Source organism: Gigantopelta aegis, chromosome 10, assembly GCF_016097555.1.
Source record: "Gigantopelta aegis isolate Gae_Host chromosome 10, Gae_host_genome, whole genome shotgun sequence".
NCBI classification, from domain to species: Eukaryota; Metazoa; Mollusca; class Gastropoda; order Neomphalida; family Peltospiridae; genus Gigantopelta; species Gigantopelta aegis.
The window spans coordinates 47,059,671-47,129,090 of NC_054708.1; the positions used below are offsets into that span (position 1 = coordinate 47,059,671).

At 38.1% G+C, this 69,420-nt stretch overlaps 6 protein-coding genes and 1 long non-coding RNA gene across 7 annotated transcripts in view; 4 read left to right on the forward strand and 3 right to left on the reverse strand.

Annotated features, from left to right (window-relative positions):
• Positions 1–4,541: 4,541 nt before the first annotated feature.
• On the reverse strand, positions 4,542–8,588 carry LOC121383657 (probable phytanoyl-CoA dioxygenase). The gene is made up of 5 exons (XM_041513750.1): positions 8,566–8,588; positions 8,366–8,456; positions 7,438–7,567; positions 6,346–6,497; positions 4,542–4,827 (listed from the first exon to the last, which is right to left on the reverse strand). The coding sequence occupies exons 1-5, from the start codon at positions 8,586–8,588 to the stop codon at positions 4,723–4,725; spliced, it is 501 nt and encodes a 166-aa protein (XP_041369684.1). The 3' UTR covers positions 4,542–4,722.
• A 69-nt stretch (positions 8,589–8,657) lies between these two features.
• Positions 8,658–18,240, reverse strand: LOC121383658. The gene is made up of 5 exons (XM_041513751.1): positions 18,196–18,240; positions 15,626–15,704; positions 14,810–14,891; positions 13,616–13,726; positions 8,658–8,723 (listed from the first exon to the last, which is right to left on the reverse strand). The coding sequence occupies exons 1-5, from the start codon at positions 18,206–18,208 to the stop codon at positions 8,658–8,660; spliced, it is 351 nt and encodes a 116-aa protein (XP_041369685.1). The 5' UTR covers positions 18,209–18,240.
• Positions 18,241–26,735: 8,495 nt separating this feature from the next.
• Positions 26,736–29,541, forward strand: LOC121384575 (E3 SUMO-protein ligase ZBED1-like). The gene has a single exon (XM_041515032.1). It carries the CDS (start codon positions 27,091–27,093, stop codon positions 29,140–29,142), a length of 2,052 nt encoding a protein of 683 aa, XP_041370966.1. The 5' UTR covers positions 26,736–27,090; the 3' UTR covers positions 29,143–29,541.
• A 2,506-nt stretch (positions 29,542–32,047) lies between these two features.
• Positions 32,048–36,353, forward strand: LOC121384576 (cyclin-dependent kinase 9-like). Its single transcript, XM_041515033.1, has 4 exons — positions 32,048–32,203; positions 33,109–33,190; positions 34,680–34,770; positions 35,187–36,353. The coding sequence occupies exons 1-4, from the start codon at positions 32,115–32,117 to the stop codon at positions 36,026–36,028; spliced, it is 1,104 nt and encodes a 367-aa protein (XP_041370967.1). The 5' UTR covers positions 32,048–32,114; the 3' UTR covers positions 36,029–36,353.
• Positions 36,354–39,969: 3,616 nt separating this feature from the next.
• Positions 39,970–52,304, forward strand: LOC121384677. Its single transcript, XM_041515162.1, has 5 exons — positions 39,970–40,037; positions 42,056–42,099; positions 49,653–49,786; positions 51,216–51,383; positions 52,187–52,304. Exons 2-5 carry the CDS (start codon positions 42,059–42,061, stop codon positions 52,246–52,248), a joined length of 405 nt encoding a protein of 134 aa, XP_041371096.1. The 5' UTR covers positions 39,970–40,037; positions 42,056–42,058; the 3' UTR covers positions 52,249–52,304.
• Positions 52,305–52,597: 293 nt separating this feature from the next.
• Positions 52,598–68,387, forward strand: LOC121383959 (neutrophil cytosol factor 2-like). The gene is made up of 8 exons (XM_041514074.1): positions 52,598–52,868; positions 59,745–59,827; positions 60,382–60,490; positions 61,339–61,467; positions 63,905–64,009; positions 64,288–64,344; positions 64,791–65,042; positions 65,850–68,387. The coding sequence occupies exons 1-7, from the start codon at positions 52,695–52,697 to the stop codon at positions 65,034–65,036; spliced, it is 903 nt and encodes a 300-aa protein (XP_041370008.1). The 5' UTR covers positions 52,598–52,694; the 3' UTR covers positions 65,037–65,042; positions 65,850–68,387.
• LOC121383961 overlaps positions 67,852–69,420 on the reverse strand; it is a 2,137-nt gene continuing 568 nt past the window's right edge. Inside the window, exon 2 of the long non-coding RNA XR_005959317.1 lies at positions 67,852–68,098. This is a non-coding gene — a long non-coding RNA (uncharacterized LOC121383961). The remainder of the gene's footprint in view (positions 68,099–69,420) is intronic.

Consider the following 69,420-nt stretch of genomic DNA (forward strand, 5'->3'; position numbering starts at 1 on the left):
TATTAACTTAAAGTAAAGTAGGGATAGTGAATGTTTAATCATGGCTAAAAAAAAAAAAATCTATATGCCCTGGGATTAGATTGCTAGACGGACATTTGGACAGTTATCAACACTCTCAAGAAATGCGCGGTCTTACTCAACAGAGTGTTGATAACTGTCCAACTGTCCGTCTAGCTCTTCTATCGTTAGAGTACTCGGGCTAGTTCAGGGCATGCCTCAGTATCTTTCTTTCTTTCAACTTATTTTTGTGCTTACATCCAATTAAGGTTCTAGCACGCTGTCCTGAGCACACACCTCAACTATCTGGGCTGTCTATCCAGGACAGTGGGTTAGTTGTTAGGTGGTTAGTGGTTAGTGAGAGAAAAGAGGGTGTAGTGGCCTTAAGAACTCGCTCTTGGTTGGAGCCGATACCGGGCTCCGAACACTGTACCTACCAGCCTGCAGTCTTAACCATTGCGCCACCGAGGCCGGTATCTCAGTATTATTTTCCTCCAAGAGCAGCACACGGAAAGTAGGATCATAACGTTAAGAGACTTCACACATCTCTTCTAATTTAAACTTTACTTTTTGGAAGTAATTCACGTTGTTCTTCTTGGAGCTGGGTTTAACGACACCATTAGATCATATTGATTTGTTAATCAGCTATTTGGGTGTTTGGATCAGCTATTCGGATGTTAAATATTCGGTAATTTTGAATAACAGGAAACCCGCTACAATATCTTATATATGCACCATCTCACAGACAGAATATCACATATCACGGCCTTTAATACAACAGATATATAGACTGAGGTGCCACACGTTTTATTGTTGTACGTCCTGGGTGAGTTGATACGCTGCTTATATTAGTTTTATTAGTAAACGTTAACATTATCGGAAATAGGAATTGATTTGGTCTATTAGAACCAATTTGGTCTCAATAATGCACGATAGTCTTTCTAGGTTTAACTGGACAGTAGACTTCAAGTATCACTCAGGCACCGACACCGCTAGAGCACATTGATTTATTAATCATCGGCTACTGAATGGCAATTTTGACTTATAGTCTTAAGTAGAGAGGGGCGGAACGTAACCCAGTGGTAAAAGCGCTCGCTTGATGCGCGGTCAGTTTGGCATCGATCCCCGTCGGTGGGCCCATTTGGACTATTTCTCGTTTCAGCCAGTGCACCACGACTGGTATATCAAAGACCGTGGTATGTGCTATCCTGTCTGTGGGATGGTAAAAGAACCCTTGTTACTAATTTAAAAAATGTAGCGGGTTTCCACTCTTTGACTCTATGTCAAATTTACCAAGTGTTTGACATCCAATAGCTGATGATTAATAAATCAATCATTCCCAGTCTGGAGCTCGCCGCGGTAAGACGTGCTTGTTTCGCTTGTGCACACTGCACGTGTTTTCGTGTGCTCCACTTGGGAATCCTCCATTTTGTTTTGTTTTTGTCAACGAAATGAAGTTTTCTACTGGGATGTATGCGGCCATCGTGACTGATTGAATGCTGGGATGCTTCTCGTTTCGACAGTCTGCACCACCTGCAGATTGGATTCTTTTTAAGCAAGATTCCTTGCCTCCACGTCATTTTTCCGGCTGACATTTGTCGACATTTGTCCGTGACTCGTACGACGGCCATTCTGCAGAACGCCACGACTTTACTTTGTTTCATATTGATACCATCTCGTATCCTCCGGAGCCGGACCCGTCCGCACCACTATACCAACCATGGCGACTGGACTAATACGTTTTTGTTCAGACGGGTCTGGCTTCTCAAGATCTGTATTTCAGCAAAGCACTACACCTTCCACATCTAATGACTGTCAATCTAGGGGTTTTCTTGACGGGATGCAAACCATCTCGTCCCTACAAGTTGTACACCTCAGAATTTGTTTTTGCTTAAAGGTAGGGTCAACTCAAACAAGAGCCTTATGTGTTGGAAAGATACATACCCGGACCATCAAGACATACTGACACTTTAACAAATGAAAAACGCGTAATTTTAGAGTTAATAAAAAAACATGAATATTCCTGCTAACTGGGGGCAGCCATTTTGTTTCGTTTTTGTGACGTCTGGTGGTATAGCTTGGGGCGAAGTGACGTCAGCTTCGTCCATCTCCTCTATGCACAGTGTAAACAAACGCTCTAATTTACGACAAGGCGCTTCGCTTTCATCAACCTGACTTGTAAAACAACATAAATGACTTGATAGTATAATAAACTATTTAACTAAATATATTTCAATTTGCATCAATAGAACGAAATGGAGTTATAGTATTTTTCTTTTTTAAAAAATCCAAAGGAAAAATGCATGTTATTAGGCCTATTGGTAGGGTACGCTCGAGCAAAAACGACCACTCACGATACCCAAGTGATACTTTTTTTTTCTTTGGGATGACGTAATTCGTCAGTTTTGTGATTTTAGATGGGAAAGTCTACTTCATCAAGGGTTTTACAGAATTACTTACAGTAATAAAGCAGGAAGGCTGACAAGTCCATTACGATTTTAGTGATATCCGTGCGGTTACCACACAATACCCTGTGATCTTAATAAAAAGAGGCACGTCTTTTTAGTGTGTCTAGACACAGTGTCTGGAGACCGTCTAAATATACACCTGCCAATCAAGAACCACAGGTACAGGCCACGGAAAGAAAATATCAATTAACCAAGAAAACACATGGGTTACATTTCAGTACATGGCTTAATCTGTGTACAAAACATAATACAATTATTTCAATACTTTGAAATGGTGGTTTATTTTGTATTGAAAAATAATATATAACTGTTGCTGGCTTACTGGGATGGCTATTATTACAGAACATTGCGATGCATCCGCAAAAATCAGGTATGTTTTGTTTCTTCAGTTCGAAGACGTATTTACTGGGATGATACAAAATGGCTGCGCCCGTTATATATAATAGCAGTCACATTTAGACGTTTTATTAATTAACTATACGATTATACTTGTTGATATTAAGCAATAATGAGCATTATATATCGTTGAATATGCATACCAGGCCAAATGCCTTAATTGCCCCCTCCTGTAACGAGGCCACACAGATGAACATATAAATCGGACTTTAAACGTTTAGACCTTCGTTCAAAATTTTATATCGAAATCACTTTCATTTTTTAAATATTATTAAATAGTCCGATCCTCTCTTCTTTCTCCTATTTATTTTTGGCTTGCTAACTTTTATTTTTATTTTTTAAATTCTATTAACTTTTTCACTCATTGCTATTTTCAAAATTCCGCCCATTTTGAACTCTACCCCCCCCCCCCCCCCAAACACCCACCCCCTTCTATGTCGGACCCAGTGACTGACAAAGTCCGATATTGTACCCGGGAGAAACGTGCTTGAACCGTAATTGGATATAGGCGCGTTATCCAATCCAATAAATCAATGTGCTCTAGTGGTGTCGTTAAAAAACCCAAACTTTTTTTATTCTTAGATTTTTCTTATTATTACATTTTTTCATTAGTAGCAAGAGATCTTTTATATGCATTATCCTACGAAAAATAGTCAAATGGACCCCACCGATGGGGATCGATCCTAGACCGACCATGTTTATTTATACATGTGTATTAGCAATTACATTTATTTTTATTTATTCACTTTTTGGGTGGGTGTGGGGGTAGAGGAGGGGGTAGGCGGAAATTATAGCGGTCGCGAGTCGGTTGTGTGTAACGGACATGTCGGCACAATCACAGAGATACCTATGCAATTTTACTTACGTACCTATAAGTTCAGGCATTAGATAAACCAACGCGATTGCATTCATCGACCTAAAATAGTTAAATTATTCACTCGTAATACTGTGTATGTATAACTATTTATTGAATCCTCTGATGCATTAAAGCACAAAATACATTCAATGAAACAGTTATATTTCATGGATAAAAATATCAAAACTAATTAAAAATTAAACACCAGGTCTTAACGTCAATTGGGATCGCTGCCCCGAAACGCGGCGTCTCTCATGGTTACATATCCCGGATGTAGACATTACGTTTCCATTGCTGCCCAATATTTTTGTTTTCTTTTCAAAAATCATTATTCTGAATTAAATAAATTAATAAACCAATGGATGTATGGTGGTAAAAGATTACAAGTTATCTTTTATATTTTCATGTTAATTTTTAGCAATTGCTGTTCAATAACTCCTTAGTAAACATGTACATGTGTCTTTATATGTAATAATGACTTTTTATTATATAACATTTAGTGAAATATCTTAAATATCAGTGACATAAGTGTTATCAGTCACTCAGTGACTATAACACATTTTAGAGTAAAAATTTCACTATTGTTATTGTCACTGTAGAAAGTGTTATCTTCACTGTAAGAAAACTGGAACTATTTTGCTGCTAGGCATTTTAAAACTAAAGGTAAATTGCCAAAAGTTATATAATAAAAAAAAACAATCATGTTTTTTGTGAAATATGATTTATATCTCATCTCGTAAAGTTTGCAATCATATCACACTCGTCTCGCAAGCGCGACTCGTGAGATATGATTGCAAACTTTACTCGATGAGATATAAATAATATTTAAAAAAAAAAAAAACATGAAATATCCTCTATGTATTCCATATATAGGTTAAGTACTGCTTTATGTATTTCTGTCATGGCAACAGTTCAATGTCACTATTAGCATAAGGATGTAGAATGTATCCTATTGGCTTTTTGGTAATAAAGTTGTATGTTTCTTCAAAAATGCAAACACGCAGTTTAATAGCTGGTAACAATGACTGTTTTATTTTCCCGGGGATCGGCGAACTGTTTCCCTGACATGTCGGTCTCGTTCGTACATTCCATGATGGCGCTATCGGGCACCTGAAACAGATATATGCAGTGTTATCCAGACATATATTTAGTATTATGAAATTCAGAAACAAATTAACTGGTCTTGACCGAAAATCAAAAACAAAATGTTGTTTTGTTTTAGCTAAGATGTGCCCTCCTCTTTGTCTGGCTGGAGGGGTTCCTACATTAGGGGTCGCAGAATAGAGGATGGAGGAGGGGGTTATGGGGGCATGCTTCCACTTTTCCCTGTTATTGTGCACAGAAAGTTGGAAATATAGCATTTGGACAGTTAAAATTCAAACTTTTAACAAGTTCGGGTCTTCAGATTTCCATCTCGAGGCCATTGCAATACCCCCACTCCACCCCCCACACACACTTTCAAATACACTCCGCAGACTCTGTACATTACAATTCCCTGATTCTGGTTTTAAACTGCCTTCTACCAGTTATTTTCAAAATAAGTAGGGGATATTTAAACATAACAAAGATAACCAGGCCCGTAGGAACGTTGTCTGGGGTGAGGGTGCAGATAACATTGTCACACAATTTTTATATGCTAAAATATAGAGGTACATCCAAATCAGATTCAGATAGGCAACAAGGTTAAAACTTGTAAAATAGAAATTAAGGCATTAATAACGCGACACCCCCCTCCCCACAAAAACAAACAAAACCAAAAAGAAAAACCCTGAAAACCAAAAAGCAAGAACAAAATATCGAAACTTTTAAGAACCTAAACAATTCCTCATGATGCATCATGTAGCGCTGTTTGTGTTGACGGAGATATGTTAACGTTTTTTCTGCTGTATGAAGGTTTTATTGCATCCTTATTCATATTTGAATTCAAATATCCCCCAACTTATTCTGAACAGTATATGTAGGACATAATGGACATTTTCGTATATAAAAGGTGAATTTCATCTTGAATATATAATGGTGAAATTAGGGATCGTAGCTAGTGAGCTACAAGTCTAACCTATGGCGGCTGTGGGTACCAAAAAGATTCCAACAGGGACAGGGATCTCAATGGAGTTCAGAGATTGTACCTAATAGAGCCATGTTTAAACCCCCAGACGAATTCTCGTAATTACGTTTTCGGTCTTTTTATGAAATTGTACACTGGTGAAAATATTTAGTTGTTGCAATCCAAGTTCCTGTTGGTTAAAAAATGGGGATATCTACCACACTATCATGCCGCAGCTATTAACTCTACAGACCACAGATTAACGGATATAACAGTTGGAAAAACCCTTCCCATGGATAATTCTAGAATGGGGACCCAACAAGGAAGGCAAACTCGAAGGCCGAAACTTAGAAAATAATATATAGAATGATGACTCAAAAAGGAAAGCAAACTCCAAGGCCAAACCTTAGAAGATACTACATAGAAGGCCAAAACATACAATATACTATATAGAATGGTGATTTCACGAGGACAGCAAACCCGAAGGCCGAAACTTAGAAGACACTAAATAGAAGGCCGAAACTTGGATGTTACTATATACAAGATGCGACTGAACTATGGCCATGTTTGTTTGTAAATCTTACAACGTCAATCTTTCTGTAGCTGGCCCAGTGGTGTTCGTGGATAGAATTGTTCGACTTGAGGTTGTAGCAGCAGATGTAGACCCACCGTCGGTGAGGGCTCGTGTTCGCCTGGCTTGTATGCAGGAGGTTGCAGTGGAAGAAAACGGCATCGCCTGCAAACAAAAAATCTTAAAAGTATCAGACATTAGTTTGAACCCGTGAAAATGGTCACCAAGTTTGGTTAATCTACAAACCTGTAACACATCTGGTTAAAGATACAAAATAGTGAAACGAGAGTCTGTGATGTTGAAACGGAAAATACTCACTGACAATAGGCTACATATCGTCACCATAATCGTTTTCTTCTCATGCGTAAGTACGGTTTTAGAACAATGAAACAATATATGTCGCGGTATTACATACACCAGGATAACTAGAATAATAAAAAACAACAACAACAAAAAACAACAACAACAACGAAATGTAAGTAATGTTTGATTTCATCAACTAGGCCTTTCATTTTAAAGGGTCTTGGTCTGCTTAGAACATGATATAGTAATTTTGGTTAAAACGTGTTTTTCTCTGCTTTGAGATCCGTCTTGCTTCTTAAAGATCTGGTAGCTGCTCCTATCTTTCATATTCTATTACTGTCAGAGTGTCCACCTCAACATCCCAGACACTGTCTCTCCATCCGTAACAGAAGTTTGTCTCTTGTGGCTATTCGTGCCACACATCTGACATTTCACATCAGCTTTAGCTGACTGCTTAGCTTATGCACGGAATGGCAATTTCTTTGCGTTAATTATATATATTAAAACGTATTTTAAGGGGTAACATTCTGTTTTATCCGAGAGTCTCAAGAATGACTTTTCAAGCTAACAAAACTTGTTAAGTCAACAATTGGGAGACCATACACATAGCTAAATTAAAGAAAAATGATTAAGTCCCTTTATTCAATGGATATAAACTAGTGCTATATACACATGAAGATATATATATATATATCGATTTCAATTACCTAACTTTAATTTGTGAAACAATGCACTGTACTGGACTGGTTTTATTAAGCATTCTGGTGCGACTTGAGGAGAATGAGCTCACGAATCCACTGACCTGGGTCTAACTCCACGTACTTGTGTGGACAGACTTGGCGAATCAACTCCACACGATCGACGTCTGCTCCTGTCTGACCTCCAACAAACCCGTGATCTATGCGGCCGCATTTGTGAGACCCTTCCAAAATCTGAAGGAAATGTTTTATTTAAAGACGCACTCAACACATTTTAATTACGGTTATATGGCGTCGGACACAGATATAGAGAGAGGAAACCCGCTGTCGCCACTTCATGGGCTACTCTTTTCGATTAGCAGCAAGGGATCTTTTATATGCACCATCCCAAAGACAGGATAACACATACCACGGCCTTTGATATACCAGTCGTGGTGCACTGGCTGGAGCGAGAAATGGCCTAATGGGCCCACTGACGGGGATCGATCCCAAACCGACAGCGCATCAAGCGAACGCTTTACCACTGGGCTACGTCCCGCTCCATCCAAAATCTGAAATGCAAATACGTAACAATAAAACAACAACACTAAGGAGGATCCAGCGGACACCAAGGGTCTTTCCCCTCCCTAATGAGTCAAGTGATTTAAGAAAAACAAAACAATCTAGATCCCCACTAGATCCGCCTCTGATGTTTAGCAAAACCCAAGCACAACGAATACATCGGCTTTTGGGATGTCAAAATTAAATACACGAATGACGTGATGACTAAACCAATAGAGACATTCAAAAGTTAAATTAAAAGACAGCGTAAAGAGCTTTACAAAAATATAAATATATACTACATGTAAGTAAATTTAACTTTCGAGTACAATTCTGAATCTAATTTTGTTTTAATACTAGTTCCCGATGGAACATTTTGTATAGTGACTGATAAAGGTACATGTGTGTGTGTTTAGTGTTTGTGTTAAACGATGGGATCAATGGCAGTTGATACACAATCATGTGTGTTTGGTTATCACATAAAATGTTTACCTCCAGGCAGCCATTTTCTTTCGATGATTTATCTATAGACGTCATTACACTCATCAGATGTGGGTAGAGTAAGCTGTTCTTGTACCAGTATCTGGAGATTAACAAGCACACTTGTTATAGCATATCAGTATCATTACACTCATCAGATGTGGGTAGAGTAAGCTGTTCTTGTACCAGTATCTGGAGATTAACAAGCACACTTGTTATAGCATATCAGTATCATTACACTCATCAGATGTGGGTAGAGTAAGCTGTTCTTGTACCAGTATCTGGAGATTAACAAGCACACTTGTTATAGCATATCAGTATCATTACACTCATCAGATGTGGGTAGAGTAAGCTGTTCTTGTACCAGTATCTGGAGATTAACAAGCACACTTGTTATAGCATATCAGTATCATTACACTCATCAGACGTGGGTAGAGTAAGCTGTTCTTGTACCAGTATCTGGAGATTAACAAGCACACTTGTTATAGCATATCAGTATCATAACACTCATCAGACGTGGGTAGAGTAAGCTGTTCTTGTACCAGTATCTGGAGATTAACAAGCACACTTGTTATAGCATATCAGTATCATAACACTCATCAGACGTGGGTAGAGTAAGCTGTTCTTGTACCAGTATCTGGAGATTAACAAGCACACTTGTTATAGCATATCAGTATCATAACACTCATCAGACGTGGGTAGAGTAAGCTGTTCTTGTACCAGTATCTGGAGATTAACAAGCACACTTGTTATAGCATATCAGTGGCATTACACTCATCAGACGTGGGTAGAGTAAGCTGTTCTTGTACCAGTATCTGGAGATTAACAAGCACACTTGTTATAGCATATCAGTATCATAACACTCATCAGACGTGGGTAGAGTAAGCTGTTCTTGTACCAGTATCTGGAGATTAACAAGCACACTTGTTATAGCATATCAGTATCATAACACTCATCAGACGTGGGTAGAGTAAGCTGTTCTTGTACCAGTATCTGGAGATTAACAAGCACACTTGTTATAGCATATCAGTATCATAACACTCATCAGACGTGGGTAGAGTAAGCTGTTCTTATACCAGTATCTGGAGATTAACAAGCACACTTGTTATAAATATCTATGTCTTTACTTTTACCAAACTAAATAAATTTAATACAAGCAAAATTTTTTTTAAAAACCCAAAACAAACCAGCTAACTCAAAAGGCAATACAGGTAATGTACTTTGTTCTCTCTAAATCTAAAGACGGATGCGAAATATGGGGTTACGAAAACATCGATATCATTGAAACTATTCATATAAAATTCTTTCTTAAAACGTCCTACCAGTTCAAAAAGGCACACCACTATTCATGTTATATGGAGAACTAGGAAGAAGACACCTTAAATTAATTATTCAACAAAGAATTATAAGTTTTTGGGCCAGTAACGTATCTAGTAAGCAAACAAAATCATCGTTTTTACTGCGTGAATTAATGTTACACGACTCTTCTGTTAATGGATATAGTTATAAGCGGATAAAAATGGTCGAAGATGTTTGGATGTCACGGAACTTTTCATCCATAAAACGACCAGTATTTACAACAATGGAATAGTAACATAACTTTATAATCAAGAGGTAAAACGTACACTATATTTAAAGAAAACCTTAGATTAGAACAAATATCTTATTATATTACCACAAATATCCTGGGCTATATTACTCAAATTTAGAACATCTAACCAACCACTACTTACCAATCGAAATAGGACGCTCGAACAACATCCCAGCAGAAGATCGAACGTGTACATTATGGAACAATAATGACATTAGAGACGAATTCCACTATTTATTCACATGTATTATTTCACTAACTCCCGTGAACATTTGCTTAAGCCATATTATTATAATGAACTAAGTTCGCTGAAATTTAAACAACTAATGACGAATAGCAAAATAAGTGTTCTCAAGAAATTATGTAAATTAAAAGAAATTATTGATAAATGCAGTAAACCCTAAAAGAACACTGGCGCACGCGCGCGCGCGCACACACACACACACACACACACATACACAGACACACACACATACAGACACACACACAACACACACACACACACACACAGACACACACACACACACACATATATATATATATACAAATTATTTACAATGCCGTGTGTGTGTGTGTGTGTGTGTGTGTGTGTGTGTGTGTGTGTGTGTGTGTGTGTGTGTGTGCGTACTTACGTGTGTGCACGCGTCTGATTAGCACATTTGGTAGTAATTACAATAAGGTGACATTACATTACTTTATTTCATTTGCATTATATTATTGTCTTTATTATTTTATTGTATTTGTATTACACTATTGTCTCTATTACTTTATTGCATTTGTATTGATACTATTGTACTATTGTCTCCTATACACCCTATCTTGTCACTACAGTTTATATATCATGTTCCTCATATGCCGTTGTGTAACGGCCTGTGTGTAATAAAGTTCTGTTCTTGTACGAGTATCTGGAGATTAACGAGAACAGTTCTTATAGCATATTTGTGTTATTACGCTCATCAGATGTGGGTAGAATAAGCTATTCTTGTATCAGTATCTGGATATTAACAAATACAGTTGTTATAGCATATCAGTGACATTACATTTTAGATATAACACCGGCTTCGGTGGTGTCGTGGTTAAGCCATCGGACATAAGACTGGCAGGTACAAGGTTCACAGCCTTGTACCGGCTCTCACCCAGAGCGTGTTTTAACGACTCAATGGGTAGGTGTAAGACCACAACACCCTCTACTCTCTCACTAAACATTAACAACTAGCACACTGTCCTGGACAGACAGCCCAGATAGCTGAGGTGTGTCTGTCCAGGACAGCGTACTTGAACCTTAATTGGATATAAGCACGAAAATAAATAAAATTAAATTAGATATAATGTGGGGGTTTGGGGTTTTTTTTCTTATAATTTATAAATTATTGTTTCAACTCTTGATATTCTCAAATGATGATGAAAGCCCAGGGTCTTATGGTTTTTCACATGGACATTTCTATATATATTTTGGAAAGACGTTTTACTTCTTAAAAAGGCAGATCTTACCCATAATCCTGATGCCATACAAACTTCCCACCAGATTTTGCATCCTTCATCATAATCTTAGCGTGATAGTGATAGATTTCGCCCCCCAACAGCTAACAAAACATAAACGCACATTGGAATTTAGAGATGTGCCTGCTGATATATCAAACACAATAATAAATATTTTACACGCGATATTACCAAACTCGATTATTATATTATATCGAAACACAATTAATATTATGTCTCTACTAATCTATATCTGAAGCATTTTACTTCAAATCACATAAATCATAAAATTATTTGAATAAATGAACTGGAGTTGTTTTCCCGTTTCTCAGTAAAAAAACCCTGTTTTCCAAACGAGTTGCAGAAAGTTCGTGTGGCACTTACCACAACAATCCTATGTTTGACGTCAAATACCTTTACATCGATCATTTTCGAGTTCCTTGATTAAAACAAATCCAGATATTAATAACTAATACACACACTACAGAAAGAAACCCGACAGCACCCACATTCAGCTAAGCAAACTCCGGACAGCAGAATTCTAAGTTCGCTGACCTATATCGTGACGTAGCGTCACATGATCGCCCACTCAGCGATTCCATCTTTCAGGGGCCGTCTCATACGATAATACGACAAGTACCCGAAAATTGCAAGACAATTACATAGCTTGATCTCTAACTGTAATGAGTGCGTATAACTGTCTAAATGGCCGTCTAGCTCTCGCACAGTCTAATAATACTCGGGCTAATAATACAACAGCATCAAGATGACAGGGTTTGAAAAACAATTCATAAACTGTAAATAATGGAAGTCTTATGAGGAACCGAAATATTTGTTGACAATAGTTATAAATTTACACAACTTTCTAAGGGTGCCTATATTTTTACAATTAAAAAAGTGCTTAAATTGTTTACATTTGGTCTAGTAAAATAATATTTGTGAATATATTTAAATCTATCATCTGTAAAAATGTTACATATAAATAAGTAGTGAAATTCATCACCGAAATCTTAAGTAGCACAATCGATACGTATTCTGTTTTCATATAAAATATTGGTCCATCTTCCGCTTATGATAGGTAAAAAGTGGTTAGATATATGACATCTAAGAAATGTATTACACATAATTTTATCAAGTATGCTCAATAATGTTTCAAACACTAAGTTCTCTTTAAATAGCTAAACCTTTATTGGATTTTAAAATGCCACTTTGCAAATTCTGTAAAAACTGGTCTGAGAGTCTTCGTTTGACCAATGTCTTTAACCTTGTTACTGAGCTAAACATTTGCTTGTTCCAGATATTATTTAGGCCAAGCTTATAAAATATATATCCAACACTGGTAATCCATTTATGGTTTGTTCCACATTGTATATTCTCATTCTATAATAATTTGTAGATTTATGGATAGCTTGGAACATTTATCTGTCAGAAGACGACCCCCAAAACACACAATACGTTTGGATATTATAAACAATAGTGTATTTTCCCCACACTTTCCATACAACATATACACAGGTGTTCTTTTTTTGGCATTTGCTAAATATTGTAAAAAAACAAGATATGTACACTTTCTAATACATGTATATCAATATTTTCAAATCCCCAGATTTCACAACCATAGAGTAATATAGGAACAACAATTGCATCAAATAATTTTAAACGACATTCAATTGACAAACAATATTCATTCGATTTCTTTAAGATCTAGGGGCGGGAGTTAGCTCAGTCGGTTGAGCACTTGAACACTTGAGATACTTGCCTCATAGGATCGAATCACCTCAGTGGATCCAATCAAATGACTGGATTTTTTTTCTCGTTCCATCCAGTGCACCACACCTGGTCAAAGGCTGTGGTATGTGATTTCCTGTCTGTAGAAAAGTGCATATAAAAGGTCCTTTTCTGCGTTAGGAAAAATGTAGTGGTTTTTCTCTGATGACTACGTTTCAGAATTACCAAATGTTTGACATCCAATAGCCAATGATTAATTAACCAATGTGTTCTAGTGGTGTTGTTAAACAAAACAAACTTTAACTCTTTAAGATATAAAAGATGACTTTGCGAGCCTGGGGTCAGTGGGGATATGTGCCCGAAGCTCTTGGTATCTCTCTAATCATTGAAGATTCGATGTATTGTCTTTTATGGAGTACAAAAAGGTTCTGGTCAAGTTATCAGAGTAACAAATCGCGTATCACCTTACTGACTGTATCTACCATCCGATGACTTCTGGCATACATCCCAGTGACGTCATTTCCTGGATATAGCCAGGCAGTTAGTCTTGATTTTCTCCCTTCACCATCATCCGTCTGAAATGAAGACTTATCCATTTAGAGTTGGACAGACAGACAGAAATACAGACATACAGACAGACATATATATATATATATTTTTATTAAAGTCTCGCCCAATATTTACACAGTAAAATACAGGAGAAACATTCTTAATAAACAATATAAAACCCACTCCTTATGGAGTTATCAGAGTTGGACGTGAAAGAAACAATAACTTCTTTAATTTCCGTCTACTAACATAAGTGAATATAATAATTTCTTAACAGGCAATTTTGTAAATTGAAGTTATACTGTAAGCATATGTTTAATTTTTTCTGAAAGATTGGTCCCTTTCACAAGAGAGAGGGAAGACGACAGAGAATAAATTACAAACATATTACCTAATTACAGCAGTAGCTTTATAAAAGAAGTGAATACTTATCCTTCTGGAATACATCTATTAAATCAATAAATCACCAACGCGAGTCTTGGCGAGGATGACCTCAGTGGTTTACTGGTTAAGCTATCGGACGGAAAGCTGGCAGGTATTGAGTTCGCATCTCGGTACCGGCTTCTAATCAGAGCGAATTTATCGACCCAATGGGTAGATGTAAGACCACTACACCGACTTCTCTCTCAGTAACTACTAACAACCAGCCACTAACCAATTGTCTTAGACAGACAGTCCAAATCGCTGAGGTGTGTGCCCAAGAAGCGTGCTTGAACCTTAATTGGATACAGGCACGAAAATAAGTATAAAGGAAATCACGTTAAAATTATAACCTTCAGTTGAGGTAAATGCAGGCGCATGTACAGGAATTTATACAGAAGTGTTTGGACTGGTAAGCGAAGTTTCTATCGAGGGTGGGGTTTGGGGTGTGGTGCTGGTGTATGAGTGATGCGAGAAATACTCCCCCGAAATGTATATTAAAAAAGGAGGAAAATTCGCTTGCCCCCTACCTCACCCCCCTATCTGCGCCTGAAATGATGTACAGAAGGTCAGTAGACGGATTAAGCCAGTCTGTCAATTAGATTAGATGTCCTACATGTAAGTCAGTTGACAGATCGACTGTAAGGTATTAAGTATGACATATATTCGAGATATCTTAAGACGCTCACCGCCCATTGATGACTCTCAATGTCTTTATTTTCCTCCAACACTTTCTTTAACCTATTCAGCTCTTCGGGCGCCAGAATGCCTCTGAAATGACACACAATATTGTTTATTGCAATTAATTGTCCATCCATCCATCCATCCATTCATCCATCCATCGATTCATTCATTCATTCATTCATTCATTCATTCATTCATTCATTCATACATACATTCATTCATTCATTCATTCATTCATTCATTCATTCATTCATATCTAATCCGTTCATCTATTCTTCTAGCTATCCACCTATAAATAATTAAATTGTGGATTGTAGTCAAATATTGTCTTATGAATACGTCACTATCAGATTCACAACTACAATAGTAGGTAAGATAAGAAATATATAAAAACAAAATGGTTACGTACTCCTATCCACGTACTGTTCTGGGCACATGACCTAAAACGTCGGGCTGTCTGGCAGAAAAAAGCTTAACATGTATAATTGTATGTACCATTTATGATTGCTTTGGTGTATCAGAGATTGTCTCTTGGCGTCAGGCAATGAAAATACACATGTACATGTAATGAATCCAGGATAAAACCCCACTGGAAAAAAAACCCACTGTGTGAGGTGGAAGTAGGCTAGATTACACTTGTTTCAATAAAAAATAAATACTGTATATACGATTTTGTTATATATTGAGATATATGAGTGGGGTTATGTCCGAGTGGGTTTTTTTCTGTGTGGGGTTATGTCCGAGTGGGTTTTTTTCCAGTGGGGTTTTATCCAGTGGGTTTTTTTCCGGGTGGGGTTTTGTCCGTTTACCACATGTAATACCTAACAATGATGTATCCATTTTTGTCAAATGCCGCCTTCACTTCATCCGTTGCCTCAAATGGGGCACTGTACTTAAATTCTGCAATATACAAATATATTTGTTCAAGTACTAACTTAAAATATTTTATAAAGTCTTAATATTAGGATAATCACAAATTGTTTATTTTTTTAAATGTATGTTCCTTTTTGGCGAATTAAAGTAAATTAAGTAAATATATGTCAAACAAACTCATCGTTTTGATTAATAAAGTATAATTTAAATTACATATGGATTAGTATTTGTAAGTGTAATAACGAGATTGACTGCACGTGAAGTATTATGTGTGTAATCTCTTGCATCACTATTTCTTTTCTTCTTCTCCTTTTTTCTTTCATATTCTTTTGTATACAACATATTTCCTTCCACTATTTATTCTTCCCTGTTTAAATGTAGTTTATATATATATATATATACATACACAGACTATTTGGCTATAGCTTTTCTGGAAATAAAGACGAAGATTTTTTGTTAATTTGTAAATTTTCCCCTTTAAAAGGTCCCTAATTGTTAAATTTGTTTTTCCATGTGCCAAGGATGTTTCCCCGCAAAATTTGGTTGGAATTGATCAAGTAGCTTTGGAGTAAACGTCGAAAATATGAAAAGTTTACATGCGACGACGGATGAAAACGGATTACAACACGGGTCATTTGACACTTCGGCTCAGGTGTGACCTAAAACGTAGCGTACCTCTCTTTACTTTATCACTTAACCTTGACAGGTAACAGACCTGGCCGTACAGTTTTCTCATCTAGAGATAAACATTTGACGACATTGAACACATTGGCGAATCTACTTTATCAAATGCAATATTTAAAAAAACCGTGATACCACAACGCTGGCCATAAAATAATACTGTATTGCGTCCAACTTTCCTTTTGTTTTAACTTATTTTTGTGCATATATCCAATTAAGGTTCAAGCACGCTGTCCTGGGAACACACCTCAACTATTTGGGTTGGTTGTTAGTTAGTTGGTTAGTGAGAGCGAGAAGAGGGTGTAGTGGTCTTACACCTACCCTTTGAGTCGTTAAAATTCGCTCTGAGGTGGAGCGGGTACCGGGCTGTGAACCCTGTACCTACCAGCCTTATGTCCGATGGCTTAACCACGACACCACCGAGGCCGGTCGATCTAAACAACGGTCCCTAAAGCTATCACATGATGGCGACAATAATTGCTTGAACCATTATCCACAATTTTTAACAAGAATTAATTAAACAACACGACAATAACCCATATTTTAAAACAATCTGTGAATATATCTCTTGTAATATTTAATCTTAAATGTTTCAGATGGTGGGGAAAAGCAAACAAATGCTCGTTTAACAACACCCCAGCACATTTTAAACTATATTTATCAAGTAAGGAAAAAGACGTCTGTTTAAGAACACTTCAGCAGATTTCAAACTACGGTTATTTGTTGTTTAATATAATATGGTTATTTGGTTTACAGAACGACGGAAAACATCGCTGTCGCTATATTGCTTATTAGTCTTACCGAAAAACTGCAAGGATATTTTAGATACCCCTCAAGGTTTGGTAAGGTTCATGAATTCCCGTTATTGTTGAACACTTAAACACTGGATGATCTGGAATAATTCCAAATGGTCCACTGTTGAAGTGTTCGACAATAATCATCAAACAATACAAAGATATAAAATAGAAAAAATATAAGTTTGTTTTGTTTAACGACACCACTAGAGCACATTAATTAATTAATCATCAGCCACTGGATGTCAAACATTTGGTAATTATGACTCGTAGTCATCAGAGGAAACCCACTACATTTTTCTTTTATATGTACTTTCCCACAGATAGGAAAGCACATATCACAGCCTTTAACCATTTGTGGTGCACTGGTTGGAACGAGAAAGAAAAAAATAATCAGTTGAATGGATCCACCGAGGTGATTTGATCCTACGATGAAAGCACCTCAGGCCAGCGTTCAACTGATTGAGCTAAATCCCACCACTAATGAATGGAAAACGGCAACAAGAAACCGTGCATTTAGAGAGTGGAAGGATGCTACAGGGCAAAAGGATCGGCACACTCCCGAGGACTGTACTTTTGCCGATCACACGTGAAGACATTGATATAGATATGGAAGAGAGGATCATGTCGACACCTACGCCCACGACAGGCGTGCGCTACAACAGCTTGCTCTGAATGTGCACGTTAAGCCCTATGACCTGACTTGATCTGGAGTGGGTAAGCACTTTACTCAAATAATTTTTACCGGATTTTCTTAATATGGGAAAAGGAAGCGCCCGTTCCCAACCCATTTTTCTTTTTTGGTTCTTTGTCGCACGGGGATTTAATAATACTTAGTGACATGGGTTGTTTTTGTGTTTTTTGTGTGTGTTTTTTGCCAAAACCAGATAATATTCCGTTATTCAGTTTGTCATATTTTCATTACAAAAATACTTCGTCTTGGTAATTTTTTTTTTTTTTTTTTGCGGTTGCAGCTAGGGTAACAATACTGAACTATTTTCAGCTGACCCCTATGACACAATCTCATAGATATACAAACATACCTGACGAACTCATGGTCAAATATCACCGTCTGTACGGCTGTATAGCTGAAAGAACAACACAAAATATAAGAATTTAAGAATGTGTTACCTACGATAATTTTGAAATCGCTGAACATTTTGAGCCTGCCTACGGCAATTTCAAACCAGTAACGTTTAGAATAAATAAACACAAAATAAAAAACATATTACTAAAGATGAGTGTGTGTGTGTGTGGGGGGGGGGGGGGGGGGGTACCGTGTGGCGTATTTCACATATTACTCTGGTTGAATGGAAATGTAAGTGGGAATTTCATGACCTAGCTACACGTCATACGCATAAGACTTCGCATTCTGTAGGAGGTGATAATCTGATGGCATACTGAAGATATATATTTCTGTATATTATTGAAATTAAACGACCATTGTAACATGTCACCGACTAATAAAAGCTTTTAGTGACTAAAATTACATAATAATTAATAGGTTTTTCCCTCCCTCCACCCTCTCTCTCTCCCCCTCTCTCTCTCTCTCTCTCTCTCTCTCTCTCTCTCTCTCTCTCTCTCTCTCTCAGAATATCAGTGTCTGTATATCCAGTGTGTTTCTAGTCATCCTAATGTTTGTAAATAGCCCCAAACTGAAATTTGATCTCCCAGTAATTTTGTATGTACGAAAGCAAAATATATGCATGTTGTATTAGGAACATAAATGAAGTTTGGCCTTGTACAAACACTATGACGACCATAAATACATTTTATATACAGCCGCTGATATTTTAAGCAGAAAACAAAATGTATTTAATATAAAATTTAGTCAATAAAATGTCTTTGTTAGTCGGTATCATCTTAACAATAAAAGGAAATTCAGGACAGTCCCATTAATAGCAATTTCGGAGGATACGGTTTGGGGGTTATACTTATGCATTTAATTTGCATGAAATTGTTGATTTTGTTGCTTAATTATTTATGGTTGACATGTAAATATGTTAAATAGATTATATCACAGAATACTCTCATGAATTTGATTAAAGTTCGCTATGTATATACCTCCAATACATTAATAATGATGGAAGGCGGGATGTGGCTCAGTTGTAAACGAGCTCGCCTGATGCGCGGTCGTAGGATCGATCTCCGTCGGTGGGTCTATTGTGCTATTTCTCGTCCCAGCCAGTGCACCACGACTGGTATAGCTGTGGGATGGTGCATATAAAAGATCCATTGCTACTAATGGAAACATGTAGTGGGTTTCCTCTCTAAGACTCTGTGTCAGAATTACTAAATGTTTGACATCCAATAACCGATGATTAAAACATCAATGTGCTCTAATGGTGTTGTTAAACAAAACAAACTTTAAAAAGGAACATGTCAATGGCAAAATTTAGTACCCCCACCCTGAATATTTTCAGGTGTTGACACTGTATTGAAAAATGCATAGAAACGTTCTGCAGCTTTCTATGTCAGGTATACTTCTAAAATTGGTTTTGGAGTTTGGACTAAACGGGGGTCGATCTTTGATCGATTCTAGATCGATCGCGCACCAGCCAAGCGAATTACCATTGAGCTACGCAGTGGCGTAGCGAGGGGAGGCCACGCGGGCAATGTCCCCACCCCCTCAATCAAAATTTCTTTTTTTACTGTATTATATTTTATAACATCATACATACATATATACATACATACATACATACATACATACATACATACATAATGTGGGTCGTCCCCCAATAGTGGGTTGTACCCCCCCCCTCCCCCCAGTGGAGCTACGTCTATCCTCCCCCGTTACGCAAAAGCTCGCGTAGATACATCTAAAACTCTAGTCTCTAGTATGAATATGAGCTGTTTGTATGGATGCTACTTTAACATGTACATATTGGAAAGTAACGTAGGCCAAGTAACGTAGGCCAATATAACAGTCCAAGTGATAAAATGTAATTTAAAAAATGCATCACCCTTCATTAATATGCTACCCACCTTAACTCTCGCCTTTGTGTCGCGGCATACTCTGCCCTTGAACGGCGATAGACAGTGTATGTATGTGCTGGTATCGCCAGATATCGGCTGACCTACATTTGCTTGCCTGCATAATTATATTACATGTACTGTATGCAAGTTCTACTGCCACTGGCCTACTTAAAGCCCTCATGAAGCCATGAAACCGAAGTAACCTTAACTTACACACGACAGGGGCGGATCCAGGATTGTGTAATGGGGATTCCAACATTCCAAAAAGGACAAATTTTGCATTGGTGGATCCGAGGTGCGGTGGTGTGTGTGTGTGTGTATGTGTGTGTATTTATCACATGAGTCAAAGTCATTAACGAATTGAGAACTACTCCACAAAGCATGTTGGCATTAAATTACAGAAGTCCTTTAAATAATTGGCGAAGAAGCCTTGAGACCTGCAAAACAATCAGATCCACAGGGATGACTCTATAACTAGCTCCTCCACAACTGGTGTAACAAAGGCCGTGGTATGTACTATCCTGTCTGTGGGATGGTGCATATAAAAGATTCCTTGCTGCTAATCGAAAGATATCTGTGTGGTCCTTAACCATATGTCCGACGCTATATAACCGTAAATAAAATGTGTTAAGTGCGTCGTTAAATAAAATATTTCCTTCCTTCCTATAGCTAGCTCAGTTTGGTTGTCACTGCCGTGTAGTTAATCCTTTAACGAGCATGGTCGTTATGTAGCCCACTGGTATAGCGCTCGCTTGATGCACGGTCGGGTTGGGATCGATCCCCGTCGGTGGGCCCATTGGGTTATTTCTCGTTCCGGTCAGTGAATCACGACTGGTATTTCAAAGGCCGTGGTATGTGCTATTTTGTCTATGGAATGGTGCATATAAAAAATCCATTGCTACTAATGGAAAAATATAGCGGATTTCCTCTCTAAGACTATATGTCAAAATTACCAATTGTTTGACATCCAATAGCCGATTATTTCTCGCTCCAGCCAGTGCACCACGACTGGTATATCAAAGGCAGTGGTATGTGCTATCCTGTCTATGGGATGGTGCATATAAAAAATCCCTTGCTGCTAATCGAAAAGAGTATCCCATGAAGTGGCGACAGCGGGTTTCCTCCCTCAATATCTGTGTGGTCCTTAACCATATGTCCGACGCCATATAACCGTAAATAAAATGTGATGAGTGCGTCGTTAAATAAAACATTTCCTTCCTTCCAATAGTCGATGATTAATAAATCAATGTGCTCTAGTGGTGTCGTTAAACAAAACATACTTCCTTTAATAGCATCTAGCCAGTTGATTCACCGAGCCTATCAAAAAGCCATGTACAGGTGCATATTATGGAAGAATTCAAAGACAAATGAACTACTAGCGCTAGAAAGACCATAACCTTAAATTCGGGAAAAAATTATAGATATTCGGGCAAAATGTGCTAACCTGAGACCTTTTAAACATGTATTTATACCGTTCTAGCCTCAAAATTAGTGTAATCCATGTAACAATGCGTAGTGATTCATTTGCAACCCTATATGCATGTAATTGTTTGGTAGTAAAGCCAATATGAATAAATGTCGTTATCCTGATTCCGGCATTTTCGTTTAATTCGAACAAAAACCAGCCTGCACCCCTCCACAAAAATGAGATCCCATATGAGTATTTAATATTTCTGAAATTATTATTATCTTCTTCTTCTTCTTCTTCTTCTTATTATTATTATTATTATTATTATTATTATTATTATTATTATTATAATACGCCGTTCATACAGTGTGCAAAGCGGTTCTGAGCATCAAACGTTCCTGAAAGTTTGTTTTGTTGAACGACACCACTTCATACTTTCCTAAACGTCAAAAATTATCAATTTCAATTTATAAATGGAGTTGGTCATGGATGTATATGGTTAATAAAGTTTGTTTTGTTTAACGACACCACTAGAGCACATTGATTTATTAAGCATCGGCTATTGCATGTCAAACGTTTGGTAATTTTGACATATAGTCTTTGAGAGGAAACCCGCTACATTTTCCCATTAGTAGCATGCATTCCTTGCGCAGAACACATTTACTCAACAAAATCTAGCTGGAGACAATTAGCCCATTAAATGAATGTCCTCAGAATCAAGTCTTCAGCGGTAACAAATATACAATATTGAACTGTTATAAAAACACAGTGTGCTTCAGTGCTACGGAATTAGTATTGATACAAGAAAGTATTATGAAAAGGTGTGTGAAGGAGTATAAAGTGCGAAGAAGGTATTTTAGAAATAAATATATCTCAATATTTGATAGATTTAATAAGCTTTTATGATGTTTGAAATAAATTATACCACTGCTCCCATTCTGTCTTGAAATCTTCATAATTACCATTTTTATATAAGATACATTTTTCAGTTTCCAAATTTTCTTTAATTATAGTTTTTAAGGCAGAGAAGTTTAATTTTTGTTTTTGTATTTTCATGGAATAAATATAATATTTTATGTTAATAATTAACCAATTTACTGTATATGTATTTGTTTTTTTAAACAGACCCAAAATGGCAATATGTTTATCTATAATTATGCACTCCTCTATAGTATTGAATATTTAGTTTGTAATATCTTTCCAACATTCTTTAGCATAACAACAATCATAAAATAGATGTTCAATTGTCTCTGGCATACGATTACAAAGGTACATTTATTTGAATTAATATAATGTATTGTATATAGAAATGTGTTAGTAGCGAGAAATCTGTGTAGAATTTTATATTGAAACCAACGTAAAGTTGTATCTCTAACGCATTTAAATGGTATATTGTAAAATATATTCCATTCTGCTGGTGAATAACAAAAACCTTTATTTTTATATTTTAATTGAGACTTTGGAATGGCTTTTGTGTAGCATAACAATTTATATATTTCTCTACATCCCGTTTTGTCTTTAAGAAGTTGTTTTAACTTGTGGGGGGGGTAGACTGGTTTTTCGTTTGTAATTGACTCGTTTATTTCATCATTATGTTTTTCATATATCCCTATGAAACATTTCACTGCATTAATTAAAGAAGCATACTCTAGAAAGTTTGTTTTTATATTAAATTTTGCAATAAAATCGCATAAATTTAGAAATCCTCCATCAGTATTAACTAAATCACTAATGAAACAAACTCTCTTTTCTGCATATTTTTAAAAAAAAAAAGGCTTCTTATTTTTTAATATTTTACTGTTAAACCAAATGTTTATACCAGCTATATCGTTTTTATTTTCTATTGGTTGTTTGCATTGGATGTTTCGCCAGCTATCTAGAACATCTTCTCAAAAAGGATTAGTCATATTTTTAATTTTTAAATTAATAAAATGATCACCATATATAATTAGTTCTTTGATCGATATACCTGTAACTGACGAGAAGAGACATGCCAGTTTTGTGTTGTTTAAATTAATAAAATGATCACCATATATAATTAGTTCTTTGGTCGATATACCTGTAACTGACGAGAAGAGACATGGCAGTTTTGTATTGTTTAAATTAATAAAATGATCACCATATATAATTAGTTCTTTGATCGATATACCTGTAACTGACGAGAAGAGACATGCCAGTTTTGTGTTGTTTAAAAGTAACCTTCTTATCCACGTTGACTTTAATGATGTTATAAACGTAGATAATTTAATCATTTTTAACCCCCCATTTTTATGGTCCTGAATTATAACATCTCTTTTAACTTTGTCAGGTTTATTTTACCAAATGAATTTGAAAAATCGCTTATTTAACTTTTCAATTAACTGTTCTGACGGGGATGGTAGCGAAATTAACAAATTTGTAATTTTTGGTAATATTAGTGATTTTAACACTGTGAGTCTGCCTAATGGTGTAAGTTTACGGGCACTCCATGCTTTTAATACAATTTTCATTTCTTCTATTTTTGGCTCGAAATGATTGTATCTTGTAAATTTAAAGAGAAATTAATACCTAATAAAGTAAAATGAATTGAACCCCATGCTAACTTCCATCTAGAATGATGAAACACTTCTTTTGAATATTTTTTCCTGCCTATCCATATTATCTTTGACTTTGAATAATTTAGCTTCAGACCAGATATTTTTGCAAAGAAATCCAGTGTAGTAAGTGTATTGTACAGGGAATTTGTGGATCCATCCAAGATAAAGGTAGTGTCGTCGGCATAGATAGTTATATATTGACGAGCTGGTGTAGCATTAAATAATTGAGGGCTGGACACAGTGGAGTAGGGGTAGGGTAGAGAGGAGCAGGGATAATATATAAAAGTCGAAAAGTGTTCCTTTCAATTTTAAGGTTACTTCTTTGTCTAGTTGGAGAAGACCATATAGATATAACTGAACTCTGATTTTTAAAATGTATTTATTTAGTACTACCGGCCTCGGTGGTGTCGTGGTTAAACCATCGGGCATAAGGCTGGCAGTACAGAGTTCGCAGCCCGGTACCGGTTTAACGACTCATTGGGTAAGTGTAAGACCACTACACCCTCTTCTCTCTGACTAACCACTAACAGCTAACAACTAACTCACTTCATGGACAGACAGCCCAGACAGCTGATGTGTGTGCCCAGGAAAGCGTGCTTGAACCTTAATTGCATATAAGCACGAAAATAAGTTGAAATGAAATGAAATGCTGATCTCGGCTGATGTCCGAGTACTCAAGTACTCGCGGAGAACCTAGTACAAGAAAGGAAACGTTTTATTTAACGACGCACTCAACACATTTTATTTACGGTTATATGTCATCAGACATATGGTTAAGGACCACACAGATATTGAGAGAGAAAACCCGCTGTCGCCACTTTATGGGCTACTCTTTTCGATTAGCAGCAAGGAGACACTAGTATATATATATATATATATATATATATATATATATATATATATATATATATATAATATACATGCTAAAAAGAAATATATTAACACTGGCGGATCCTTTTTTTTAAATTACCTTTGCATTTTAAAAAATTCATCATCCACAACACTAAACTGCCCTGAAAACTTGTCTCAGCATCTTTGTCTCAAAATGTTTCGGTGACACCCCTCCCCCCCCCCCCCCCCCCCCCCCCCCCCCCCCCCCATAGCTCGCTCATTGGAAGCTCGGTTTATTTGCCTTCAGTACCTCAATGGAGGACCCATTGGGCTATTTCTCTTTCCAGCCAGTGCACCAAAGAAAGAAATATTTTATTTAACGACGCACTCAACACATTTTATGTACGGTTATATGGCGTCAAACATATGGTTAAGGACCATACAGATATTGAGAGAGGAAACCCGCTGACGCCACTTCATGGGCTACTCTTTTCGATTAGCAGCAAGGGTCCTTTTATATGCACCATCCCACAGACAGGGTAGTACATACCACGGCCTTTGATATACCAGTCGACCCCCCCCCCCCCCCACCGTATAAGCAAATTTTCTTCTTTTTGGCCCATATTGTTTTTTTTCGGAGAAGCATGATTTACCCCCCCCCCCCCCGCCCCTAAACATCGCTCGCCACAGTTTACATCCTATTAAAATTCCTGAAATATGTCTGTAACAACATAAACTAAACTAAATTGGAAAATATATACACAACACCCTCACTCACCCATCTCCCCAACCCTGTAGAGGACTCAATATCTGTCCAAATGCCCGTCTAGCCCTCTACAGTCAGAGTACTCGGGCTACCATCCCCCACCGCAAACATTTTTGAAAGAGAGGCGAGAGAGAGAGAGAGAGAGAGAGAGAGAGAGAGAGAGAGAGAGAGAGAGAGAGAGAGAGAGAGAGAGAGAGAGAGGGGAAGAAGGAAGGAAATGTTTTATTTAACGACGCACTCAACACATTTTATTTACGGTTATATGGCGTCGGACATATGGTTAAGGACCACACAGATATTGAGGGAGGAAACCCGCTGTCGCACCTTCATGGGCTACTCTTTTTGATTAGTAGCAAGGGGTCTTTTATATGCATCATCCCACAGACAAGATAGTACATACCACGGCCTTTGTTACACCTGTTGGAACGAGAAATAGCGCAATGGGCCCACCGACGGGGATCGATCCCAAACCGACCGCGTATCAAGCGAGCGCTATATCACTGGGCTACGTCTCGTCCCTAAAGAGAGAGAGAGAGAGAGAGAGAGAGAGAGAGAGAGAGAGAGAGAGAGAGAGAGAGAGAGAGAGAGAGAGAGAGAAGAGATAGGCAGACAGACACACAAACACAGAGAGAGAGAGAGAGAGAGAGAGAGAGAGAGAGAGAGAGAGAGAGAGAGAGAGAGAGAGAGAGAGAGAGAGAGAGAGAGGTAGGAGAAAGACGGAGACGGAAATAATCTTGAGAGAGAAAAAAGAAAGAAAAACTAAACCGGTCACTAATAAGATAATATTTAGATTCAGGTGACATTTCTTTGTAATACGTTTTAATTTAATTCAAGTATTATTTTTCACAGCATTTATATTTGGACTATTTAAGACTCCTCTGGTCCCCTTCCACCCAATCTATTTAATACAAATTGATATCGTACTATAAAGTGTACAACAGTTTACAAGTGCATCGTGACCGCTTTGGGAAAAAAACAGCCTAAACAAATCACTAATGGGATCAAGCCTTATAGGAAGTAAACACTAAGTCGTCTTATCGCTTCAATACATCACGCAGGCTATGAATCAGCCACATCGCTAGCACATGCTTGAAACTAGGTCGCTCCACTGCAGCTCGATGATCGTCTATTTATAAGCGCGCCAATCGATCATGTACGTGGCTGACAGTCGAACGAAGACCACGTTAAACAAAGTGTGCGTGAATCGATTACTTGGCGATGTTTTCCACTCAAATAGCGATGAAACTGTATTATTGTTATCAGTGAGCGGATTATAAAGCAGTGTGGTCGATTTTCAACACGATTGTGTGGAGGTCTCTGTTGGGTTTCGGACTGTTAAGCGGAAGACTCGAATATATAGCGCACTGCATCGTTAAACATGTCGAACGATTTGACTCCGGGTAGCCAGGCCGTTCCGATGTTTAAGGATTTCTGGGGAAAGGCTTCGAGCAACGTGTGGCGATTCTATCATTTCGAGGTGGACGAGCACGGGGATTACATCGACAGGCAGCGGGCGCTGTGCAAGCTGTGTGGCCATGTGACGAAGTACAGCGGCAACACGACGAACATGGCGTCCCACCTGGACAAGCGACATCCCTTTGAGTTCCAGCAGCAGCAGCAGCAGTTCAGCCAGTCGCCGATCGTGAACCACTCCCAGGACGCCCTGACTGCGTGGGTGAAGAAGTCGAAGCTGCCGTTCCAGAAGACGCAGCTGATTAACGTCGCCATCGCCTCGTACCTCGTGGAGAACCTCCTCCCACTGTCGTGCGTGGAGTCGTCGTCGTTCAGACTGCTGTGCACGCAGCTGTGCGTCGACTACGAGATACCCCCACCCGCCTACCTGAGGAACAAGGTGCTGACGCCGTCGTTCCACGAGACCAAGGAGACGGTTCTGCGGATGATCGGTGAGGCTGAAAGCTCCTCTCTGACGGCAGACACATGGCAGTCTAAGTCTTGTAACTGGTTCGCCACATTCACGGCGCGCTTCATCGACTCGCAGTGGGAGCCGCACCAGTTTGTGCTGACCACACGAGAGATAGCCGAACCTCGGGCCGAAGACGACGTCTATGCCGTCATGAACGACGTCGCCAGGGAGTGGGACATGAAGTCTCCGTCGGCCGTGGTCAGCAGTGTCATCCGCGAGAACAGAAGTGCCAGCTGGGAACCCGTGGCCATGTTCCTGCCGTGCATTTGTCATTCAGTTAACTACTCCATCAGGAACTGCTATTCGCAGAAATCTCTTTCGGCGTTACTCGGCAAGCTCCGGAAACTGGTGGCTCACTTCAAGTGCGACACGTCCTCTCGTCTGGCTTTGCTAGAGAAGCAGAAGTGTATGGGTCTGCCCCAGCAGGAGCTGGTCACGGATAACACCATTCAGTGGAAGTCGACCGCGGACATGATAGAACGAGTCTTGGAACAGGACTCGGCTATATGTGCCGTCATGATGCACACGATCGAAAGCAAGCGTGCCTTGATGTTGAGTCAGTTGGAACTGCAACAGGCGCGCGAGCTTCTCGGTGTTCTGAAGCCGTTCACAACCGCAACACAGCTGATGTCGATGGAAAAATCGCTGACGGCGTCGCTCGTCTGTCTCGTTTTGACCAAGCTGAAAACCGGCCTGCAGGCGTCTGCTTCGGATAGTGCATTTCAAAAATCAACGAAATCCTTCATTCTGGGCGAGCTCTCCAAGAGGTACGAACAGACTGCTGTGCTGGATTTCCTACACGTTGCCGCAGCTCTTGATCCCAGGTGCAAACACCTGTCCTTCTTAGACGAAATCGAAAGGGACCGCATATTTCTGAGGTTGAAACAGGAGGCCTTGACGCTAACAATCACGTCAAATGTGGCCGTGAAGCTCGAGCCTCACGACTATTCCGACACCAACAACTCGATCGAGTCACACCAGCTGTCGCTTCAAGTGGACTTCGCCTCCGAGCACATCGACGAAGGTTCTCTTGAACCCATCATAAAGATTTCTCGGACCTCCCCGATCTATAATAAAGATGAATCTTCTGGTCAGAAACTCTCCGACTGGCTTGGGGACCTCATCCCTCCGGAGGAGAAGCCATCCATCTCCACGAGTCAGCGCATAGACAACGAGATACAGACGTACCGGTCGGAGTCTGACCTGGAGATGGACAGCGACCCTCTGCTCTGGTGGAAGAACTACGGGTACGCGTACCCGACGCTGAGCAGACTCGCCAAGAAGTACCTCTGTGTCCCCGCCACCAGCGGACCCAGCGATCGGGTGTTCTCGGCAGTCGGCAGCTCTGTGGTGGACAGGAGAGCGTGTCTCGATAGCGACGAGATCGATACGATGGTGTTTCTGAACGCTAACTCGCAGTGTACGTCAAAGGTCACAAGACCATCTGACGCGAAGCTGAAACATTCGCATGGGTCGGCGTATTGTAACTCCGAGCCAATTATCTGACGCACTGAATATTGGTGACGCACTGAATACCAGTATGCCATTCGTTATACTTTTAACTGAAGTGTTCTCATTAACACGTTCGTGGTTAAGCATTTCATAGTGGAAGTTCGACTCCGAAGTGTGTTTTCATAAAACTGATCTGAAACTGTTATTATTACATTACAAGGTTTGAGAACTTCCAACGTGTTGTGTTAAATCTCTTGTTTAAAACATTGAAATGCGTGAATTTCACTTTCACAAACTACAAATTGGTTTCTAAAACGAAGTGTTCTTTGTTTAATTTGTTTTAGTTTTGGACCATTTAAATTCCTTTATTATATTTTATAAGTTGCAGTCTATAGAATTTTGATGCCCGGTAAAATCATAGTGTCATTTTACCAATAAAATTAAATATTTTCATACAGTTGTATTGTTTAATAAATGTTATTTTAAAATGTCAATTGGTATACTTATTCGTTGGTATTCAGCAATGTCTTTTAATTTAATAAATGATTATCGGATTCGAGAAAAGGGTACAATACCTCGCCCATCACACTTTTTGCTGAATATTCTGAAAATCTAAAATACAAACACTTTTGCATTAGGTCACTATTTTAGCTACAATAGTTTATATGTACAAAATGTAGGCTAAACTGCCTAAAATTTATATACTTTTATTCGTTGAAAGTGTACCACCCTTCAAAACCAAATCCTTATGGCGTGTACCATTTATTAAGTTTCCGAGGTCGCATCTATTACCATTGTTAACACCATGAATATTGTACTGAAAATCCAACCGTTAAAACTTGCAGATCTCTCTCTCTCTCTCTCTCTCTCTCTCTCTCTCTCTCTCTCTCTCTCTCTCTCTCTCTCTCTCTCTCTCTCTCATTTGAAACAGACTTGAGCCTGATCACTAGTGCATGTGTTAGAGTATTGAAATACATTGTGTGGATCGAGTGTATTCCAGTAACATTAATATACTATATGGAGGTTGTGATTCTCATCTTGTACTGGGATCAACAGCGTGTCGCGTGTTGTTGTTGTTTTTTTGCTATATGACTGCATCTTACATAGTATCAGTCCGAACAGGTGGTTAATTAACCGATTCACTCCGGCTGTCTCTTGTGCTATACACCCATGTCCCAAAAGGTCAATGCACAATATTACAAAACAACATGGGCAAAAAATACAGCCAGAAGGCTTACCATTAAACATATATATTGTTTTAATTCTTCACCATTTCCTAGAAGTGAATATGTGAACCATAACGAGTGTCACAATTAGGAACTATGGTGGACCGTCATCAATCAATTCTCACCCGGAAGTCGACTGTGTAGTGAAACCTAAACTAGGTGCATGATTTCCATCTTCAAAATGCCGGCAAAATTTCAATACAAAATTGCTATTGAAAATATTTTGTTTCAAAATTACTAATGCACCTGATTGTGTAAGAAGAAAATCTTATAATTACAAAAAATATATATATAATTTTACAGAATATTGATTTGAAATTAGATTACGATAATATATATTATAATTATTATTTATTGTGTACGAAAACAAGAAGAAGAAAGAAATGTTTTATTTAACGACGCATTCAACACATTTTATTTACGGTTTACCCGCTGTCGCCACTACATGGGCTACTCTTTCCGATTAGCAGCAAGGGATCTTTTATTTGCGCTTCCCACAGGCAAGATAGCACAAACCATAACCTTTGTTGAACCAGTTATGGATCACTGATCGGTGCAAGTGGTTTATACCTACCCACTGAGCCTTGCGGAGCACTCACTCAGGGTTTGGAGTCGGTATCTGGATTAAAAATGCCATGCCTCGACTGGGATCCGAACCCAGTACCTACCAGCCTGTAGACCGATGGCCTAACCACAACGCCACCGATGGCCTAACCACAACGCCACCGAGGCCGGTTTACTGTGTACGAAGTCAAAATAAGGGTGCGAACAGTGACTTCTATTCTAAACTTGCTAGCCGGAGACACTTCGTAGAACGGATCGTAGACATGGGTCCTAATTGCGAGTTTAACAGATGGCTACTTGAGTATTATGTAATATTGGCCCAAATCAAATAAATACACAATTTTATACAGGGGCGAATGCATGATTTTTCTAGGGAGGGTGCAATGCTCCCTCACAAAATTCCAATAAATGCATTGTATTCATGTGCAATACATGAATTTTGCGGGGTGGGGGTGAACACCCCCGACATCTTCCCTTGGTTTCGCGCATGGCATATGTTATAAGATGATTTCTGGTCTATTTGTAGTTATATACATTGTATTATTGTTATTAGAAATGTTGATAGACAAGACAGTGCTATTGCATTTTGCATTACACAATGTTGAAAAAAGTAAGCATAGGGTATATGTTTTGAAATATGTATTTTTTTTTTTAATAGGCCGGTGACCTATCTTTTTGATTTATTTTTAAGTAAGTAGACATGCTAGTAGCCTTTATACAAAATCTGTGGTGAAAAAAACTTATATACTTTTTATTTTTTTTAATTCTCGAAATATTATAGTCTATATTTAATCACTTTAAAAAAAAATGGCTGCTAAACATTGCTGTGGTAGTATATAAAAAAGTTTATTTTGTTTGACGATGCCGCTAGAGCAAATTGATTTATTAATCATCGGCTGTTGGATGTCAAACATTTTGTAATTTTGACTATAGTCTTAGAGAGGAAACCCGCTACATTTTCCTTTAGTTGTAAGGATCTTGTATATGCTCCATCCCACAGACAGGATAACACATACCAAGGCCTTTGATGTACCAGTCGTGGTGCACTGACCGAAAGACGGGGATCGATCCTAAACCGACCGCGCATCAAGCAAGCACTTTACCTCTGGGCTACGTCCCGCCCCCTCTGTGGTGGTATGATACGCGTACATGTGCACGGACAAGGCGTGCAGCGAAGAAAAGAAAAAGCGTAGCATTTAAAACTAGTGATGTAGCTCTCATTCTCTGTGTTGAAATATGGAGAAGACTGATGATCTGGTTTTTCCATTTTGCTGCGACGAAACCAAATATGAGAAACTGGCTAAAATCGGCCAGGGAACATTCGGGTAAGCGTGATTTTAAAACGTCAAACATGTATAATTATGTATAAACTCTCACAACTTTGCTATCGTGCAATGCAAAAAATCTTGAAAGAACGAGCCGATGTTGCACGAGTACTCTGTAAAGCTGTATTCTAATCGGATGTGAGCGATTATTTGAGAAATTATTGATTCTACTTGCCGTATCCGAACCGCACGCGGAGGGCGAGACGTAGCCCAGTGGTAAAGCGCTCGCTTGATGCGCAGTCGGTTTGGGATCAATCCCCGTCAGTGGGCCCATTGGGCTATTTCTCGCTCCAGCTAGTGCACCACGACTGGTGTAACAAAGGCCGTGGTATGTGCTATCCTTTCTATGGGATGGTGCATATAAAAGATTCCTTGCTGCTAATCGAAAAGAGTAGCCCATGAAGTGACGACAGCGGGTTTCCTCTCTCAATATCTGTGTGGTCCTTAACCATATGTTCGACGCCATATAATGTGAGTGCATAGCCATTTCCTTATTTCCTAACCGCACGCGTGTTCTTGGGGTGGGTGGGGATGGAATGGTGGGGGGGGGGGGGGGTAGCCTAGATTAGGTAAAGCAACAGGCACTGCTAGTTTTGTTTGGGTGGTGGGGATGGTAGTGGAGGGCGATTAGAAATATCCCAGTCCTGGATGATTCAAGTGGAATCCTCAACGCTCCCCCTCCCCTGTTTTGCGAAGTTTTAACAAATATTATTATATTTTCACAAAGTATTTGCTGTTAAATTAGCCACTATTTTAACTGCCCTGAAATATTTTATATGTAAGAGGGTCCGGTCCAAACCAACCCAGTAATTCTCCCTGTAACAACTTTCCTGGATCAATAATATACATATACATGTATGTATAATGTATGTGAATGTATATAAAATATATGAGGTATATTTCAGAGAGGTGTTCAAGGCCAGGGACAGAAAAACAAAGCGCATAGTCGCGATGAAGAAAGTACTGATGGAGAACGAGAAAGAAGGAGTAAGTCGGAAACAAAATACCAATAGGTTATCCAAGATCCAATTCTTCTACATCAGCTATATATTTAATTTACAGACACACAGTTCTGTTAACTATAAATTAACCTATTTATAGTTGTCAGTTATATAATGTAATTTTTTTTTTTTACAAAACTAATTATTATTGCAATTGCATTTTTCATTTTAATGCCCATTAAATCTTTTATTGCTTTGGTAACACTTGTGAAGACATAGACTACATGAATAATATCTTCAAACCATAATGTTTTGAACAAAGAAGGAACGAAGGAAGGAAATGTTTTATTTAACGACGCACTCAACACAGTTTATTTACGGTTATATGGCGTCAGACATATGGTTAAGGACCACACACAGATATTGAGAGAGGAAACCCGCTGTCGCCACTTCACGGGCTAATTTTTCGATTAGCAGCAAGGGATCTTTTATATGCACCATCCGACAGACAGGATAGTACATACCACCGCCTTTGTTACACCAGTTGTGGAGCACTGCAGGAACGAGAAATATCCCAATGGGTCCACCGACGGGAATCGATCCTAAATCGATCGCGTATCAGGCGACCACTGTACCACTGGGCTACGTCCCGTCCCTGTTTTGAACACGTCATTATCCCAACAGACTCCCAGTAGCCGGTGTAGTTTTCGTGCCGGGGTGTCGTTAAAGGGACATTCCTGAGTTTGCTGCAATTTTTAAAGATGTTATCGACTAACAGAGACTTTTTAACGACTGTAATTACATACCAAATATATTTTTCTGCATAAAATATTAGTGGCTGTATATTAAACGTGTTTCTGATCGTTCTAATATTTGTACTAGGTTAAATTTCATTTTATTTCCCAAAAACTATTTTTTTCGTACGTACGAAATTATTTGAAGACAAAATCCAGTTTGGGCTACTTACAAATATTGAGACGACCAGAAACACATTGAAAATATTGACACTGATATTCTAAACAAGAAAATATATTTAATATGTAAGTTTAATCGTAGAAATATTGTATTAGTTGAAAACATCTTACAATGCAGCAAACTCGGGAATGTCCCTTTAAACATTCATTAATTGGCTTGCCTTCAATATACATTTATATATACATTGGCTTGTTGATTTCTGATGACGGTCTATTCTCATTTACCATTGTTCTACAGGACCGTACTAGCGAGGAGGGCATTGACCCCACACACGCGCCAAAAGACCCTATATTAATGTGTCCTGACGGTTTTTATCACTATGCACAGTCCTGTTATATTACCATGACTCGATGATGTTTACACCCAATACGTTTCTATCCATTGTTGCTCATGTTGTTTGTTTTGTTTGGTGGTGTTGTGTTATTCTTTTACTTTTTTTTTTTTTTTTTTTTAAATTGTTTTTTAATTTTAACTTCACCATTGTCGTAAAGTTTGACTTCTGTTAAACGTATGCGTCATCAGTTCGCTAACTTGGTAAACAGGGTTTTTATTTCTTGTAGTTTCCGATAACTGCAATTCGGGAAATAAAGATACTGCAACTGTTGAAGAACGAAAATGTTGTGGAACTCATTGAGATCTGTCGAACGAAAGGTAAGAAAACAAATATTTGGTTAACGACAACTTTTAAACTTCATCAGTTTGGTGTCTAACATACTCCTTCCAAAACACAGTAGTCAAGGGATATTTTAAATGCATTGTCATATAGACAGGATAGCAAACATCACAGCTTTTAATATACCAGTTGTGGATCACAGATTGGAGGTTGGGACGGGGAAAAACAGAATCCATCGAGGCGATCAATTCTGCATAAACACCGAGATGCTTTAGATTAACACGGTGAAATGGCCTTCATCTCAAGAATTTCCGTTCGACCGGTTGACATTTGTTAAAAGGTAAAAAAGTTGGTTAATGTTCATATACATATATACGTTCTAGTTGGAAATCTAGTCGCTTACTCCTCGGAATCTGTCTTTTAACTTTTACTATTTATATCTTTTTAATTTCAGCTTCGTCATTCAACAGATGCAAGAGTACATTTTACCTAGTGTTCGAGTTCTGCGAACACGACCTAGCCGGACTGCTCAGCAACGCCGCTGTGAAGTTCACCTTGGGCGAGGTGAAGAAGGTCATCCAGCAGCTGCTGAACGGCCTGTACTTCATCCACGCCAACAAGATCCTGCACCGCGACATGAAAGCGGCCAACATCCTCATCACCAAGACTGGGATCCTCAAACTGGCCGACTTCGGCCTTGCGAGGGCGTTCAGCTCCACCACTCGCGGCCAGCCGAATCGCTTCACGAACCGCGTGGTCACGCTGTGGTACCGAGCCCCGGAGCTGTTGCTAGGGGAACGGAACTACACGCCGGCCATCGACGTGTGGGGTGCTGGGTGCATCATGGCCGAGATGTGGACTAGGAGTCCCATCATGCAGGGCAACACGGAGCAGCACCAGCTCCTGCTGATCACCCAGGTCTGCGGATCCATATCGCCCGACGCCTGGCACGGAGTCGAGAAGCTGGAACTGTACGGCAAGCTGGAGCTGCCGAAAGGACAGAGGCGGAAGGTGAAGGAGCGACTGAGGGCGTATGTCGTGGACCAGTCCGCGCTCGATCTCCTCGACAAGCTCATGACACTGGACCCAGCCAAGCGCATCGACTCCGACTCGGCGCTCAATCACGACTTCTTCTGGACTGACCCCATGCCGACGGACTTGACGTCGATGCTGTCGCGTCACACGACGTCCATGTTCGAGTATCTGGCTCCGCCCAGGAGGCGTGGTTACGCGCCGCAACAACTGCAGATGCAGCAGAAGGCGATGGCGACGCAGCATTTTGAACGAATATTTTGATAGTTAGAATATTTTGATATAGTTCGAATACTTTGATATGGTTCCCACCAGTCCTTGATGTCAATGCTGTGATTTCAGTTTGTTTTGGAGCATTTTTATTGAAGTGATTGTTAAGTTATGTTAATCTCCATTATTTACTTATTTTATAAAAACACCGATAAATGTCAATGCATATAGAAAGTTACATAATTTATTGCTAGATATAATGTTCGTTATGTTGAAGATGTATGTTGATCTTCCTTCTTTATTCAATTTAAATTTGCTCAAGAAGTCGGTTTGTTAACTATTTATTTGTTTTTGTTATTAAAGTAAATAAATATACTGACTTTTGTTTTGTTTCATAAATTTATAAAGTATCCTTACTTTTAAGGTAATTATAAAATTTCTCTGGACGTTTCATTCAACAAGACTATTTTTTGTTTATTGATTTAAAAACCCAAAACGGTGTAACGTCTTCGGTGGAATATTTGTCTGTTGCTCTGAACTTGGTCATGGAATATGTTTTCGTATAGCGTTTTGCATACTACAAAAAAAAAAGAAAAAAAAAGTTAATTTGTTTAACAACACTGCTATACCACATTGATTTCTTAATAATCGGCAATTGGATATTAAACACTTGGAAACACTTAAGAGGAAACCCCTTACATTTTCCCATTTTAGCAGCAAGGGATCTTTTATATGCAATGTCAAACATATACCAGTCATGCCTTGCATACTAACGCTTGTTCAATGAAGTCCACGATTCATTTGTCAGAAGATAATGATGGACGTACGTATAACAACCCATGGAGGTAGTACATATATTAATACATAAAGGATATCGCCCTACTATTATGTATAGGGGAATGTCCGAGTAACTCCATTCCTGAAAAAAATTAATGGCAGACGAGATCCGTTCTGGTCTCCATTATTTTTCAGGAATGGAGAGGTGGGTGGGGGGTGGGTGGGGGGGGGGGGGGGGGGGTGTTTTTTGGGTGTTTTTTTTTATCCCACTGCCCCCTTTCCTTTCTCTCCTTTGAATTCCATCTCATTTCTCCCCGATCTGGCAACTCCTATCTTTCAACTTCTTTCGCTGTCAACCTCCACATCCCAGTCCTTATTTCTCCAACCGCGACAGGCACTTGTTTCTTGTGGTTATCTGTGGCACACACCTGCCATTCCCCATCAGCTTTTAGTTAGAATGGAGAGTTAATCGGACATTCCCCTACCTACAAATACACCAATATTACAAACATATTATTTATTAAATATGTAAGTATAGATTTTAACGTTAGTCGTTCTGGAGTGGTAATAAATTAATAGGTGTTTTTTTTAATCCATTACTGAAAGGTAATGGACATATTTTCAATGGTTTAACAGTGCAGGTGTATTTTAATTTTCATTAAAGCTCGTTTTTTCTTTTCTTTTCCGCCACGTTTAAACTTAAGTCCTAAATCAACAAAACTTGGCTTGTAGTTCCACCTATGGATGTTCATTCCCTTCCCTAAGTTTTTAAAACATGTATTGATATGGAACATTTATGGATGCAAACTGTCAGCACGTCGAATACGTTTTAGGTGGACAAAACCTTTAATCACGAGGAAATCTTGTACTATTTACAAAGTTGATCGTGTTTTTGGAAATGACCCCGAGGCACTCCATTTGGTATCTCCAGTAGGATTAGCCTGTCTGGTTTCCATTATCTTATCTATTATTTAACTGAGTTGTGTCCTTTATACACTTATATTTACTTACATGTAATGGTGTTTGTTTTGTTTGGGGGTTTTGAGTGCGAGTGCGAATAATTTTTACATGCTCATATACCACTAGAGTTTCGAGCATGTCCTCCCCGGGGCCTGTCTCTGGATAGTCAGGGGCTTGTCCTGGGACAGAAAAAAATTAAGCGGACAATTTTGATATTTACATCCAAAAATTAAATAGTGGGCCTTTAAAATTTTGATGCGCATCTCTAATTAATATAATTAATAAAGAAAATTCTACTCATTAAATTTGGTCGCTAGATTAGATCGGGTGGTCAAAAAGAAATTAGATAAGATCGGTGGCCTGACTCGGGGATGGAGTGGGGCGGGCGGTAGAGTTGAAAATGGGCAGAATTTTGAAAATAGCAATTAGTCAAAAAGTCAATAAAAAGAATTGACTACTCGGTCGAATATTTATATAATTTGGAGCATTTTAGAAGGACAGTCCAAAAATAAATAAGAGAAAGAAGAGAGGATCGGACTATTTAATAATATTAAAAAAAAGAAAGTAATTTCGATATAAACTTTTGAACGAAGGTCTAAAAGTTTAAAGTCCGATCTATATGTCCACGTGAATGGCCTCGTTAAGGCCGTTAGGGTGCACAGCTTGTAGGGATGAGATGGGTTGGGTTGCATCCCGTCAAGAAAACCCCTAGATTGACAGTCAATAGACATTGAAGTTGTAGTACTGTGCTGAAATACAGATCTTGAGAAGCCAGATCCGTCTGAACGAGAGAGAGAATCAGACTAGGGTATAATCCAGTCGTTATGGGTTGGTATAGTGGTGCGGACGGGCCCGACTCCGGAGGATACGAGATAGTATCACAATAAAACAAAGTAAAGTCTAGAAAAGAGTAGTAGGGGCCGACCCCCTTCCTATTTTTTCTTAGAGTGGGACGGTCAATCTTCCAGTGCTGCTATGACAGGCTCGGACATGTAGAGACTAAACGCGAACAACCGTGGCGTTCTGCAGAATGGCCGTCATACGAGTCACGAAAAAACCCAAGTCAACATAGTCAGACGGAGAAATGACGTGGATGCAAGGAATCTCGCTAAAAAAAAGAATCCAACCTGGTGGTGCAGACTGTCGAAACGAGAAGCGTTCCAGCGTTCAATCAGTTCCAATGGGCGCATACATCCCAGTAGAAAACTTCACTTCGCTGACAAAAACAACTAAGTGAAGGATCCCCCAAGTCGAGCCGCGAAAGCACGTGCAGTGTGCACAAGCGAAACAAACACGTCTTACCGCGTCGATATCCAGATTGGGAATCTCAGGGGGGTTTTGAGGGGTTTTTTGGGGTTTTTTTTTGACTTAATAATGTCCATGTAATAAAGTTTATGAATAATATATTACGACGTTCCGCCACCAAAGACTGTATACCTGTATACTGTACGTACGTACCAACAACAACAACAACAACAACAACAACAACAACAAAACAAACAAAAACAAAAACTAAACAAATATATATATATATATATATATAACAAGGAAGGAAGAAAATGTTTTATTTAACAACACACTCAACACATTTTATTTACGGTTATATGGCGTCTGAATTTTTTGTCAGACAAGAGGTCTCAATTTCTGTTGTGTACAAAAATAAGTTGTTATGACCTTGTTGTAGTTTGACCGGCCTCGGTGGCGTCGTGGTTAGGCCATCGGCCTACAGGCTGGTAGGTACTGAGTTCGGATCCCAGTCGAGGCATTGGATATTTAATCCAGATACCGACTCCAAACCCTAAGTGAGTGCTCCGCAAGGCTCAATGGGTAGGTGTAAACCACTTGCACCGACCAGTGATCCATAACTGGTTCAACAAAGGCCATGGTTTGTGCCGTCCTGCCTGTGGGAAGCGCAAATAAAAGATCCCTTGCTGCCTGTCGTAAAAGAGTAGCCTATGTGGCGACAGCGGGTTTCCTCTAAAAAACAGTGTCAGAATGACCATATGTTTGACGTCCAATAGCCGATGACAAGATAAAAAATCAATGTGCTCTAGTGGCGTCGTTAAATAAAACAAACTTCACTTTTGTTGTAGTTTATGTCACTGCACATTCAGTTCAGGCAATACACTGGTTGATATGGTGTAAAATATACTGGACAAGTATAAAAATAAACTATCAAACCAGGAAAGTATAAAAAATATATATTTAAAAACCCCACCCATGATAATGATATCAATGGGAAAATGAACATCTGTAAAGACTGTCTGCTCGTCTAGATCAGTGTGAGTGGTCACACAACGTCTTTGTGGTTCTACCTGCAATCCTGGTGAGTTGTAACCATTCCATTATAAACATAATAATGTACTGATATAATAACTAATGTATATATACTGTTTATAATATATATATATATATATATATATATATATATACTCTTCAAAAGAAGAAACGCAAAACCACATTGTCGTAACATTTGGAGAATTGATTTAATTATTGAATGGTGAGTCCGATAATTACCAAATGTTGCAGGATTGTTCACAATTCACTCTAATCCATTGTGAGTAAGTGATAGGACACACCACCAAGGTCAAGGTCATCTGGAGTCAATACCGGGTGTGGCCTCCGCGTGTGTTGACAACTGCCTGGCACCGCCTGCCCATTGAAGCAACCAGAGTACGGATGACGTCCCGGGGGATGGTGGCCCACTCGGCCTGCAAGGCTGCTGCCAGCTCGGGCAGGGTCTGGGGCTGTGGTTGTCGCTGTCGGAGGCGTCGGTCCAACTCGTCCCATAGATGCTCAATTGGGTTCAAATCCGGTGATATCGATGGCCAAGGAAGGACATTAATGTTGTTGTTCTGTAGGAAAGCCGTTGTGAGACGTGCTGTGTGAGGCCTGGCGTTGTCATGTTGGAACACTGCGTTGGCGTTGGCCATAACTGGAACGATGTGTGGCCGGAGGATCTGGTCAATGTAGCCCTGTGCATTCAGGTTGCCCTGCACGTGGACCAGGTCAGTTCTGCCAGTGTGTGAGATGGCTGCCCACACCATGACACTACCCCCGCCGAATCTGTCCACTTCCTGCACGCAGTTTGCCGCATAACGTTCACCACGACGCCTATACACGCGACATCTTCCATTATGACGTCGGAGCAGAAATCGGGACTCGTCACTGAACCACACCTGTCTCCATCGCAGTTGAGGCCATTGTCGATGAATCTGGCACCACTGCAGTCGGAGTCGACGGTGTTGTGGTGTTAAGATGACACCTCGAACTGGACGTCTGGCACGAATTCCTACCTCACGTAGGCGGTTCCGTACGGTCTGGTCGGATATCCTGCGCAAAACCTGGTATTGCTGCGGCTGTGGAGGTGGCAGTAGTCAATCGTTCCCGAAGGTGGCGTACCCGGATGTAGCGGTCCTGCCCGGGGGTAGTGACCCGTGGTCGACCGGATCTAGGGAGGTCACGTGTTGATCCATGTTGCTGGTAACGGTCCCACAGTCTGGAGATGGTGCTTGGGGACACATGGAATGCCCTGGCAACGGCCGTTCTGGATTCGCCTGCGTCTAGTCGGCCGATGGCATTGTTTCTCTGCGGTTCACTGAGACGTGGTATGTCCTGGATTGTCAACTGTCGGCCAGATACAGAGGCCAGGCAAGCGAACACCCTGCACTTTTATACTGTCGGTGTTCATGTTGCACGTGCAGACAACGCACGTGCAGTGGTGACATGGTTTGCACGTGGCTGCGTTTTTGCGAATATTCACATTTTGGAACTTTATTGTACAGTAGCTGCGTTTTATCGAATGTAACCGTGGGAATGTGTTTGGGACATGCAATGACCTTATATTCACAAAGCATGAACCGGTAGGAAACATAAAATCGGAGTTATAACCCATTTGTACCCTTTTGAGTTTCTTTTTTTGAAGAGTATATATATATATATATATATATATATATATATATATATATATATATATTATGCGTGTGTGTGTGTGTTGTGTGTGTATGTGTGTGTGTGTGTGTGTGTGTGTGTGTTTGTGCGTGTGTGTGTTTACGATGAACATTTGTAAAAATTGTTTGAGTTTCGATTTTACAAACATCAATAGTATAGACTTACCAATAGATTGATCAATATTGATTCACGTTGTTGTCTTGTTAACAGTGCTATGTTAAAACTACCCGAAACAGTTTTTAAAACATAGTTTATATTTTATTGGTATTATTTGTAATATATTTATAACAAAAACAACAAGAAGAAGAAACAAAATCCCATTGAACTTACAAGCCAGAGTATCTTTAAATCACTTCTTTGTTTATTTATTACTAAATTTAACTTTTTTTCCAGACCATGCTGTATTTGCTGACAATAGCTTCCCTTGTTTCGTTTGGGTAAGTTATAAAAACAAAAACAAAAACAGAAAAAACAACAACAACAACAACAAAACACTCACACGTACTCTTTTGTAAGCGGGACATAGCCCAGTGGTAAAGCGTTCGCTTGATGCGCGGTCGGTCTAGGATCGATCCCCATCGATGGACCCATATGGTCCTCTAGGATGACTGGCTAAGCCTTAATAATTATTTAGGACAGTGAGCCTACAGTATACTGCGTCAGATGACCGGCAGCACCGTCTAAATAATATTGGTATAATACAGTATTAAAATATTTAAAGTCACATCAATCACATCAAGGTTATACACAGAGCAGAAATAAAATTATTTACCAATCCGGACGGACAGCGATCCCCTGGAGCCTTCCTTTTGTTTCTCCCTGATATCTCTAAAACCCTAGCTATTTATCATAAAACCGAATATCGCCTGGGGGTACATCGCGGCACCGAATCCCTACAAGTGCTATTTCCACAGCGACCAAGCGGTATATTTTCTTAGATGGTCAGACTTACTGTCACCAGTTCGCTAGAGATTCCATGGTCGCGCGGAGGTATTACGTAACTACTGGCCACATGGCCTCCGCACCTGTGCTGGGTGTGTATTGGAAAGTACAGCTCGACGACCGTCGCGCAGAGGTATTACGTAACAAGGTCCACCTCGGCTTAAGTGCATATTGAGACTGCACACGGCCCTCTAAAACAATTAATATCGCCACAGGCGAAAACAAAATTAAGAGCATGTTCCGTCACACACACACACCTTAAAAAGGATATTTCCTCTACTCTAGGAATAGGGAAATATACTACATTAAAACAAAAAGTGCGTTAACCGACGCATCCGGGCATTTTTAACACATAGTAATAAGGTGACTACCAGTAATCACACTGAGTCTCTGAGTCCCTGGTATACAAATAAAATGTATAAAACAAAACAGAAATCAAGAATGTCAACACATTATCATAACGTTCAACTTCGGGACAGGGCATCAGCGATTACATTGGATGTGCCCTTGATATGTTCAATGGTAATTGGGAATTCCTGCAGAAGAAGACTCCATCTCAAAACTCTCTGGTTGGTGGCTTTCATTCTGTCAATGAAGGTGAGCGGATTATGGTCCGTAAAGACCACCACTTGATGCACTGCCGATTTCACGTAGATCTGAAAATGCTTCAGAGCTTGTACCATGGCCAAAGCTTCCTTCTCTATAGTAGAATAGTTCATCTGGTGTTTGTCAAACGTTTTGGAGAAGAAACTTACAGGATGGTCCAGTCCATTTTCGTCTTCCTGGAACAGCACAGCTCCAGCTCCCACGTCACTGGCATCCACAGCCAGCTTGAAAGGCATTCGGTAGTCTGGTGCTGCCATCACGGGAGACGAGGAGCGCATCTGCTTGAGACGGTTGAATGACTTCTCGCATTGACCTGACCACTGGAACTTCGTTTCTTTCTTTTTCAGTGTCGCACGTTTTCCAGGTTTTCTCCGATAGGCATGCTGTCGAATCGGTGTAGCGTTGGGTTCCAAGCGCACATCATGGCTTAAGGTATTGGTAACCGTTGGAAGGTCCTGACAAATGGAAACATTGTCTTGTTTCAGCGTAGTCAACTTTTCTCGCTGGGGGTTCAAGTCTGCTAGAATCTGGCTGTTGGTTAATTGATCTCTGCAGTCTTGACGTCATCACAGGAAATTGAGTGTCTCTCAATTTGGACAGGCAACACTGGCACTATCGGCAGTCTGTCAAAATAACCTTTTAGCAAATTGATGTGACAATACCTACTTTTCCTAACCCTATCAGGAGTGTTTATCACATACCCTGTCTCATTAACCCGTTTGTGCACAACATTAGGGCCCGAAATACCTGTTCTGCACAGAACCCCGTTTAATGGGAAGGTACAGCAGCACCTTATCCCCTGGTTTAAATTCCCGACTCCTAGTCTTCCTATCAAACACTGATTTTATTTTGCTCTGAGCATGGCTCAGTTGCTTCCTAGCCTTCCTATCTCTAACTCTCTTATTCATTAATACTCCCTTGTTCATATCATAACCTGACATCTGATCCTCCATCTCACCCTCTGTTAACAATGTAGTGCGAGCTGCCAACAATTTTGGATCAGCCCCCTGCTCTAGGATTAACTCTTGTCTATTACAAGGTAAGTCCCCTCTATCAAACACAACTGATTCATTTACCCTCTGCGGGAGATCAACAGGTTCCACCACATTTAATTCCTCAGTTGACTTATCTACCATTTTACTGATAACCTCATCCACTCCAATTTCATGGCTCACACACGTATCAGACAAATCACAAATATCCTCTGGGTCTCGTGTTACCCTTCTGGCCATAGCCCTAGTCATTACACACGCAGGATATCTAATCTCATCAACCTCACTCTCTCCTACTAGTAAAGGGTTGTCTTTAATTAACAATTGGTCACATTTCGGCTGACAACACTGACTAGTCAAATCATTAGCCAACAAAACTCCTATGTTTTCAACAGGCAAGTCCTTTACAACACCCATAATGACTGGTCCCGTCACAAACTTCGAACACAAGAAAACGTTATGTAACCGGACAACCATATTTTCTCCAGTAACTGAGGTCCTGTATCTGAATTCTCAATACCAGCTAAACACTCTTGCGTTATCAGCGACTGACTACACCTGGTATCTCGATAGACTGATATTGCCTTAGGACTCAATTCTTGTTTCACATCACAAACCATACCAGTGGACACATACGGGTTTACTTTCTCTGCCATGGGACTAACCATTAACTCTCTCGCTAGCGGAGCTGACCTCACTAAACCGACTACTTGCGCATTATCGCGTTTCCTTTTAAAACAGTTCCCGACAAGATGGTTATCCTTTTTACAGTAACTGCAATGTGGACGAAACGTTCGTGCATTGGCTGATAATGCAGGCCTATCCTTACTTTGCCCACCAGGTGCATTCCTTGCCTGACTAGCTGACCAACTAGATGACTCTCCCCGATAGTTACTTTCCCGGGAAAACCTGGCTGAAATTTCTTCTTATCACCCTGTTGTAAAGAGCTACCCTGTACTGCCTGAGCTTTGTGTATTAACACGTAATCATCTGACACTATGCCTGCCTCCTCTATCTTTTTGACATTACGATCCTCTAAATGAATACGTAAGCTAACTGGTAATCCATTTTTAATGTCCTGTAAGATCAACAACTCCCGTAACTCGGTATATGACTCTACCTGATGACAAACCACCCATTTATCAAACATCCCTGCCTTCTTAGCCACAAACTCACTATAAGACTGACCCTGCGTTTTTCTCAACTCGCTATACCGTAAACGATAATCCTCAGGTCGTAATTCATACGCCCTCAACACTGCAGCCTTAACTAGGCCGTACTGACTTGCTCGCTCATCACTCATTGAATTATAAGCTACACTAGCCTTCCCCTTAAATGTAGACACGGCTAACAATGTCCACTTAGACTGCGGCCAATTTAGCTGCTTAGCGGCCCGTTCAAAAAGTTGGAAGAACATATCTACCTCCTGGTCATCAAATACAGGCACTGATCTATAAGCCTCCGACATGTTAAACCCATTTCCGGCTTCCCGTCTAACTTCTTCAGTATTCAACTTTAACTCATGTTCCACTTTTAATTTTGCTAACTGGAATTCTCTATCCCTATCTCTCTCTCTCTCTCTCTCTCTCTCTCTCTCTCTCTCTCTCTCTCTCTCTCTCTCTCTCTCTCTCTTCTCTCTCTCTCTTCTCTCTCTCTCTCTCTCTCTCTCTCTCTCTCTCTCTCTCTCTCTCTCTCTCTCTCTCTCTCTCTCTCTCTCTCTCTCTCTCTCTCTCTCTATCTTCTTTTTCTCTATCTCTATCTCTCTCTCTCTATCTCTCTCTTCTCTCTCTCTATCTAATGCACGTTCTTCTCTTTCGTACTCAAGCTTTTTAAAAGCTAATTGTTGTTTCACACTTAACTCATTTATCTCTATCTCTGGAACAATCTCACTGTCTTCCATAACAGGCCTATCACCAAAAACTTCCTGGATAATAATTGTCTTTATATCACCGGACTTACGTGCTCGCTTAATCTCCACTACACTGAGCGTAGGCCTATCCAGCAAATTCTTATCCATGTTTAGATATGACGCACTTATAATTAATTAATTTTCTAGTGAACAACGTTGCTACTTCTAGTTAATTTGTAAAATTAATTTATAAAGCCCCCATTTACAAACAATACTTTTTTAAATATGCATGTCCCGTTTCAGATCCGGGACGAGCGCCCTAATTTTCACTCCTGTCACGAGGATCCTATAATACCCGTAACTGAATGAAACACGATTGTCCAAATATCTCTCCTAACTGTATATCTATTAGATCTATCTGTAACAGGCAGTTATACCCGCTGGCTCGTCTAGTTATGATCAGAGATAAGATCTTATATAAAGTATATATTATTATAGCACGTTTAGTTCACTAGAAAACACAACAAAAACACAATACACTTTGGAATCTGTATTGACCTACGCAGACCAATGTACTGACCGCAGTAGTTAATTAACAACAACAAATAATAACAACCAGAACTGATCACTTAATTAGTTAATCTCTAGGTGTCTAGTTTACACAATATGCTAATCTCTTCACCGTGACACAACACCCACACGTGTGATAATTGAGAAACGCTTCCAGAACTTAATTAATAAAGGAATTACAACTCTATTCCTAACTGGTTAATTTTTAATTAACCCTTACTACTCGTTCAGTAACGTGTGATAATTGAGAAACGCTTCCAGGGGAACTTAATTAATAAAGGAATTACAACTCTATTCCTAACTGATTAATTTTTAATTAACCCTTACTACTCATTCAATAACCTTGTAACACAGAATTAATACTGGTACCTATCACAATAAAGACAATAACCTACAGTTTACCTAGGTCCTCTAGGATGACTGGCTAAGCCTTAATAATTATTTAGGACAGTGAGCCTACAGTATACTGCGTCAGATGACCGGCAGCACCGTCTAAATAATATTGGTATAATACAGTATTAAAATATTTAAAGTCACATCAATCACATCAAGGTTATACACAGAGCAGAAATAAAATTATTTACCAGTCCGGACGGACAGCGATCCCCTGGAGCCTTCCTTTTGTTTCTCCCTGATATCTCTAAAACCCTAGCTATTTATCATAAAACCGAATATCGCCTGGGGGTACATCGCGGCACCGAATCCCTACAAGTGATATTTCCACAGCGACCAAGCGGTATATTTTCTTAGATGGTCAGACTTACTGTCGCCAGTTCGCTAGATATTCCATGGTCGCGCGGAGGTATTACGTAACTACTGGCCACATGGCCTCCGCACCTGGGCTGGGTGTGTATTGGAAAGTACAGCTCGACGACCGTCGCGCAGAGGTATTACGTAACAAGGTCCACCTGGGCTTAAGTGCATATTGAGACTGCACACGGCCCTCTAAAACAATTAATATCGCCACAGGCGAAAACAAAATTAAGAGCATGTTCCGTCACATCCTGTATTTTTTTTCTATTGATGACCCACCTTACCTATGAGCCATTCTGAATGACCGGCTCCTGAAACACTTTTTGTTACCCCAACGGTCACTCAATCGGTGAAATAAAAATAATCCATCAATCCATCTGTCCATCGATCTATAAAGACGTGTGTACAAAACATTGTGCAGGGGGAGGGGGTTCTAGACTGTGGAGTGCAACGTTTTTAGGGGGGATCGGGTCATGCTCCCCCGGAAAATACACTAAGAAAAAGAAAATTCGCCTGAAGTAGGGGGAATGGTTTCGACACGCGCCTGTAAATATATATATATATATATATATATATATATATATATATATATCCATACGTCTGTCTGCCTGTCTATATTCATATCTATATGTAAGTATAGGCCTATGGCATAAGGTTTGTAAACTGAAGACCCCCTTCACACACACACACACACACACACACACACACACACACACACACACACACACATATATATATATATATATATATATATATATATATATATATATTATATATATACATACATATGTATATATATATATATGTCTACACACACACAAACACACACACAAACACACACACACACACACACACATATATATATATGTCTACACACACACACGCACGCACGCACATTGATAATGCGCATGCTTCCCTTCTTCCTTTATCGCTCTTTTGTTTCCATCTTGCATCTTTTCAGTTATTCATTTCAGCTTCGAACTTTTGTTTTTCTAATTCATATTTTCTCACTAGCAGATGCAATCTGCAAAGTAACCTCCAGAATCTCAAATAAATTTACTCCTGGGGTAATTTTGCTCGTATGAGCCAATCCGTTATGACGGCATAGCTCCGTTCCTATGACCAAAATTTACACTCATAAGTAAATACATATACATATGTGCATATTATTACCCATTACATGTGTGTTAAAATATATTTGCTAAGCGTGTACATGACTACTGTATAAAAGGAACAATGAAGGAAGTGTTTTATTTAACGATGCACTCAACACATTTTTTTATTTACGGTTATATGGCGTCGGACATATGGTTACGGGCCACACATAAATTGAGAGAGGAAACCCCCTGTTGCTACTTCATGGGCTCCTCTTTTTCGATTAGCAGCAAGGGATATTTTATATGCACCATCCCACAGACAGGATAACACATATCACGGCCTTTGATATATCAGTCGTAATGCACTGGCTGAAGCCAGAAATAGCCCAATGGGCCCACCGACGGTATAAAAGGAAGATACCCTGATACCAAAATGTATAGACTGATAACGTTCCATCATATTTATATTATCATGTCAGTCCAGCCTTTGTTATCGAATTTGATTGTGAAATTTCAATGTGGAAGAGACTAAATGGAATTAGTGGGTTGTTATGCAGACATTTGATGATGAACAATGGATCATTTTCTGTTGTCATGTGGATCTTCCAATTGTTCCTCAATGCTGTTGTGTTCTCATATACTTAAAAGGAGTCTTGCTATCTTGTCATACCATGTAGCACCTCATCCCCCCCCCCCCCCCCCCCCAATTGTAAATTAAGAAATAATTTTTCGGACTGAACTGTTGTACAGAAATCGTCTTATGAATGAAAGTGACAAGCATTCCATATTATACAATCACTTCGTCAATATTTGGAAACATTTTGCTGACGTAACCAAGTTTGCTGGGCATTCACATGACAAGAATGAGTGCGAAATACTCGGGCAGTAATTTTACTTATATACAAAAGTTAATATGCATATAGTCCCCAGTAGGTGCAATTATTTAAAATTACACGTCATATTGACTTATGTGTGCAATTGCGTTCACGTGACCAAATGTACTAAGATATATCAATTTGCATATATTTAAGCAAACACTCATGGCATTACATGCAAATGTGTGAATGTTAACGGTGCTACTCACGTATAAATATACTTACGTGAGTAAACTGGTGCATGCGTTTGGGGTATAAGTTGTTAAAGATCAGTTCTGATCACTTATTTGTGTTTCTTTCACCAAGGGTGTGCGTTCCCAACAATCAGATCGGGGACAGCGTGGAAGCGCGCAACCTCTTCCACAAGGCGGACCTCAACAAGGATCAACACATCCACATGGACGAGTTCATCAAGATATTCATGGACTTCGATGAGAATGGTCTGTGTTCAAATCATGTATTAATAACTCCACTATGTTCATGGACTTCGATCAGAATGGTCTGTGTTCAAATCATGTATTAATAACTCCACTATGTTCATGGACTTCGATCAGAATGGTCTGCGTTTAACTTATAAACTATATTCATGGACTTCGATCAAAATGGGAGTCCGTACGCCTATATATGTATTCATAACTCCGCGTATCTTTAATCCACAACTTAAAACAAAACAAACAAAACCGCCAGTCGTTTCTGTGTTTAATGCATGTATTCAAAACTCCGCTTATCCTTAATCCACAACTTAAGTTAAAAAGTCACTTAAAACAAAACAAACAAAACCCCCAATCGTTTCTGTGTTTAATGCATGTATTCAAAACTCCGCTTATCTTTAATCTACGACTTAAGTTAAAATGTCAGTTAAAATAAAATATAAAATAATTTTTAAAAAATCGTTTTTAAATGGTATCAAAATAGTCTGTGTTTAATTCATGTATTCATAACTACACATATCCTTAATCCACAACTTTAGTTAAAAAGTCACTTAAAAACAAATATATATATATATATATATATATATATATATATATTATATACATAAACTAGTGTATAAAACCCAGTATTTTCTAAATGGTATCTATAATTTACACAGTCTTATCCTAAATCATATTTGATTTAGTGTGCAAGGTACATTTTAGGAAAACTATATAATGTATGATCATTTATATTATGTGTCTATCTAATTATCCTATTTTAAGGTGTGTGTGTATATCTATATCTATATATATATATATATAGAGAGAGATAGATAGAGGGAGGGGGAGAGCGATGGAGAGGGAGGGATATATATAGAGGAGAGAGAGGCGAGCAGAGGGAGAGCGATAGAGAGAGAGAGAGAGAGAGAGAGAGAGAGAGAGAGAGAGAGAGAGAGAGAGGAGGAGAGGAGAGGGAGGAGAGGGAGAGAGAGAGAGAGAGAGAGAGAGAGAGAGAGAGAGAGAGAGAGAGAGAGACAGAGACAGAGAGAGACAGAGAGACAGAGACAGAGAGAGAGAGAAGAGAGAGAGAGAGATAGAGAGGAGAGAGAGAGAGAGAGAGAGAGAGAGCGAGAGAGAGAGAGAGAGAGAGAGAGAGAGAGAGAGAGAGAGAGAGAGAGAGAGAGAGAGAGAGAGAGAGAGGGGGGGGGGATATCACGATATTTGCATTTGGTATATTACAATTTGTGATGCACTAATTGGATAATAAAAATCCTCACACGAGATTGTTTTGTTTTGTCTATATATCTGTATGTCTGTCTGCCTGCCTGTCCTGCCTGCCTGCCTACCTGTCCGTCCGCCCGCCCGTCTGTCTTTATGGCTCTGTGTATTTCTGCCTGTAAGTTTGTCTGTCTGTCTAATCATTATGATCAGATATAACTGACGTGGCTTATTTCAGGCGATGGTGTTGTGACCACCCCGGAGTTTGTCGGAGAGTGGACGTTTCGTGAGCTGGGACCCGCCAATGAGGCCGTAGTTCTCTTTTACAACATTGACGTCAACAAAGACGGCAAATTAACCAGAGATAATGATTTGACCTTTATCTTCAACTACTTCGATATGGACTGTAAGAACCAACCACGCATGAACGTGCAAATATACACACATACATACATACACGCACACACATGCACACATACACGTACACACATGCACACACACGCACACACACAAACACAAACACGCATGTATACTACTACTGCTACTACAACTATAATAACAGCTACAACAACAACTACAACAACAACTATAATAACATCTACAACAACTAGATAGCTAAATAATTAAATAGTTTAATAATTATATAAGTAAATAAAATAAAATAACGTTACTGTCAGTATACTATATATATGAATATATCCATACTACTGAGTTAATTTTGATTATCATTAATTTTTACTACTACTACTACTACTAGTACTAATAGTACTAATTTTACTATTATTATTACTACTACTACTACTACTACTACTACTAACAACGAAAACGACAACAACAACTAACATCAACAAATGAATAGCTAAATAATTAAATAGTTTAATAATAATAGAAGTAAATAAAATAAAATGACATGTTTCTGTTAGTATATATATGAATACATCCATGCTACTGAGTTAATTTTGAGTATCATTAATTTTTGGTTTGTTTTGTTTTTTGTCAAGTGCACACTTGTATAACGTTTTGTTTCTTATTCACGTTATTTTTTATTTCTGTTTTATTAATACTGTTATTTTTTAAAATGTATTATTATTAGTTGTAGTAGTAGTGGTGGTGGTAGTGGTAGTGGTAGCGATAGCAGTAGCAGTAGTGGTATTATGGTTACTTTATATTATTATTTTTTAAATAAAAAAATTTCTATGCATTTTTCAGTTAATCACGAGTTAACAGAAGCGGAGTTTGTAGTTCAGTGGATAAAACTATCCCTTGCATAAGACAATGTAGTTAACAAAACAAACGAAAATTAAAAATAATAAATCATACTGATCAATTCTGCATTGTTATTGTTTTCTAATGACCATGTAAGAGGTGTCCCGTCTTCCCCCCTCCCCTCCCCCCCCCCCCCTCCCCCCTCCCCCCAAGTTGAACAGTCATTGTTATTTATTTATGCTTTATCGACAACCTACTGATTTGACTTTTGCAAGCATTTCACGATATTTATTAAAGTCACAAATTCACCATCACACGGCGTGTCTAACGGGCCTGAAGACCACCTAGAATTAACGGGGTCAGTGCCCGTCACAATGTCTGATCGTGCGACTTTATGATTCACTTCCGGGGAGTACCCCACCGCTTTTATGTCAAAAGAAGTTTATACTTTTATAAATTTAAAGTTAAACGCTTTTAGAAACATTACTTCATTATGGTTTGATATTTTATAATGTCTTTGAAGAAGGCAGTTACCTTATGGAATGAAGCTGTTATCCTTTCTCAACGAGGGAAATATGAAGAATCGATTGACACATTTCAAAACATTGTTTCACAATCGGCAAAAATCCAGTACAACATTGGCTGTGTGAATCTGTTTCTCACACGATATGTCAACGCTATCAAAGTAAATATTTCCAAACTTTACACTGAGTATGAATATATATATATATATATATATATATATATATACTATCGACGTCCCAAACTGCGTTCACCTAATGACATATAAACACGAATACGTTATTTACGGAAATACTATTCTACATTTTTCAGCTACAATACGTGAAACAAAATAAATTGCAATCAATTAACGTAAAATATCAACAATGTGGACGTAAAACAAATCCATTCTAATAAATAAAAGTGAAACACCCTCCGTTAAACAGGAAAGGGTTCGACGTTTCTAACTGCTTTCAGGCGCATGCGTTTGCAAAAAGTATCATACTGCGCATGTGCGGTTCGTCATTTTCCATTTTTAAAGCAACTACACGAAAAAATATATGTTTCTTAATTATACACAGTTGCCGAACACTTAATTTATTAATTTTTTTAAAGGAAAAATTATTTATCAAGCGTTCTGGTCCAGTCCGCATTTTATCAACACACATCGCTCACACTTGATATCAATACTGATAGGCATTACGTTCATACCTGCGAATAGTTTGTAAAATATCATTTTTTTAATGAAATGATTCTAAATTAACACAATTTATATACTCAAAATTATTTACAACTGTTATGAATGGATTATGAATACTATTCACTACTATAGATGCACAAAAATGAAGCATACCTTTTGCAGATCGAATATAATAATTGAAAACAAATTCTAACAGCAAGGGTCTTAAAAATCGTAAAAATAAAATTCTTTGGCCTTGTTGATCTGGCACGTGTGAGGTCATGTGACATGCACCAAATGTTAATTCATTTTTCTCCATTTTAAGTCCATTTCTACGAGTCATGTGGACCCGATATCGGTAATTTTAAGGAATAAACAAAAACGACTTTGTAAAATTAATGGTTTTAGGGGTTTGTAAAGTTTTGTATTTAGATACTTACTTTTCTCAAATTTATTGTTTATAAAAACGTTCCAGAACTGTGAAGAAAAACCTCATAAATGAACGACATGCCGATGACAACAAATCGGATGTTGATTGTGCGAACCGTGCACGAGAAAACAAAGTGAACGGAATTTGAAGCATAACGCAGTTAGGGACGTTGACGATATAGAAAGAGAGAGAGAGACAGAGACAAACACACAGACATGTCCGGTATATCGGCGCGTCCGGTGATTCGGCTCACTTGGTATTTTGCTCAAGTATGGCTTAGGAAGTTGTCATGTTGTCTGTGTTTTTAACAAATTAAAGTTCAATTCCTTTTTCATATTTATTTTTACAGTTACAATTAAAAATTATTAGAATTATCAATAATTATATCATAATTTCAAAATAAATTATTCACCTGTTTTCGTGTATATAAATGTGAAGTAGGTCAGCGTTATTGATATTATGAATGTTAAAACCAGTCTAAAAACACCTTTCCCATATTATTTGTTAAAATTATAGTAAACGGTATAAAAAAAAATTTCCGGTTGATTTTTATTTAAACTGAAAAGAAAAACACAGACAAATGCAAACAAAACAAAAGTTTTACACCTTAACTGACAGTCATTCCAATTCACAATTGTCACATTGTCACAAAAAATATAAGCGAAATAAAAATCCATGTTGTTGTCACATTGTTACAAAATATAAAAGTGAAGTAAAAATCCACATGTGTGCACAATCTACCCAAGAAAATATGTAGGCATCTTGGCTATGCATGATAATGAACATGTATGCATCTGCAGTACTGTGCCACTCAAGAAAACAATGCCAAAACTGATCATGAGATGGGTCATGTGTGATCATTCATTTTCATAGTAATATTTTTAACAAGACAAACAAAAATGTACTAAAATAATCCTGGGACAATAGTGTTGCCTTTATTGGCTACAAAGTGAGGTCATGGGCGGTCTATAAATAGCAGGGTCAGCAATACGAATCTAGGAAAAAAGTCATAGGTAAAAAGTCACAACTTTTAATAGAAAACAACATATATTAGGAAATGAAAGATTTTGTCACTGAGAGTTTTTGTCAATGTTATTTATTTTCAATGTTGGTGGTTTAAATGGATGTTCCAACCGATTGCACGGATAAATTCTGCCACAGTCTTGCGGTCCTCAAGACGATCGACACACAGGTTGCGAAGGCGCTCTTGGAGCTGCACATAGTGTCGTCGAGGTGGGTTGTAGAGAGTGTCGGCAGCAGCAAGATGTCTTAGGCCTTTCCTGGTAGTGAACGCGACGAGGCGGTTATTTACATTTGGGCCATTATTGTAGATTAGAAACTCCGCTGGGTTCGGGCCAACTGTCTGCATGAACTTGACGGGAAGATCACCCAGATCTTCTAGCAGACTTGGCACAGGTGGTGTTGGTTGTGAAGAGTTCGCTTGCAGGTACTAGTAGAAGGTAGACGTGCACGTACGTCATCATCACATTGGCTCACACCATGGGCAAATATTTGGTCTGGCTTGTCCCAGGTCGTAGCAGCTTGATCTTTCATCGAGTTGCATATTTTGGCAAGACGGACCTGGGTCTCATCTGCAGCATGGTTGTGGGGTTGACCTGCCTCTGGGTGCACATCTACTGTGGCGAATCACTGGACATACAAATCTTTTTGGATACATTTATGCACAGTTTTTAAATGTTTATTTACTACAGACATAAAAACAATTTGTAGTGTATCTCAGATTATGCACTGCTTCAGTGGTAAGACACACATTTTATCAAGTATTTCACAGTGTTCACGTAGAAAATGGTCTTTGAATGCTTAGGTGTGCTGATACACCAGCCAGCACTATACATATATATATAACATTTAGTGAAATATCTAAAAATATCAGTGAAATAAAAGAGTTATCAGTCACTCAGTGACAATAACATATTTTAGAGTGAAAATTTCACTCTAAAATGTGTTATCGTCACTGTAGAAAGTGTTATCTTCACTGTAAGAAAGCCGGAACTATTTTGCTGATGGCATTTTAAAAATAAAGGTAAATTGCCAAAAAGTATATAATAAATAGAACATTTCATGTTTTTTGTCAAATATGATTTATATCTCATCTCGTGAAGTTTGCGATCATATCACACTCGTCGCGCAATATGATTGCAATCATATTTGACAAAAAACATGAAATATCCTCTGTATATATATATACATGTATATATATTTTTATTTTTTTGTGAGATGTCGCATGAGTTCACAGTTGGCTTCCACGAGTTGCAGAGCCATGAGTTGCTCCACATGTCCAGCGGAATTTGAAAGACGTTTATTTGTCTTGAATAACATGCCTCAGAAAGCAGGGACATTTTGTTCAGTATTCGCCCTGTATTGTGTCACGATTCACTTCGCGAGTTTGAGAGATCGCTACACAAGTGACTAGAGATATATCACTAATCAAGATTTTGAAGCAAAATGTTTCCTGGAAATCAATTATTTTTTATTCAATCACAATGGTGAACACTTTCTAAAAATAGATTTTCTTTTCATTTTGCTGCAAGATATGACATGCACAAACAACAATCTTACATAAATCCATTCCATCATTTTGGGATGTCAGCACCGATGTTTAGCCATTTGATATTTATGATACTTTATGGAACAACTTTGTATGTTGTAGGTAGAGCATATTATTAAAAAACCCAGACTTTCAGATTTATAAATTCAAGTCTAGTTGAATGACATACATGTAAATGCACATTGTGATAATTGATTAGATATTTAAACAGATCGATAATTGTTTTCTGCAATCAGATGGATAAATTAATTGATTTTAATAATTTAGTGCAAAACAATCAGTTTGCCACTTCCCTAAGCAGGGTGAGCAAAATATTTCGCCAAATTATCTGAAAAAAAGAAAAAACCCAGAAGCAAAACCCAGAGTTATTTTCCAACAAAACACCAATTATTACATTAATTTTTTTCGCCAAATGAAAATAAAATTTGTCAATTATCCCTAAAATTCACAAGTGGCAGCACTAACCCTACCTAAGTAGAAGGGAGTGCAACTGATCAGTCAACTTTCCTGGCAAAAACTATAGAGAACAATGGACTTCTTTCTTTGCTTTGATTCCAATCAAGCTGGAACCAAATTGCACTAAATGCAATGAATACCAATATATTGGCAAGAATTCAATACACCAACAAATTAAGGGCCATTCCGTGTTAAAGTTTGAGCCAGGACGTGACATTCTCATGTTTTCATCTCCTTTCTCATAAAATCTGTTCTTACTGCAAGTGATGTTTTACCTTTTCTAAATACAATACTAATAGTACTATAAGTATGTCATGTTTTTTTTGTCTGCCCTGTAATATTTTACCTATAATTAAAAAAAGTAAAATGTGCCAGGGCCCCGTTCCACAAAGTGATCTTAGCCCTAAGATCACCTTATGTGCATAGCTAAGATCGCTTCACGGAACGGGGCCCAGAACGTGACGAAAATAGACAACACTTTTTTTTTTAACTATGAATTCAATTACAAAACTCTGCTCTCCTGGAAGACAAAGAACTCTTTGAATAGTATTATCTGCTAGCTTATTCAGTCTATTTCAAAATACCACATAGCCATTCACCCAGAAATTACTTTTTATGATGTTAATTTTAGTTTTTAAAAATTAAGTATGAGCCAGAATATGACATTTTTATCAAGTATGCTAAAACAGTTGAACATTAATTTTTATGTACAAAAACTACACAATATTTTAGTAGGTTAACGAATACAGCATACTTGTTCAAATTTAATCGTCTAATAACCGAAAAAAGTACCTAATTTATGTAAAAACCAAACATTTATTTCCGTTAATGAACATACATACATGTAATGGAATTAACAGTTAATTTTTTTAACATTTGACTCTATTTACTCAGTAAGTGACAGGCCACGATTATCCATTGAACATGTAGTAATCTTCACTACACTCTTGATTTATCTTTAATTTTTGCAAACTTTGTTTTTCTCTTTACTCGATAACCAACTGGCCATGACAGAATATATACCGTTGCTAATTATCTATTGTAAGAATCTCCACCACACTCTTGATTTGATTTTCCTCAACCCAAGCTTTATCTTCGGTTACTGGAAAAGCAAACACTGTGTGCTTATCATCTTTTGCACCGAGGAATGTTACTTCAATGTCAGATCCATCTTTGGAGACTATCTGACCAAGGAAAACATTTTTAGATTTCTTGGTAGCATATTCTACTAAGACAAAGCTTCCAAGTGCTTGACCAGATAGACATTTCTTCGGCAGTTTGGTTTCACAAGTTGAAACTGGCAGCTCTGTGTCATCCTTCACATTGATGAAGTGAACCTGTACTGGCAGATCATCAGCAAATAGTGGATTTTTGCCACATGCCCCAGAAACAGAACTCACTGGTTTTACATAGTGGAGTGACTGAGTTCCTGGGATTACTTTGCAGTTATCCCACCTGTCCTGTAGATGAGCTGACATAGTTTGAATGTCAACCTGGCTGACAAACAAAACACAAATCCTTTTGTTCAGTTTTGCAGCAACATTGTGAAATTGAATAGCGTTATTGACAACCACATTTCCCTTGAGAACATCACGTCATGCATTACGTTTTACTTCACCACCAATGTCATCAATTGGGCCTATCCTGTGAGATGTAGCAAAGAAGCTCCAATCTGCAGTGCACTCAGAGTCTGCCTTGTGATGTCATAGACTGGCAAAGTTAAACTTGAACTGTGATCCAGCCCCATCAGTCCAGTAGTAAACATGTTCTATTTTTAGGGTTAAGTTTATCTTAGTTATCAGACCTAAATGTACATTTTTAATATTTTATATAAATACATGTATGTACTATGTCATTGTTTTATGTATCATTCACATAATTAAGTTTTTAGTCTTCCATGTTAATTTTCAGTAAAGGCACCCATCAAGAACTAAACTAAAGTAAATTTATATAGTCCATGCTTCCTTTCATTCCATAATTCTTTAATGATATGTGGCCTAATGTACTACATTGTATAAGGCAGTCCTAGGGTAGAGATACCAGCCTTGGTGGCATCGTGGTTAGGCCATTGGTCTACAGGCTGGTAGGTACTGGGTTCGGATCCCAGTCGAGGCATGGGATTTTTAATCCAAATACCGACTCCAAACCCTGAGTGAGTGCTCCGCAAGGCTCAATAGGTAGGTGTAAACCACTTGCACTGACCAGTGATCCATAACTGGTTCAACAAAGGCCATGGTTTGTGCTATCCTGCCTGTGGGAAGCGCAAATAAAAGATCCCTTGCTGCTAATCGGAAAGAGTAGCCCATGTAGTGGCGACAGCAGGTTTCCTCTCAAAATCTGTGTGATCCTTAACCATTTGTTAGATGCCATATAACCGTAAATAAAATGTGTTGAGTGTGTCCTTAAATAAAACATTTCTTTCTTTCTTTCCTAGGGTAGATTAGTGTGACATACAGCCATGGCCTATGGGTCAAATACATGTTACTATCATACGGAAAATACTATTTTTTTATTATAAATCTAATGAAAATTAAGCCTAATCTCAGTTGGGATGGGTGTAATACAGAAGTCTCTTATTCTAGTATTCATTTCAAATTGTTTACAGGTTCAGATCTCATATATTATGGAACGGTAAATCTCATTTCACATTAAGTTATCCAAAATAAATCATTTGTAGATGATGAAAATGTACATTTATATTTTATCACAAAAATCAATAACTGTAATTCTAATGTTAGTATGGGTTGAAAATGCAACTATGTCATTAGAATATTTGGCGGATTGATTGCAGTTAGAGATTCATAGATTAACTGTGCTTTCTTTCTTTCCTTTTGTTTTGTTTAAAGGTGTTCTCAACTGGGATTATAAAATGAAAGAAACCAAACCAGCACAAACTAAAGATGTACATGTGTGTATTTACTTTCAGAGTTTTGATGCAGCCCTTGGACATGATCGTTTTTTGGCAGTGGGTTACTTTCAGCGAGCAGTTGCCAAGTTTCACCTTCACCAGTAAGACTTTAAACATTACATTATTAAAGTTTCATTGAATTTAAAACATTCATCCACCAGAAATACATTTATGCCATACAATTTCATATTAATGTACATGAAATATTTTAGAAACATATGTGAATAGTAACATTTAATCAGCAATATATGTTTTCACATGTATAACACATGTGAAAACATATATTGCTGATTAAATGTACAACATAAATCTACTGTTCTGACATTTATGGATATTTGAAAATACAGAGAAAAGCAATTTTGTTCTTTTGAAGTCACCTAATTTAATCACTAGATTGCCTTATTTAAATACATATACATGTGTCACTAGACTACAACCTTCATGATTATGAAAAGAAATAAGTCGTAATTGATAAAATCCTGGATACATGTAAAATATATTTCACTTTGTTGAAATATAAGTCCAATAATACATGTACATGTTCATGCCTGCAATTATGGTGTGTATGTGTGTGTGTATATATATATATATATATATATATATATATATATATCTGTAGTAGCTCTATAAGAAGTTTATGTTTTGTCATTGTTAGGTATGCTGAGGCAGATCAAGATTTGAACCTGGCCAGACAGAACCTACGTGGTGAACTATTTATTGATTATCATCAGCTCGGACTTCCATTTACTCTCTATCTTTATCAGGTAACAGAGAAATTAGTCAGAAATATATTGGCAGATCCAGAGGGGTTTATGGGGTCCTGTTACCCCATCCTGTTCATTTGAAGTGCCCTGTTTAATGATTTTTTTTTTTTTAATTAATCGTCCACAATATACCACACAAAACTGCCCTAAAACGTATCTCTGATCATCTTTATTTTAAAATATTTTCATGGAAACATGCCCCTGAGCCTCTCAAAAGGTCTCCCTCCCTTTGGCAGGTCAACTCATTTGCCACTGACAAATTCAAAAGGGCCTTCTTATATGCCCATTATTATGGTATAGCATTGTTTGTCTGTCCGTACGTCCGTCTGTTAACTTTTTCTTGTCCGGACAGATGCATACTGGACCATCAAACCTCACATGTAGGAACAACTTGGGATGGTGGTGTGTCGTGTACTATTACTAGGTCACAGTGACTTACTTTTCACGGTCTACTGCACATAACAGTAAATCCTTGTCCAGACCATATCTTGCATACAGATGCATACAGGACCATCGAACCTCACATGTAGGAACAACTTGGGATGGTGGTTGGTCCAAAACAAACTGTTCATCCATCCCATTGCAAAAATTTCACATAATTAGAATTCAATCATACCTGTAACATATTAATTAATATAGATATGGTGTTCCATCAAAACTTTTGATGGGCGTATCATGTACCTCACCTGTACTCCTGTTAGAATTTGGTGAACCCTTTTACAAAATCCTAGATCTGCCCCTGGAATATTTATATTAAAAGACCTTTCAGAACATGTGTGATTTAATTTTTAACTCAATATTTCCTCCACTGATATGTTTTGAATTACTGTTGTGTTGGTTTGTTTTAGATAGTGCAAAACCTGGCTGTCATTCAGCTAAAGCAAGGTAACGAATCTGCGGCACATCGCCTGTTTCAGGAGTCGGTCAACCTGCAGTCACAGAAGAGTTCCCAACCCATTCCACAGTATTCAAGCAGAGTGAGTGTCTGAATATACTTAACATATCCATGTTTTAATTCCTGTTTAATGGTGGAGATGTGTTTAGCATTAGGCTTTCAGGACTTTAGGTAAGGCGATAAAGTGTACATGTATGCCCAAAATTATGCCCAAAATAGGCAAGCCCAAATTATAGCTAAGGCAATAAAGTACATGTATATCCAAAATTATGCCCAAATTAAGTACAAACTTGCTAACCTCAAAACATTTCACCTCAAAATCAATGGAATATTAAGTTGTAATTAGGTTAAATAAAATAACTTGAAATGTCAGTGCTCTACAAAGCGAGTAAAATACTCGCCATGGTGACTAAAAAAATTGCCTGGCATCTAAAAAATAAAATGACATTCGCCAGTTGGTGACTGTCCAATAATTTTACTTGAATCTGTCAACAAAATTGGACATCGGAAAACATAGTGGACCAGCAGCAATTTATCTTCTATAAAACTTGTTTTGTATCAGTAATTGTTTTGAAAAATAAAAGTTTGAGACAAGTTATATCAGACTATGAATACCAATTTTTCATTATTCAAGAGTAAACACGTTAAGGGAGGTAATACTTTGTTATGATGTTATTTCCCTTAACTTGAATTTCAAGTGTTTGAAAATAATTCAGCCCCAGTTCAGTTTTGGACCAAGTCGGTCCTGTCCCATTTAGAGCCTGGTTTTTCTTGTCTGTTTGAAACTCGAACGTTAATTATTTTAAATGTTTGACTTATATATGTGTTATGCTACACTCTAATAATCTCATGCTTAATATGATAACAGGTTCCTCCACGATAACGACTTCTCCAGTCGTGAATGTCGTTTTAATCGCGTTGGAAGTCATATTCACCATTGGAGGATGAAAACATGTTTCTATTTTCATTACTCGACTTTAGACGGCTTTAAAGACACAACTATTTACAAAACAGTATTTATGGATTTACAAAAGTAAGGTAGCCAATTGGGAACTACTAGTAACACATTGGAGGCATGGTAGATGTTATCACAATGCTTTTATTTAACTTTTAATGAGTACTGCAATTTAAATGCATATCTTAGCAGTGCCATTAAAATATTAATTCGCTTAATTTCGTTTAATAAAATTATTGGGTATGGAATTTGCTAATGATAGTTAATAGTCGTTCACTGTTTTAGTGGAACAGAACACAAACAGTTGTAATTACTATTTAACAACTGGGAATTACCCCCTTCACAAGTTATTTGAATGCGGTCCTAATAACAATTGTGACATTAGTAATGTGCTGTAAAATGGCACTAAAAGCACATGGTTTATATATTAGCTGGCTACTAATTATAAGCGGCTGGCGACTAAAATATTATACTTTACTGGCCAGGGAAGAGTAAATTTGAACTTGCTTTGTAGAGCACTGAATGCATTTCTGAATATGTACACTTTATCAGCTGTTATTAACATTACTGCAGTAAAAAGACCAAGTTGGTGTGCTCAGAACAGACAAAAAACCTGTTGTGCCCAAATGATTGAGATCTAAAGCCCTGGGCTTTGATTGCATAGATGTGAATGAATGAATGAATGAATGAATGTTTAATGACACCCCAGCACGGCACAGAGGTGAGGCATTAATATCCTATCAGCATGTCTTTAGTTTAGTTTCTGTATTTTATGCAGAAATTCCAGAATGTACTTACAGAACACTAAACTCATTTGTCTGCCACCCACCACAAAATAGTGTACAGAGCAATCCAGTGTGTTAGCCTTGATCATGACACACACTTCAGTTTTGGAGTTAAAAATAAAATCTCCCCAAAATACAATTACGTGTCGATAGATCTCATACTAATATTTTAATTGGCTGTATTCATCACTACAACAGTATTTAGCATAAAGCAGGGGCCTAGCTTCCATATACGCAGGTACACACCTGCGTACCAGCTGAGATTACAAATGTTTTGTTTAATTAAAATATATGATGTAAATGCGTGTATGTTCTATGCCAATAGAGTTTTATTCCATCGCCGAAAAAGTCTGCGTACCACCTCAAAATCCCAAGCTAGGCCCCTGTTAAGATGACTTGATTCATTAGTGGCTTTTAAATATACTTTGCTTCATACTAATAGTAGCATGTACATGTAATGGGTTTGTTTCATCTAAAAACAGTGTTGGGAGTCTTGAAAGGTTTAATAGCCAGTGGCCTATGATTAATTACTGAATGTGCTCTAGTTCTGATAGTATTATTAAACAAAACAAATTTCAACTTTGCTTCCTTCTTTAATTTCGCAATGTTACGCATCAGATTTTTATAAATATCTTTATACATCAATATTAGAATGTGTTTAACTGTAAGAATCAAATTAGTGTTACCTGAGTTATGGCCCTTTGTGGCATGTTGTTTTGTTGGCACATTGTGTGTTAACAGTTAAGTGAATATTTAATTTGTTTAATTTGTTGTTGTAGAATGGACTAAAGCTGTTTGAGTTGCCACACAACAGTGCCTTGTTCTGTCCTCCAAAATCTATGGTTGACAACCTAGAAAAAAAGGATTTTCTAGGCAAGGCAAAGGTATGTATCTTTTTTATTTGTCTGAGAAGTTTTAATACAGCTATCATAACAGATTTTGTACCTCAGTAGCATTTTACACACTGCTTTTAATTGAATTTGATACATGTATGTAGCTTACTACAAGTACATTTTCTTGCTATCAGAATTTTATGGAGGTACATTTTAATCTGGTTTTGTAAACAGTACATTGCATCGTAATATTTTGTTTGTTTGCATAATTTTGCATAAGTTGTTGCAGAAATATTACTTAACACCATAATCTTTTTCATGTATTGAAGGTGGTTTCGTCTGTGATAGAGCATGACACATTTGTTGGTTTTGAAGGAAACAGAAAGGTAATTATAAGAAGTCGATAAATTTGTTAACATTAAATAATAATAATAATAATAAATAAATAAAATTAGTTAACATTTTTCATATGTGCATCCATTTGTGGAAAGGTATGGAATCTTATTCAGCAGGGATGTTTTTGTGTAAATATTAGCATCTAGTAAATGTTTCCATATGACTACAGTAAAGCAAGGAGCACACTGACATGTGTAGCAAATAGTAACTCAAGATTTGTATCTATATTAGGGAGAAGTCAAAACTAGTCAAAGCAAACAACAGATTTCCAGCCTGGACTAATTAAGCTGCTGCATTATCTGGCAGTGGATTGTCAGCATACATTCTTGTCAATTTATAAACCATAATCAAAGTGTCGTTAAACACAACAAACTTTTTGTAACCAAACATGTTGTTTTCATTTCTTTTATCTCTCTCTCTCTCTTTCTTCTTTCAGTCTCATTCAGTACCAGGCTCTCCAGTGATACCGCACCAGCTAGCTATAAGTCGGTCACGCACGCCACCCCTCCCCTCTAGACCACCCCCAAGACTGCCAGCCCATGCACACAGTAAGGTGGATTGTTGTGTGTCACAGACAGAAAGAACAGCTCCTAAATGTAGACCTCCACCACCAAGAAGGACGGCTCCCCGGCTGTGTGTTAACTCCACAACTACGACAGAACAATCGAACTTAAACAGATAATACCAAGTGTGTGTGTCTGGTGTGAGTGTTAGCTCATCTGGTACAAGAGGGGACGGGACATATCCCAGTGGTAAAGCACTCGCTTGATGTGCGGTCGGTTTAGGATCGATCCCTGTCGGTGGCCCAGTTGGGCTATTTCTCGTTCCAGCCAGTGCTCCACAACTGGTGTAACAAAGGCTGTGGTATGTACTATTCTGTCTGTGGGATGGTGCATATAAAAGATCCCTTGCTACTAATAGAAAAAGAGTAGCCCATGACGTGGCGACAGCAGGTTTCCTCTCTCTGTATCTGTGTAGTCCTTAACCATATGTCTGATGCCATATAACCTTAAATAAAATGTGTTGAGTGCATCATTAAATAAAACATTTTCCTTCCTTCCTAGTACAAGAGATCACTTGTATGGCAGGCCTCTACATGCCAGCAACTGAGAATTAACTATGTCTATCTGCACTATACATGTATTTGATGGGAGATAGATCTTGTTAATTCTTGGGTCCACGCTTGGCCTTGGTGTCGTAATTAAGCCATCGGACATAAGGCTGGTATAGGTACTGGGTTCGTAGCCCGGTACCGGCTCCCACTCTGAGTGAGTTGTAACAACTCAATTGGTAGGTGTACGTCCACTACACCGTCTTCTCTCTCACTAACAACTAACAACTACCACTGTCCTGGACAGACAGCCCAGGTAGCTGAGGTGTGTGCCCAGGACAGCATGCTTGAGCCTTAATGGGATATAAGCATGAAAATAAGTTGAAATGACATGAAATGATTCCACAATTTGTAAACGGATTATTCTCTTGATAATAATTCCAGGCGAGCAGTTTCACACACCAAGTAACATGCAAAAAAACACCAAGAAGAAAAAAAGGCTAACTGATGAAAGATGACTGGAATCTCTGCCACGTTTTATCTTTGGGAGACTACAAGGCCATCATGGTTAGCTGCTTGCCTGTCCTGCAGAGGCCAGTATAGGCTAATAGGGCACAGAACATTATAGTCAGTTTTAAAGTGAAGGTTAATCAGTTATAAATGCTTTGGAGGAGTGATGCTTTGGAGGAGTGGTGCGAAGAGTTGTTGTATCTGTGGGCAATGGTGATGGCTTTCTTACATTATTTTAAGGGACGGGACGTAGCTCAGTGGTACTGCCCAGCTCTGTGTCTTCACTGACATGCTACCCAGGCACAATTGCTCATTGTGAGTGTTCTGAGCATAGTGAATTGTCATCATATTTTTAGCATTTGAAAGGCAAACATGTTTTTGTGCCAAAAAAAACCCCTATTTAATTTAATGTCAGACTTGATGCTCACTTTTTGTATGATTATTAATAATTTATTATGCACTTAATGTTATTATGTGAGTTGTAAAACCCATGTTTTCAGAATGTTTGAACAAATATGTGACCAGTGAAATATAGATGCATTTATGTTTGGTAGCTCAAGTATAGATATGAATGTACTGGTACTCAGTTCATTGTTTGTAAGCAACTGTAAGACATTGTTACTGATATGAAGGGTTAGACTAGTACTTCCAACATTTATTCCATGTGAACATTCCCTGGCCTTGTTAATAGTTCTGTTACTAAAATAAAGAAATGCTCATATTTCATTGACTCGTAAACACCAAATTAATTGAAGTACATGCTTGCAATTGAATGATATTTATGAAATTCAGTTTGATACTTTATTCCTCCATGAAAAGGTGACCTGAATATACTAACAAATAGAGATTACAGATTTTACTTCCAAGTATCATAGGTTTTAGTGACCATTTTTTAGGAACCATCCTTAGCAACATATATTTATAATAATTAGACTGTTTCAAGCTGTTTGATCAAATATAACTTTTGTCAGGTCATAATTGTTTTGTAATTCAAGGAAATGACTGTGTGACAACAGACTTCTCAATGAAAAAATCATTGATGGGAGTGATTAATTTCTCCCCTAATTTAGGTTAATAGGAGTCATTTAAGATAATATTAATATCATATTGAGCATTGATCATTAACATAGGTACAGGCTCCCATTTTGTAGGGTGCAGATTGATATTTGCCCGAATTAAATGAAAATGCCAGAATCTGGATAACAACATTATTCATATTTACATAACTACCAAACTGCTATATAGGGTTCCAAATGAATCACTAATCACATAGATTACAACTAATATTGCGAGTAAAATGATGGAAATACATGGTAAAAACTTTTCAAGCCAGTTCATTTTGTTTAAATTTCTCTGTGATGTTTGCCTGTATGTGATGATTTGCTCCAGAACTTGGGGGACAGTTGACCACCATGACACCCCATCTTGTACATTAATGATATTTAATCCTTTTGTAATACTAATTGTTTGAATTTCACAAACTAAGGGGAGGTTAATACATTACTCTGTTTGAACTATAGTCTCACAGGTGGAGAGTGATAAAAGAATGGTTCCCTGAAACAGTGAGGTATGTGATACAAATAATTTATTTGACAAACAGCTTGAAATACATGTAGGATGTTTATATATATTTTTTTTAAATTGAGACACAGTATTAACTGTTCATCAGTATTAAACAATATTGTTTGGTAGTCGTGTGTTTTATTTAAATTAGTGAATCACAGTGGGTAATGTTGATGATTGTTAAAAACACTATGGACCTTTCATTATTTACCGTCCAAAGAAATTCAATATTTGTCTTTTTCAGATATACACATATCTAGTCCATATTTGTATCCCTGGTGCAAAGGTCATGTGTTTGACCTACTGTTGTGAGTTTTATCCACATTTCGTCATTTGGTGTCTAGTCCTTTATAATTGTAAAATATATGTAATACGGTGTCCTTCATTTATCCCTTTACTTTGGATATTATCTCACGCGTGTCACGATAGTTAGCTATTATGATACTGACCTACATCTAAAACATTTTACACATTAAAGCTGCAGTCCCTGGAATATTTTGTAAGCATTTGATGATATGCATTCACTCGCGAGTGAATTAAAAGTGCAGTTATGTTTGTATTTGAACTTAGAACTTGATTTTATAAGATTGAAACCAGGGGCGGTAGCTTTAATGTTCTACCTTCATAACAGATTAATTCCATTTTGTAGGGACTTTTTAACTATAAACAGCAACATTCATTGGACAAGTAGCCTCCTGCTTTGAAACATATTCAACACCATGGCCATTTATGGGTAGATCCACATTTTTAGGAAACCATAAACATTTATTGACATAACATGAGCAGGTATGTGATGTTTTGAGGTAGTTTTTAATATGTTTTAAAATATAATGTTTTGATATTTGTCTTTCACATTTTGATATGCAGTCATAAAAATATACTTTAATAAAGTTATTGGTTTTAAAAGGACATCCTGTTTAATTGGTATTTTTTTTTTTGTATATAAAAGATATCTTGTAATAATATACATTTATATGGTGCATATGAATTTGGTAATGACCAATGGAATACTTCAGATGAGTGATGAGAAGCATTCAAATAGGTGACTTTTCAACCAAGCAAATGAGAAATATTGCTTTTGTTTATTTTAAAGGAATGTAGTACCTAATTTAATTTTATTCGTAATTATGGACCTTATTGAAATTTGAGAATGGTAAGTATCTTTCTATGGAAAGTATCATTTCCAAGCTCATCTATAAGGATATGACTAATGTATTTAAGAATGAAGGAAAGTTTAACATGGAGAAAACATTTATTACAGATGAGCACATAACTTCGAAAACAACATCAAGTGATGAGAAACATAAAAGATGGCCGAATTTACAAAGCCTGTTCTAGACTTACACGTGTTCAGAGCTTTGACCTGCATGTATAATATTTACAATGCTTAAATATCAGTGTTTAGAAAAAAACAGGCTTCGTAAATTCGGCCCAAAAATTTTAATTTCTGAAAGGCAGATTATTGTTAAGCTCATTGCAAGTACAGTGCACGTTGCATGATGCGCTACATACAAGTATATTTTCTTCATGAAATAAGATCACAATCAATTGCACACTTGTAAAATTTTATCTTTACATTAACAGTGTTTATCAGAGGCAAACTTTTCAAAGAATAATCTAGATTATCTAGTTTATTTAATGCTTAAAGTTTGGTTTAATATATACTTAATTCACTTCTTCATCATTTAACAAACAACATGCATTTGCGTCTAAAACTTCTTATAGTTATTAATGCAATGTTTTGGTGTTTTATGTCTTATAAACCATTTTAAAATACATTTGTCAAACCAGACGTGAGTGGCAGTCCTCCTGCAGACAGGTTAAGCGGATTTATCGTTCTTGTGAGTGGCAGTCTATCTGAAGACACAGCACATGGCAGTGATTCATTGTAACTGACGACCTTGTCAAAATATCCTTTCATCTCGCCTATGAGCAAAAATAT

Bases quoted from the DNA above. Each gene is read 5' to 3' on its own strand.
- LOC121383657 (XM_041513750.1), bottom strand. From the start codon at position 8,588: ATGATACTGATATGCTATAACAA. The intron at 7,568-8,365 runs GTAAACATTTTA...CATTTCCTTCAG, and splicing joins AAGAAAATGGCTGCCTGGAG to ATTTTGGAAGGGTCTCACAA. The intron at 6,498-7,437 runs GTCAGTGGATTC...TTTTGTTTGCAG, and splicing joins GTACGTGGAGTTAGACCCAG to GCGATGCCGTTTTCTTCCAC.
- LOC121383658 (XM_041513751.1), bottom strand. The intron at 14,892-15,625 runs GTATTACATGTG...GTGTCATTTCAG, and splicing joins AATGGATACATCATTGTTAG to AGGCATTCTGGCGCCCGAAG. The intron at 8,724-13,615 runs GTGATACGCGAT...GTTAATCTCCAG, and splicing joins TGGTAGATACAGTCAGTAAG to ATACTGGTACAAGAACAGCT.
- LOC121384575 (XM_041515032.1), top strand. From the start codon at position 27,091: ATGTCGAACGATTTGACTCCGGGTAGCCAGGCCGTTCCGATGTTTAAG.
- LOC121384576 (XM_041515033.1), top strand. From the start codon at position 32,115: ATGGAGAAGACTGATGATCTGGTTTTTCCATTTTGCTGCGACGAAACC. The intron at 32,204-33,108 runs GTAAGCGTGATT...GGTATATTTCAG, and splicing joins ATCGGCCAGGGAACATTCGG to AGAGGTGTTCAAGGCCAGGG. The intron at 34,771-35,186 runs GTAAGAAAACAA...TTTTAATTTCAG, and splicing joins TGAGATCTGTCGAACGAAAG to CTTCGTCATTCAACAGATGC.
- LOC121384677 (XM_041515162.1), top strand. From the start codon at position 42,059: ATGCTGTATTTGCTGACAATAGCTTCCCTTGTTTCGTTTGG. The intron at 49,787-51,215 runs GTCTGTGTTCAA...GGCTTATTTCAG, and splicing joins CATGGACTTCGATGAGAATG to GCGATGGTGTTGTGACCACC. The intron at 51,384-52,186 runs GTAAGAACCAAC...TGCATTTTTCAG, and splicing joins CAACTACTTCGATATGGACT to TTAATCACGAGTTAACAGAA.
- LOC121383959 (XM_041514074.1), top strand. From the start codon at position 52,695: ATGTCTTTGAAGAAGGCAGTTACCTTATGGAATGAAGCTGTTATCCTT. The intron at 52,869-59,744 runs GTAAATATTTCC...ATTTACTTTCAG, and splicing joins GATATGTCAACGCTATCAAA to AGTTTTGATGCAGCCCTTGG. The intron at 60,491-61,338 runs GTAACAGAGAAA...GGTTTGTTTTAG, and splicing joins TTACTCTCTATCTTTATCAG to ATAGTGCAAAACCTGGCTGT.